Genomic DNA, 71,865 nt, shown 5'->3' with positions numbered 1-71,865 from the left:
GGTGATTTATTTGTTTCATGTTAGAAGAAGTGTTAGACATCCATGTTAGAAGAAGTGTTGTGACAAGTGCTGTTGATTGACGCTGTGAAATCTAGTGGATTTTTTGGCATAATACACCTCAACCAGATGATAGAGATGGCTCAATCAGTTTTAGTGCTTAGCTTTTTGTGTTCAAAATGTTCAAAGGTTTATATAATGAGCGGGTACATGTATCAGTTGTCCAAATCGTGCTTTGTCTTATCCTGAATCACTGTGGTACACCTATAATAAGCGTTTATATTCGGACTATTTTATACTGGTTCTGGTCTTACCGCTGCAGAGTAGCACAGGACCTGCGTGACTCGTCATTCATGTTTGGTTCAATATTAAATTATACTCTAACTTAACGTTACCTTTGGCTCGTGGAGAGAATAATATTCGTTTGAACTTTTTTCATTTCACGTGAACACACACCAGAATTCTTGCAGAGTCGATTTATCTATTTCGCTGACTCAAATCTTTAAATGTTTATGGGTAAAATGACAGCAGTGTAATTCACACAGTTCACCACAGGAGGGCGTCCAGATAAAAACAAATGTTCGTATCGTATTCTGGACAAATGTGGGCAAAATAGTTTTGATTTATTTTTAAAAATACTTCCCTTGATCTGAGCGGTACAAGACTTGGCTGCTTTTCCTAAGTTTGCCTCCTGAACACACACAATATATTTTTTTTTGACTCAATTCTACAATGTTAAGTGGGTGGAAAAAAAACCTTCTTAATCTTGTATTTGGGTCAAAAATGGGCACCCATAGAAATGAATGGGGAAAAACTGTAATTTAGAGCATTCTAAAATAAGCCAAAATAAGACACCGGGTGACAGCAAAGTCACTTCATCTTTAGGTTTTACATTTGCCAACAAATACTACATCGTGGATTAAAGTCCATATTTTGTTACATTCAACACAAAATAACATTAAAATGTTCTCGCTTCATTTTTTATTCTGTTGCGCTTATATTTTTTTCTGTTATTAAAACGTCTGAATCAACGTGGCTTTATAAGAATAATTCTTAATCAAGCTAGTTTTCCTCTAGAGTTACTGCTGTAGAAAAAATGTTTCAGTGGTGTAATTAATACATTTTACCACAGGAGGGCGTTTTCAATTCAAATTTAAAAGTACGTACAATTATTATACCATAAATAAAAGGGGTCATATGTTTCATGTGGTAACGAACGATTTATTTAACACGAAATCAATGTAAAATAATGTAATGCAAAGTTTTCCTTTGACTTGAATTAACTAGAAGTAGGTAGACATTTTTAGGTAGAAATAATTAACAGGAGTGTAATTCACATGAATTCACCACAGTTCGATCAAGACATTGGACTTTTTAAAATTACATAATGTATTTGTTTATTTTAACAAATCGGGAGGCAGTATACAATACACAGAGAATGATACAATCAATTTTTCATAATTTTCCCTTAGTTTATACATCCAACAATATATTTCATTTTAAAACTACATGTTTGCCAGAGGTTTTCAATTATTTATTAAAGGATTTTAATCAATGCAAATAATTTAATAAAAGGTTTTAACAGAAAGGAGATAATTAACAGCAGTGTAATGCACACAATTCACCACAGGAGGGCGTTTAGACGTGAGTCTTTAAATTGATTTACAGATATAAGAATATATTTCCATTAAACAAAAGCGAACTTTTCTAGATTTTTTTTACTATGTTGCTTTAAATTAATAATTTATCAAACAATGTGAAATAAATGCAAAGTAAGTGCAGAGTTTAGTGCAGTTTTCCTCTGGCGCTCTGAATACGGTTCAGCAGTGTAATTCACACAGTTCACCACAGGAGGGCGATTAAACTCCATTTTCAATAGAATATCGCAGACAGGGGCGGCGCTAGGGGTGGGCTAAGGGGGCTGTTTTCAGTAAAGCCAGTTTTTTTTTCAGTTTTTTTTTATTTCCTTGCATTGTACACACCATCACTGAGAGAATTTAATTAATTAAATGTATATTTCTCGACTCTCGCATCACAGCGTCCGTCAACATACGCATTGTCATTCACAACCGACAAGAACCGCCCACTCAGGCTAGTGCTTCTGACTGACATGTAAACTGGCCAACCATCAATGAGAAGCTCGGCGGTCTTGTACGATCCAGCCAATGAAATTAAATATTTTGGAGCCAGGTGTTTGTTGAAGTGCAAGAAGTTAGTAATGAACGAGTAAAATGGATGCTATTCTTCCAAAAAAAAGAAAAAAAAGAAAAAGGAATTAAAGATGCTAAGATGACAAAAGATGCTGAGCTTCTCTTGCTTCAAAATGAGCTTCACCAACAAGAAAGCCTTAGAGAAAAGGCTCAGGAGCTTGAGACTGCCAAGCGTGAGGAACTTGAGAGAACAGTGAGTGAACTTCAAGCTAAAATCCAACAGGTCTGCACTCTTGCCTCTGAGAGAGATGCTCAAGTAATTTCTCTTCAAGAGGAGATGAAAGATCAAGAGTTGAGGGCCAAACAGTCTGAAGATGATCTCCGCAGAGAGCTAGAGGAGACGGTGCGCAACCTACAAGGAGAAACAAGGACGATCAGCTGGGCTCTTTAGATCAAAAGCTGAAGGAGATGGAAGGGCTTTTCCTTCGAAAGGAGAAAGATATCCTTGATCTGCATCAGGCAAAGGAGGATCTGGAGAAGAGGCTTGTTGATGAACAACAACTGGAGGAGAACCAGCAGAAATGGGAGATGGTGAATGAGGAAATAGACCACCTGTCAATTGTTTTTAATATTTTGTTCCTTCACAAGCTTCAGCTCGCGCTCAACAGAGTCGGACTCGTTCCTCAGATTTCTGATTTCTTCATCTTTTAGGGAAATCTGCTCGGACCGTTCCAGAATGCGAGTTTGGAGGCTTTCGATTTTAGTCAAAACCTGACAAGAGACAAGACATTCATTTTTTTTAAGTCATAGCATTTTATACAATAAACGCAATGAAGTGAGATTTACTCAGACTAGTAAAGAGCAAAAATTAAGATTAAAAAGTAAAATTTAAATTGAAGAGCAATCCATCTCACAAATGGACTTTAAAAAAAATGTACATCAATTATTATTTAATGGTTTATAGAACTAGATTTAAAAAATTGTGAGTTAAAGGTTTTAAATGTTCATTCATTTTAAATGTAATAAAACAAATGAATGTCACTTAAATTTACAGTTAATTTTGTTTCATCAAATAAAACAGATTAAAACTTTGTTTTAAAATGTAAATTAAATAAACAAAACAAAATCAATAAAACCATTATATTTTACGATGACGCATTGCTGCCACAGACATATTTTTTCCCCTCAATTATGTCGTCATAACGAGATCTTATGCCGTTAAAACGACATATTTTCTCGTTTTATTGACATATCTCGTTTTAACGACATAATCTCATTTTAACCACATAAATATCTCGTTTTAATTACATAAATATCTCGTTATTGACATAATTGAGGGGAAATAATAATATGTATGTGGCAGCAATGCATCACCGTAGTATTTAACTAGATTTTAAAACGAGTTAAACAGTGTGAAAGGTACATTTAATACTAATTAACTGTTTTATTAAATTGATACGTAACTTTATTTAATGGGTTTTAAAAAAAATTATATAATCAAGAAAATTTTAAAACATGAATTAAAGTTTAAAAGTATCCAATTTAATAAAAAGAAAAATCGAATAAATAGACATTTAAAACGGCTTATTTGATTCATGTTTCAAAATGTAGTTGTTAAATAACAGAAAACAATTGTTTAACAGTTTAAAGCATTAATTAAACAGTTTAACTAAATGTTTTCGATTTGTCCATTTATGAACGGATTTATTTCCATTTTTATGTCTGGACTATTAATTTGATAAACGACTCCTTTTATTTGTAAGCGCCGTCACTCCTAGTGCTCCATACTCACCTCCATGATGGGTCCCAAAACCTCTCCTCTGTCCGGAGACTGAGCTTTCAGGAGTTCATCCTCCAGAACGGAGATCTTTCCCTGAAGGATCTGCTCTTGCTCACTCAGACACTCCTGAACGAGGAGAACAGGAGAAAGAAAACAATACAGATTAATACACACCAGTCAGGTTGAGTACAGAGAAAAGAAACACAACATGATTCATGCTGTACCCTGTGTGTGACGGCCTCGTTCAACTCAGCCAGTGACGACTCATGAGCCAACGTGAGTTTAGTAACGTCCTCCTCGCATAGGCGGAGTTTGACATTCGAGTCAGGGGGGGCAAAAAAAAAAAACATGCTAAATAAACACATATTTATTTTTATCCCAAGAAAAAACAGTAAAACAATACACTGATATTTTATTGCCTTTATGTCATTGTAAACAGCTAGAACTTCGCATTAACAGCCACTTCGCGTCGCATCTTCGTTATAGGATCATAAAATGTGGACCACTTTTGCACTGTTAAAATATTATCTTCAACCTTAAAGTTTTCTTTCCTTTTTTCAAAACACATTCTGGCAATGATAATGATTAAAAAACTAGTTAAATTTCGCATTTATACTTCATGAATCATTGAAAAAATTTTAAGACACGGGATTAGGCTACCTATTGGTTTTGATGAGGGGAAAAAAAAAACTTTACGAGTGCGGATTAGAACCTCGAACCTCCCGAGTCCTGGATCTGGACCATCACTGTATACACGAAAAAGGGAGTATATACTTTATATACTCACTATACACATGAAAAAAGTGCTATACTCTGACATTGTGCTCATTTTTATTTATGCAATAAAGGGCGTACTTTATACTCACTATACTCGGACATTGTGCTCATTTTTATTTATGTACATCAGAAGCTACAGAACATCGTCTTTCAAAACATGACCTACTCGAAAGAGAGAAAAAGAATGAATGCGTACCCAGCACTTGTGAAAATGCCCTTTCGAGTACGTCTCTGTCCCCAGCACATTTCAAATTGACGCCCATTTATCGCAGAAAAGCTTCTCTCAGAGTTAGATGACACAATCGACCGAGTGAGCGATAACTGTTTATAGAGATTGGGGTTGGTAGTTTTTTTACAGCTTTTTTAAGAAAATGCGATTACCCGTTTCAGCCACCGGGGGGGCAACGCTCCCCCTGCCCCCCCCCCCCCCCCCCGCAAACTCCGCGCCTGCCTCCTCGGCTCTCGACAGCTGAGCGAAGGCGTTGAGCACCTGATGAGTCCAGTGTGAGAAAGAAATTCATTTTAAACAGGTTTACGAGACAGAAAGGAAGGGGGGGAAATAAAAGCGTCTCACCTGAGCAGTGAAAGTTTGGTTCTCCTCTGTTTGTCATGTTAATTGCATGAGATAATATTAGGGCTGTGAAACGATTAATCGCATCCAAAATAAAAGTTTGTGTTCACATAATATATGTGTATAATTATTTTGTATATATAAATACACACGTGCATGTATAGATTTAAGAAATATTTGCATGTATATACTTCATACAAAATTGTTACATCCCTAACAGATAGGCCTACACTGGATAAATTAAACTCGATCTCTTTTGATACAAAACTAGTTTAGGCACACACACTTGAAAACAGCACTTGTAACATTAAAGATGAAACTCCAAATGTTAAATATGTTGGGTATTATAAAACATTTTACCTCCTTAAATGTGAAGCGAACTTCAGACACGCGCAGACAGATCAGATACAGGTTGGTGTGTCCCTGATGTTTATAGAATGCCAGAAAAAAATAATTTTTAAATAATCAGTAGTGTACAGGTGGGCAAAATTTTTTAATCAATCAATCAATGAGAGATGTTTTACCGCATTTGTTACACCGAAACACTCGACCACTACTTAACAAAACTAATAAGGAAGCAGCAGGTCGTTCACTGCTCATTTAAATATCTGATGACGCATTACTCCCTTCTCTATGCTCATTGGCTATCATAAATTACGTAGCCAATGGAAACACTCCTTTTCCGAAACTGCACATATTGTCGTAGTAATCAACTAAAGTTTATTTACTCATATTTAAATTTGAAATGAACAAAAAAATTATAAACCAGACAAAGTAAGGAAAATAAAGAAACCTCAATTTAATTGTGATAACCTCAAATTTGGGACAACTTGGTTTGAATATATTTTGAATTTCTAGCAATGTTAAACTTCTGTAGCCTACAACCCATTTATTAAAAGTTGCATAAAATGTTTCATGCATTTAAAAAAATGAACGAAAATACGAGAGATCTCAACGCACTGAAACAGAAGAAAACATGCAAACAGTAAAAAAAAGCAGCAAATTAAGAGAACATCTTCATCAGTTTGACAACACACATGCAACCAAATACAAAAACACACTGCAAACGGCAAGAGACCTCAAAGTCCTGCAACAGAAGAAAACATGCAAACAAGAAAAACAGCAGCAAGTCAAGACACCAGTTTCACAACACACTGCTGCAAATACAACGCAAACAATAAATAATAATAATAATAAACACCACTGTCCAGTAGATATTTGCGTTGTTGGTCGGACATTTGGAGTGTGTTTCTGTATTTGGTTGTGTTTTAGCACATGTGATAAAGATGGTCTTATTTTACAGGGTTTTTTCTGTTTGCATCCGTTGTCTTCTGTTGCAGCGTGTTGAGCCCTCTCAGCCACCGTACTAAAAAGCAATAGAAACCAAGCAATACATTTAACTGATACAAACAGTAAAGCAAAAGTGTAAATGTGTCAGTGAGCCACGTTAAGCGTTTTCGTTTTCTCATGACGGTTTTCTATGGGAAGAAAATGCTTAACGTGTTATTAATCGCGTTGCGTTGATATTCTGGACTCATCTTATTTTTTTATACATAGTATGGTTTATTAATATGATGTGTACTGACTCGGAGTTTGGTCTTTTAATATCACCGTCTCAGTACATTAAGTGTTTTTAACGTTAAGCGTGTGAGAATGTCCCCCAATATCCGCACTCGCACCCTTGTGCCCCTCGATGCGCGTTCTCGCTTAAGGCGTGCAAGACCGTAGGGTGTCCCGATCCTCTAGAGGAAAACCATAATGATGTGAACAGCTCATTTCTGCATAGTCTTTAAAAACGATTTATCCAACAAAAAAAGAAACAGACAGACGGGCGGAAAAGAGGCACACAAAGACAAACATAGACAGAAAGATGGACAGACACGGAAAAAGACAGACGCTTTAAAACCCTTAAAAAAAATAATACAAAATAAAATATATGATAAAAATACTTTATTTTAAACACATTGTACAACAGAAAATTCAAATCTATAAACTAAGTGAACAGAAGACAAACAAAAATGGCCAATAGAAATAAATCAAGTATTTGTTCACAAATTGTCCTCGAGGTCACCTGTGTCGAGGTCACCTGTGTCGAGGTCACCTGTGAAGGAAAAGCCCTTCCATCTCCTTCAACTTTTTCTCTAAAGAGCCCAGCTGATCGTCCTTGTCTACTGTTCTCTCAAGTTCCTCACGCTTGGCAGTCTCAAGCTCCTGAGCCTTTTCTCTAAGGCTTTCTTGTTGGTGAAGCTCGTTTTGAAGCTCAGCATCTTTCTGTGAAGCTGTAGTTGCCTCCTCTAATAACTTCTTCTGAGAGATACTACTTCAAAAACTGGAGGAGAAATGGGAGATGGTGAATGAGGAAAGAGACCACCTGTCAATTGAAGTTGCACTTACCAGAACGTGCAGAAGCAACATCTGTTTTAGAGGTGCAACCAGTTAAAAGAAAACATGGCTACCCTAGAGAAGAAGTCATCAGAAAATCAGTTATCAGCTTCAGAAAAACGAGAGGAAGTGCTGGTTCTGTCAGCAGAGGTCACCTCTCTTAAAGAGCAGATCTGCCGTTACAGTGAAGATGAAGTACTGAAACGACAGGAGATGTCTGTCCTAGAGACCAAACACAACGGGGCGCTGGAAATCCTGACCTCTGTTCTGAACCAGCTGGCTGGCGTGACAACTACAGCTTCACAGAAAGATGCTGAGCTTCTCTTGCTTCAAAATGAGCTTCAACAACAAGAAAGCCTTAGAGAAAAGGCTCAGGAGCTTGAGACTGCCAAGCGTGAGGAACTTGAGAGAACAGTGAGTGAACTTCAAGCTAAAATCCAACAGGTCTCCACTCTTGCCTCTGAGAGAGATGCTCAAGTAATTTCTCTTCAAGAGGAGATGAAAGATCAAGAGTTGAGGGCCAAACAGTCTGAAGATGATCTCCGCAGAGAGCTAGAGGAGACGGTGCGCAACCTACAAGGAGAAACAAGGACGATCAGCTGGGCTCTTTAGATCAAAAGCTGAAGGAGATGGAAGGGCTTTTCCTTCGAAAGGAGAAAGATATCCTTGATCTGCATCAGGCAAAGGAGGATCTGGAGAAGAGGCTTGTTGATGAACAACAACTGGAGGAGAACCAGCAGAAATGGGAGATGGTGAATGAGGAAATAGACCACCTGTCAATTGTTTTTAATATTTTGTTCCTTCACAAGCTTCAGCTCGCGCTCAACAGAGTCGGACTCGTTCCTCAGATTTCTGATTTCTTCATCTTTTAGGGAAATCTGCTCGGACCGTTCAAGAATGCGAGTTTGGAGGCTTTCGATTTTAGTCAAAACCTGACAAGAGACAAGACATTCAATTTTTTAAGTCATAGCATTTTATACAATAAACGCAATGAAGTGAGATTTACTCAGACTAGTAAAGAGCAAAAATTAAGATTAAAAAGTAAAATTTAAATTGAAGAGCAATCCATCTCACAAATGGACTTTAAAAAAAATGTACATCAATTATATTTAATGGTTTATAGAACTAGATTTAAAAAATTGTGAGTTAAAGGTTTTAAATGTTCATTCATTTTAAATGTAATAAAACAAATGAATGTCACTTAAATTTACAGTTAATTTTGTTTCATCAAATAAAACAGATTAAAACTTTGTTTTAAAATGTAAATTAAATAAACAAAACAAAATCAATAAAACCATTATATTTTACGATGACGCATTGCTGCCACAGACATATTTTTTCCCCTCAATTATGTCGTCATAACGAGATCTTATGCCGTTAAAAGACATATTTTCTCGTTTTATTGACATATCTCGTTTTAACGACATAATCTCATTTTAACCACATAAATATCTCGTTTTAATTACATAAATATCTCGTTATTGACATAATTGAGGGGAAATAATAATATGTATGTGGCAGCAATGCATCACCGTAGTATTTAGATTTTAAAACGAGTTAAACAGTGTGAAAGGTACATTTAATACTAATTAACTGTTTTATTAAATTGATACGTAACTTTATTTACCCTGCAAACAAGGGACGTCCCCCGGACTTTTCAAACGTCCGCTTAGGTCCGCATTAGGTCCGCTTTGTAACGTTCCCTAGCGGACGTTCGGAGGACGTCCGCACTTGGTCCCCTTTGTAACGTTCGCGGACGGACATTCCGATGACGTTCGCATTTGGTCCGCTTTGTAACGTTCGCGGACGGACATTCCGATGACGTTCGCATTTGGTCCGCTTTGTAACGTTCGCTGGCGGACATTCCGATGACGTTCGTGTCACAGGTCGAGGGGAGGAACGCTCGGGTGACCAACCACCCCCCCTCTAACCGAGTCACCACCGTGAGGAGCCGACACCACAGGCACACAACAGAGGACCACAGAGACAGAGATAAGTTTCAAAGGAGTAACAATCTTTATTAAACCAAGGGTTTCTCACAGTTTAAGATACTCTCGTTGATGCACGAAAATGGAGCAGGGGGTTGCAGGTTACTTCTCCCCAGCGGTGCTGCAGACTTCCAGACTCACGAGTAAGTATGACAGGTAAGGAATCTTCACGGTACAAGGTACTCTCGTTGGTGCACGATAATAAAGCAGTGGATTAAAAGCTTACTTTTCCCCCAGCGGTGCTGCAGACTTCCAGACTCATACAGTAAGTATGGCAGGTAAGGATTCTTCACAGAACAGGGTACTCTCGTTGGTGCACGGTAATGAAGCAGTGAATTAAAAGCTTACTTTTCCCCCAGCGGTGCTGCAGACTTCCAGACTCATACAGTAAGTATGGCAGGTAAGGATTCTTCACAGAACAGGGTACTCTCGTTGGTGCACGATAATGAAGCAGTGGATTAAAAGCTTACTTTTCCCCCAGCGGTGCTGCAGACTTCCGGACTCAGACAGTAAGTATGGCAGGTAAGGATTCTTCACAGAACAGGGTACTCTCGTTGGTGCACGGTAATGAAGCAGTGGATTAAAAGCTTACTTTTCCCCCAGCGGTGCTGCAGACTTCCAGACTCATACAGTAAGTATGGCAGGTAAGGAATCTTCACAGTACAGAGTACTCTCGTTGGTGCACGGTAATGAAGCAGTGAATTAAAAGCTTACTTTTCCCCCAGCGGTGCTGCAGACTTCCAGACTCATACAGTAAGTATGGCAGGTAAGGAATCTTCACAGTACAGAGTACTCTCGTTGGTGCACGGTAATGAAGCAGTGAATTAAAAGCTTACTTTTCCCCCAGCGGTGCTGCAGACTTCCAGACTCATACAGTAAGTATGGCAGGTAAGGAATCTTCACAGTACAGAGTACTCTCGTTGGTGCACGGTAATGAAGCAGTGAATTAAAAGCTTACTTTTCCCCCAGCGGTGCTGCAGACTTCCAGGCTCGGACAGTAAGTATGGCAGGTAAGGATTCTTCACAGAACAGGGTACTCTCGTTGGTGCACGATAATGAAGCAGTGGATTAAAAGCTTACTTTTCCCCCAGCGGTGCTGCAGACTTCCAGACTCATACAGTAAGTATGGCAGGTAAGGAATCTTCACAGTACAGAGTACTCTCGTTGGTGCACGGTAATGAAGCAGTGAATTAAAAGGTTACTTTTCCCCCAGCGGTGCTGCAGACTTCCAGACTCATACAGTAAGTATGGCAGGTAAGGAATCTTCACAGTACAGAGTACTCTCGTTGGTGCACGATAATGAAGCAGTGGATTAAAAGCTTACTTTTCCCCCAGCGGTGCTGCAGACTTCCGGACTCAGACAGTAAGTATGGCAGGTAAGGATTCTTCACAGTACAGAGTACTCTCGTTGGTGCACGGTAATGAAGCAGTGGATTAAAAGCTTACTTTTCCCCCAGCGGTGCTGCAGACTTCCAGACTCATACAGTAAGTATGGCAGGTAAGGAATCTTCACAGTACAGAGTACTCTCGTTGGTGCACGGTAATGAAGCAGTGAATTAAAAGCTTACTTTTCCCCCAGCGGTGCTGCAGACTTCCAGACTCATACAGTAAGTATGGCAGGTAAGGATTCTTCACAGAACAGGGTACTCTCGTTGGTGCACGATAATAAAACAGTGGATTAAAAGCTTACTTTTCCCCCAGCGGTGCTGCAGACTTCCAGACTCATACAGTAAGTATGGCAGGTAAGGATTCTTCACAGAACAGGGTACTCTCGTTGGTGCACGATAATGAAGCAGTGAATTAAAAGCTTACTTTTCCCCCAGCGGTGCTGCAGACTTCCAGACTCATACAGTAAGTATGGCAGGTAAGGATTCTTCACAGAACAGGGTACTCTCGTTGGTGCACGATAATAAAACAGTGGATTAAAAGCTTACTTTTCCCCCAGCGGTGCTGCAGACTTCCAGACTCATACAGTAAGTATGGCAGGTAAGGAATCTTCACAGTACAGAGTACTCTCGTTGGTGCACGGTAATGAAGCAGTGAATTAAAAGCTTACTTTTCCCCCAGCGGTGCTGCAGACTTCCAGACTCATACAGTAAGTATGGCAGGTAAGGAATCTTCACAGTACAGAGTACTCTCGTTGGTGCACGGTAATGAAGCAGTGAATTAAAAGCTTACTTTTCCCCCAGCGGTGCTGCAGACTTCCAGACTCATACAGTAAGTATGGCAGGTAAGGATTCTTCACAGAACAGGGTACTCTCGTTGGTGCACGATAATGAAGCAGTGAATTAAAAGCTTACTTTTCCCCCAGCGGTGCTGCAGACTTCCAGACTCATACAGTAAGTATGGCAGGTAAGGAATCTTCACAGTACAGAGTACTCTCGTTGGTGCACGGTAATGAAGCAGTGAATTAAAAGCTTACTTTTCCCCCAGCGGTGCTGCAGACTTCCAGACTCATACAGTAAGTATGGCAGGTAAGGAATCTTCACAGTACAGAGTACTCTCGTTGGTGCACGGTAATGAAGCAGTGAATTAAAAGGTTACTTTTCCCCCAGCGGTGCTGCAGACTTCCAGACTCATACAGTAAGTATGGCAGGTAAGGATTCTTCACAGAACAGGGTACTCTCGTTGGTGCACGATAATGAAGCAGTGAATTAAAAGCTTACTTTTCCCCCAGCGGTGCTGCAGACTTCCAGACTCATACAGTAAGTATGGCAGGTAAGGAATCTTCACAGTACAGAGTACTCTCGTTGGTGCACGGTAATGAAGCAGTGAATTAAAAGCTTACTTTTCCCCCAGCGGTGCTGCAGACTTCCAGACTCATACAGTAAGTATGGCAGGTAAGGATTCTTCACAGAACAGGGTACTCTCGTTGGTGCACGGTAATGAAGCAGTGAATTAAAAGCTTACTTTTCCCCCAGCGGTGCTGCAGACTTCCAGACTCATACAGTAAGTATGGCAGGTAAGGATTCTTCACAGAACAGGGTACTCTCGTTGGTGCACGATAATGAAGCAGTGGATTAAAAGCTTACTTTTCCCCCAGCGGTGCTGCAGACTTCCGGACTCAGACAGTAAGTATGGCAGGTAAGGATTCTTCACAGTACAGAGTACTCTCGTTGGTGCACGGTAATGAAGCAGTGGATTAAAAGCTTACTTTTCCCCCAGCGGTGCTGCAGACTTCCAGACTCATACAGTAAGTATGGCAGGTAAGGAATCTTCACAGTACAGAGTACTCTCGTTGGTGCACGGTAATGAAGCAGTGAATTAAAAGCTTACTTTTCCCCCAGCGGTGCTGCAGACTTCCAGACTCATACAGTAAGTATGGCAGGTAAGGAATCTTCACAGTACAGAGTACTCTCGTTGGTGCACGATAATGAAGCAGTGAATTAAAAGCTTACTTTTCCCCCAGCGGTGCTGCAGACTTCCAGACTCATACAGTAAGTATGGCAGGTAAGGATTCTTCACAGAACAGGGTACTCTCGTTGGTGCACGATAATGAAGCAGTGGATTAAAAGCTTACTTTTCCCCCAGCGGTGCTGCAGACTTCCAGACTCATACAGTAAGTATGGCAGGTAAGGATTCTTCACAGAACAGGGTACTCTCGTTGGTGCACGATAATGAAGCAGTGGATTAAAAGCTTACTTTTCCCCCAGCGGTGCTGCAGACTTCCAGACTCATACAGTAAGTATGGCAGGTAAGGAATCTTCACAGTACAGAGTACTCTCGTTGGTGCACGGTAATGAAGCAGTGGATTAAAAGCTTACTTTTCCCCCAGCGGTGCTGCAGACTTCCGGACTCAGACAGTAAGTATGGCAGGTAAGGATTCTTCACAGAACAGGGTACTCTCGTTGGTGCACGGTAATGAAGCAGTGGATTAAAAGCTTACTTTTCCCCCAGCGGTGCTGCAGACTTCCAGACTCAGACAGTAAGTATGGCGGGTAAGGATTCTTCACAGAACAGGGTACTCTCGTTGGTGCACGATAATAAAACAGTGGATTAAAAGCTTACTTTTCCCCCAGCGGTGCTGCAGACTTCCAGACTCATACAGTAAGTATGGCAGGTAAGGAATCTTCACAGTACAGAGTACTCTCGTTGGTGCACGGTAATGAAGCAGTGAATTAAAAGCTTACTTTTCCCCCAGCGGTGCTGCAGACTTCCAGACTCATACAATAAGTATGGCAGGTAAGGATTCTTCACAGTACAGAGTACTCTCTCTCTCTCTTCAGTTCACAGTAGGGCGACAGTGGGTTAAACGATTACTTTACCAGCGATGCTGTATACTTCTGGGCTCAAACAGTAAGTAGAACAGGTGAAGACATTCACAGTACACAGTACTCTCTCTTCAGTTCACTACTCTGGGCTTCTGACGGGGGCAGATATAATATCCTTCCACGAACGTGTAAGCATGGATAGGGCTACTTCTCAGCAAAGACACATCACACTCGTGTTCACTTCAATTCCACAGCCAAAAATCAATGTGTATTAATAAGGCAAAAGCACTGCAATTCACTCACACGGTAGGGCTGATCAGAGGCCTCGCTCTGTTTGTTGTGCTCACTTTACATGGGGTTTCACTTTCAATTCCTCCTCCACACACTCTGAAACACATAGCTCCTCCAACAGTCGGATCCACACTCACTGTATCCTCTTCAAGCGGTTTAAATGTTCATAAGATAAAATCAGTTCACTTATCTTTGCTCTCTCCTTTCCCAGCACAGATCCAGTCGATAGCTCAGTCCAACAGTCTTCCTACAAACGATCACTCTGTTCCAGCAAGCTTAAATGGGCGTCTCTCCCTTTCCCCTTCCCCTTCCCCTTCCCCTTCCCCTTCCCCTTCCCCTTCCCCTTCCCCTTCCCCTTCCCCTTCCCTTTTCCTGTCAGTGGGTCCTCCATCTGAGCCCCCCCGTCTGTGTCTCCCCCGTCTGAGCCTTTTTTCTCCCTTCTGTCTGTCTCCTTTTATCTCGTTTATCTTGACTCATCAAACAGGAAACCTGTGTGAGTGCCGCTCCTCTCTCTCTCGCACCTGCAGTGCATTAGCGCTAATCAGAGCGGGCATGATTCCATCACACCCGGAACCGTAGTGGAGTGTTGCACCCAATACGTTCCCCTAGGAAACTCAGGACTCTTAAGAAGGTTCCGTTTAGTGAGCGATTTTTGTCACCCGTGACATTCGCATTTGGTCCATTCTATAACGTTCGCTGACGGACGTTCTGAGGACATTTCTCCGGGCCAGTTTGCGAACGTCCCTATTTCGTCCCTCACGCATTTCCATGACAACACTTGCAAAATCAGGTCGCCCATGTTTGCTATCATCAAATGAAACTTTACAACTCAGACACGAATAATTAAACTAAAATATAAATGCAAATATTTGCATTGATTGTAAAATTAAGTTAATGCTAAAATGTTAGTGTGTTAATAAGATAATTTATGTTACTTCATGTAAATTCTAATCACTAATTAAAGATGTAATAATACCACGAGTTTTCAACTGTTATAATTTAAATATCAAAAACATGTCAATTTGATTCAATTGAATATGAGCTACAATTTATAAAGGATATTCCACATGCACGAAGAGGTTGAATCCCAGGAGCTCTAAAAGAATGCATCGACTTCAAATGATGAATGCAGCCGAGGAAAACGTGAAGAATGAAAAATTGCTGGAAAGTGGATAATAACACAGGTAAGACAAATAAAAGTATCCTAAACATTTAGCCTAACGTTACCTGTCAAACGTTGGTCAGGAGAAGGTGACTGGTTTTATTAAAAATAATTTATTTTAGGAAAAATATTGTTCTAATTATTGCACTTAAGACTGATGGCCCATGCAGAACAAAAAAAAAAAAAAAAAAAAAAAACATTGGAGAAACAAGCGAGTGACGATCAAATCATAGGATCAAATGCGCCTAAGCGAGTGACGTCATTCCTTATGTACGCGGTTTGTATCACAGTCTATGGTTTGTATCCATGGAAACGCTCTGGGTAGCGTAGTGACAGTTAACGGTCCTTCTCAGACGCAGCATTGTGTTTCCTCTGTCTGTCGTCTGTCTAAAAGGTATTTCTAATTATATTATTATAAATTAGTCACCATAACCACTGTCCATCTTTAAATTATATGAAAATGTTACCTTTTAAACGTTTGCTGAAGTTGTCCGCAAGTACCGCTGATAACCGTTATATGCTAATACTACGAGTAGCTACGAAGCTAACAGCTGAAAATGAGACAACGTTTCACATATTGATAAAATCATAACTGAATATGTTCATTTTGTTGTTTTAGGTAACGTTAGACGTTAAAGGGGGAGAATTGCCATCGGATTAATCCCACAGCTGAGCTGACCGACAAACACACACACACAGAAACAAACATCAATATTTCTCAAAATACGACTTTCTTCTTACCTTTATGAGCAGAATTTATGAGTTTTCTCGCTGCTAAAGCACACGTACACGACATGTTTCAGAATTGTTTTTTTTTTTTTTTTTGACGAACTGAATCGGTTGATTTTGAGGAGGGCTGTGTAGGTTAGCGCTAGCTGAGAGCTAACTTAACCCACTGAAAGCCATTCAATATAGGCCCAACAATAATAAATGACTTAAACAGAATATGTGAATTAAATAAAAATCAATCAAACATATTAATATACGAAATACGTTATTTTGGAAGCAACCCCATAGCTCCTCTCATGAATATGGTTAAATACTTGCTAACATTATTTATTCATACACACTACTATCATTACATACAGAGAAACTAACTTACATTACATATATATAAGTAATGTAAGTTAGTTTCTCTACTTTTATTTTAACATTTGATGTATATTGTTTGTCATATGCCAATAAACTAAAAGAAAAGCAGACTTCAGTTTGTCACCAGCACAGAGAAAGCCAGTAGCTTGAATAGGATCAAATCAATGTTCTTTCATTAACTTAATTGTCTGGTTATTATGAAATGATGATTGTGCTATCGCTCTGAAACTGTTCAGTGATCATAACACCTTTCTGATCTAATAACCAGTAATATTATCTCTCATTGATCCTTCATTCTGGTTTAGTGAAGTGATGATTGGATCAAACACGTGTGGTGCGTGAGATGTGTAACCTCTAACGCCGCCTTCACACTGGCAGTTGAAATGCACCCCAGCGCAGAACACGGAGAGAAACCAGCGCACATTTCACTGACTCCCACACTGCGCAAGGATATCAATGAGTTTGAAACGTCCGCGGTTACATTCGCGTTTCCTACCTTCGTATGCATAACAGGTGACAATTCAAATGCTTAAAACGCAACCCATATTTAGATGCCGCTCTTATATAGATATTGATTAATCACAAGTCATCAATTTTGAATTATTCTTAAATCAAACAAAAGTGGCTCACTTAAAGTTAAACGCAGTGAGCCACGCATCTCACGCCATGCATTGGAGCACAGAAGCATCATCCATTCAAACAGCACCGGTCGTGCCCGTGGTCGTGGTGATATTTCCCCCTGTAAATTGATTTTATATCAACCCAAACCTTATTAATGTAGGCTAGGCTGTACATCATCATGTCGAGTTCTTAATATTAATTGATAAACCACTCAGTTATAATAATAATAAGGCACTATGGCTGTTATCAGTAAAATCAAATTAACAAAAGTCATTAAAAGTCAAAATCTTAATACAGAATGTATGGCGTGAGAAGCGTGGCTGGCTGCGTTTGATTTTAGAATAATTCAAAATGTAGGCTATGTCTTGCCTTGTGATTAATCAGTAGGCCTATCTGAGCAGCATCAATGGGTTTTGTTTTAAACATTTGAATTGTCATCTGTTATGCATACGAAATTAGGAAACGCGGATGGAAACCGCGTATTGAGTAGTGTTTCAAACTCATTGATCAATATGCTTGCGTGGGAGTCAGTGAACTGTGCGCTGGTGTGCGAGTCTCATCGACAATAAACGCAAGCTGCAGCCCTATCCACCACGTTTAGGCCTACATTGTTATTAATAGTGGATACTTTCATGAGCTTTCATGTCCAAGTATCTGTTAACCCTATATAGCCTTCCCTACATACAGTTAGGGTGAAATACATGACTTAAAATGTGATATTGCCTGCACAGCTCTTGCGGTTCGTTTGGTCACACACCACAAGGTGTCACTGTGGCCTCAAAGCTTCAGAACTGCCACTCTGAGCTCGATTGCTAAAGTCTGAGTTAAAACACGCCCCCCTCATTAACATACGGAGAAAGAAATGTTGGAATAAATAAATGTGGAAATGATGAAATGTGGAAATAAATAAATATAGAAATAAATAAATGTGAAAATAAAGAAATGTAGACATAAAAACATAAATACTGAAATAAATGTGGAAATAAATAAAAGTTAAAATAAATAAATGAATAAATGTATAAATAAATAAATAAATAAATGTGTGGAAAAATACAAGTATACATAAATATGGAAATAAAAGTATAAATACTCATTTATATGCACTTTTTTACATTTCTTTGTATATTTATTTATGTATTTATTTATGTATTTTTGCTTTTTTACATTTCTTTGTATATTTATTTATGTATTTATTTATTTTTTAATTTAGTCAGCTTTGGCATTCCATAATCAGTAACTAATTACTATTTCCAAGTAACTTGACCAACACTGGTCGATCCAAGAGTATTTTATGATCTATAGTGTCGAACGCAGCGCTAAGATCAAGTAGGACTAGTATTGAGATACAGCCTTGGTCAGAAGCTAAAAGTAAATCATTTGTAATTTTAACTATCGCAGTTTCTGTACTATGATGCGCTCTGAATCCTGACTGGAATTTTTCATAGATATCATTTTCTTGCAAAAAAGAGCACAATTGAGCGCACACTACTTTTTCTAGTATTTTGGACATAAATGGAAGATTTGAAATGGGTCTGTAATTTGCCAAGTTATTTGGATCTAATTGCGGTTTCTTAATGAGCGGTTTTATTACTGCCAGCTTGAATATTTTTGGGACATGACCTAAAGATAAAGACGAGTTAATAATATTGAGGAGAGGCTCTTCCACTACAGGTAATAGTTCTTTCAGTAGTTTAGTGGGTATTGGATCTAATAAACAAGTTGTTGGTTTAGATGCAATGATAAGTTTATTTAGCTCCTCCTGTCCTATCGTTGTAAAGCGGTTTAGTTGTTCTAGAGGGTCCATAATTGAAGCTGAATCATAAGACACCATAGCGGATTGTACATTTATAATTGTGTTTCGGATGCTTTCTATTTTCTCATTGAAGTTCATAAAATCATTACTACTAAACTGTAACGGTATATTTTGCTCTGGTGATGTCTGTTTATTTGTTAGTCTAGCCACGGTGTTAAATAAAAACCTTGGATTATTTTGGTTATTTTCGATTAGTTTGCGGAGATGCTCAGCCCTGGCTGTTTTTAGTGTCTTTTTATGACGTGACATACTGTCTTTCCACGCGATTCTAAAGACCTCTAAATTAGTTTGTTTCCATTTACGCTCTAAGTTGCGAGTTTCTCTCTTGATAGCATGCGTAGCACTGTTGTACCATGGTGCTTTAATTTTCTCTCGAACCTTTTTTTAGTCGCTGTCTCGAAAAACGAGGGGTCTGAGGATGCGGGACTCTGGGTGGGGGACTGTAGATGCAGGTCTCCGAGTCTGCAGCTTCACACTCGCTCTGGTTGTGCAGGAACACACTACTGACTCTTTCTCTCTACGGCTCTGGGAAACGGTTGAGGAGCCGACCAATCAAAAGTTCTCAGCATGCTCCTCTCATGAATATGGTTAAATACTTGCTAACTACATTATTTATTCATATATACACACTACTATCATTACATACTGAGAAACTAACTTACATTACATATATATATATAAGTTAAGGTAGTTTCTCTGCTTTTCTTTTAACATTTGATGCATATTGTTTGTCATATATGCCAATATACATTAAATGTCAAAAAGAAAAGCAGAGACTTCAGTTTGTCACCAGCGCACAGAAAGCCTGTAGCTTGAGTAGGATCAAATTAATGTTCTTTCATGAATTGGCATTTCTGGTTATTATGAAATGATGATTGGGATGACGAGCTGAAACTGAACAGTGATCATATCACCTCTCTGATCTAATAACCAGTAATATAATGTCGCATTGATCAATCTGTCCAAGTATAATTTGCTGCATCCTGCGGTGGATATCCAACCCGGCTCACATCCAAGAGTGATGTCAGAGGCCACGCCCAAGCGTGATGTCAGAGGCCACTCCCATGTCTAAAGATGGCACGTGACTCGATTTGTTGTAGGTATGCGCAAAAATGGCGCACTTCCTGTCGGGAATATGTTTATGGTTGTTATCATAGTTATTGGTTTATAATAAAGATGAGGTTATTTGTGTAATTGTGATGCTTTGGCAGGCTTGGAATGGTCTAAATCACAATCACTCCCTTAACAGCTGTATTAGACAATACGCTACCTCTGCATTGCTCACTGGTTTTGTAAGTTAATGACATGGTAGTACAAGTAAACAATGTACCTTAAAACTATATTTTTGTATTTCACTTGTATTTCTGTTACAAATGGTAATCTATAATCATGGTTTTGCTATAATAAATGTATAAGGGAGCATCTATACTTAAACTAAAACAAGTTTTTGTCACTTTCTTAATTATATGGGATCCAAACTGCACTTATAGTCAGTTATCCCTTCTAGATAATAAAAAATAACTTTTTTTTTTACATTTCTTTCTATGTGGTTATAGAAATATTGCATTTTTACAACCAAATTATGAATTCACTTGTTAACGCCTGTTATAGCAAATTACTTTGCAATCAAATAATAGAACAGCAGAATGGAATTTATTTAAAATTAATGAACCAATATGGTGAAACTCAAAAAAATTGAATATCGTGCAAAACAAAAGTTCATTTATTTCAGTAATTACACTAAAAGCTGATACTAATATAGAATATAGATGCATTAGTCATTACATGCAAAGTGAGATATTTCTTATAGCTATGTTGAATTACTGAAATAAATAACTTTTGCACAATATTCTAATAAATAAAAACAGTTCATCTCTCACTTACCCTTCTGTACAGGTTTTATGAGTTCAAAATATCATCATAGTTCAAAATATCTTGGTCACAAATACATTTTAATATTGTAATATTTGTGTTAAAGCTACAATACCTAAGACTTTATGCCGCTAGAGGGCGCTACATTCAAAACAACAACAACGGCTTTGCTTGATGACGACGTGGAGGAACGCGGAATGATGGGAACTGTTGTTTTCAACTCCACCGTGGATAAATCAGTCAGACGGGAATCGAAAATTAGTTGTCATGGATGAGGTAAAGTTCAATTTCTATAAATGTTGCGTTTAATGTCACGCTTGTTTTTCATTAAACTGAAATAACCGCAAGAACAGATATTACTGTACGAGTCACTGGACGAAGCTATGGTGGAGAGGGTTTGAAGAGGCATCCCGGGTCTCTTGCAAGGAGTTGGCTGGTCCATAAAACGTAATTATATGTATGATAGAACGACACCTTATGTACAAATACATACGTATTCTCATGAGAACATTTCACCCTCATAAAAACGTGTGCACACGCGTGAAGGTCTTGATGTGGACCAACGATTGGGCAGATATTAATTATTTGAAAAAAAGAAGCGGGATCGGCAAAATGGTTCATCACAGTTCCTCCACCGATCTCCGGAGTTGTGCATGAATTGGAGTGGCTGTACATTCATCCCGCCGATGGTTTACCCACCGAGGCTTTTTTGGTGTGCAGGGGGAAATCCCCTCCCGATACTTTGCCGCTGGTGCTCTCCAATGGGCTTTATGCCCAGCTGCACTACTTCCTGAACTTCAGCCAGCTCCTTGTTTCCTGTCTGTCATTATTGGCCAAATTGATTAATTCAGGTGTACCTGACCTCAGTAGTCATGGCAACAATAATCAGAAACACCTGAATTAATCAATTTGGCCAATAATGGCAGACAGGAAACAAGGAGCTGGCTGAAGTTCAGGAAGTAGTGCAGCTGTGCATAAAGCCAATGGCCAACGTTGGCAAGACTGAACGTGCTGTCTAATAGTTTTTCAAGTTCACACAGGTAATCTTTCTCTCAAAATCGTTCAATACCGTTTATGCATCAGTAGGTCAAACCAGTGCATAAAATATCAATTTCGCATCGTTTCTTTTAATAGGATAAAAAAAACTTTAATTTATGAATAAACGGCTATATACAGAAAGCGATCAAAGATTCCACACAGCGCGAGTTTATCTGGACACTTGCCAAACTCGTTATGAATTCGATGACGCACGTTACACTGCACAACGAGCTCTTACTGTATTTACATGATCGTGTCTGCATTGGTGAAAGCAGAGAGAAACTGCGTTACAATCATGATAATATCCTCCTCGCGATCGACAGACTGTCCTCTGCTGCTCAATGCTCATCGCAGCAACACTTTGATGGGAATAGATCTTCAAAAACATCTCACGATTAGTTCATCCCGATAGCTGTAATAGTAAAAACGTATAAGCTGTGGTAAAATTATTCGGGAGAGTTTCACATGTAAAACATTTCATATGCAAGCGTGTCAGCCAATCACAGCAGAGGCCGGATTACACACAGCAGACACGCCCCTTCAAACAGAGCGTTCAAAGCAGAGGCTAAAATCAGGCTAGGAAAAATGCCTTTTATTTCTAAATTATGACTATTTTTGATCTAAAAAACATACTAACATTGCAGGAAATATTATAAAATAATTTAAAAAAACATTCTGGGGCACCTTTAACATTTGAACAAACAATAAGCATCAAATGTTAAAGAAAAGCAGACTTCAGTTTGTCACCAGCGCAGAGAAAGCCTGTAGCTTCAATAGGATCAAATCAATGTACTTTCATTAAATGGTAGTTCTGGTTATTATGAAGTGATGATTGACTGGGCGACACTGAAATAAAACAGTGATTATAACAGTTTATCTGATCTAATAACCAGTATAAACACTACTCACTGTTACCTCTGGCTGGTTTAGTGAAGTGATGATGGTTCTGTCACGTGGTTTGCGTGAGATGTGCGAACTCTGATCCAATAACCAGAATCACAGAGGACATGAGTAAAAAGGAAGATTACACCACTTTATATATTATTAAATATATATTATCTCACATGACTCTGTGCTCTGGCAATAAGAGAAATCTTTTTTTCTGATGTATTGACTCATTTGCTCCATGAACTGATTCATTGATTCACTGATTCTCAGCGCCACTCTGGCGACTCCTGCTGGTCAGAACTTTTACTTACTGATTAATTATTTGATGATTAATTAAGCCATTAGTGGTGACACCTGATGTTAATAAGGAGAATCATTGTATGAAATAGAAACAACAAGAACAGAAAAAGGAGAAACTCAATAACTACTGACTTCGATCCTTTACACATTATTGTACATTATTGTGGGGTGGGGGTGGGGGGATAGGCTATATTTGCACTAAAACCACCTTTAGTACTTGTCTTTATACCAAAAACACGTCCGTCACAGAACAGCTACAGTGGTGTAGATCGTAGAGCCTGTAGTTTGTGAAAGAGCTTTTGATGCGCTCGGACCCGAGTTTGAATCCGCCTTTTGCCGAACATGAGATGTAAAATGTATAAACTAACATGAAGGTCTTTAGTGTTATATTTTGCCAATGAACTAAAAAACGAAACCATGATATGGCTTTTTGATTAATAATGTCGTCTAAGTTTAAATGTTAGACATCTTTCCATACCAAAAGTGGACGTTTCTGTAAAATGACGTGGCATCTGTGTGAGCAACCCAGTCTCATATAAAAATGTACCCTGGCTACGTTGGTCCAAAGTGCAAAACGTAGAGGGGTTACAATAATGGCCCTTAAATTGTATGACTGTTACATTTTTTTTGCTTATTCTTCTCCTATTGTTTTCCGTCAGAGTCACGTGACTTTCAAGATTACGGCTGTGAGAACGAAAAACATGGCGGACATTTCTTTCATGTTTAGTGAAAAAAACTATATTTTCAGTTGGTTTCTGCATAAAAAAACAAGTTTTGATTACATTTCTAGCGAGAAATATATATTTTATTTTCATAATATCCACTCAGTGAGTGTACATAATTCCCTGTTTGCTCGTTACTGCAAATATTTTTCAGATCTCACCAGAATAATGTGAAACTGAAACGTTTTGGTTGCTATAACATGGACGCTGCTATCTGCATATTTTGACTTAGTTTCTGCATAAAAATAAGTTTTGATTACATTACTAGCGAGAAATATATATTTCATTTTCATAAGATCCACTCAGTGAATGTACATAATCACCTGTTTGCTCGTTATTGCGAATATCTTTCAGATCTCGCCAGAATAATGTGAAACTGAAACGTTTTGGTTGCTATGGACGCTGCTATCGGCATATTTTATCTTAGTTTCTGCATAAAAATAAGTTTTGATTACATTTCTAGCGAGAAATATATATTTTATTTTCATAATATCCACTCAGTGAGTGTACATAATCACCTGTTTGCTCGTTACTGCAAATATTTTTCAGATCTCGCCAGAATAATGTGAAACTGAAACGTTTTGGTTGCTATAACATGGACCCTGCTATCGGCATATTTTATCTTAGTTTCTGCATAAAAATAAGTTTTGATTACATTTCTAGCGAGAAATATATATTTTATTTTCATAATATCCACTCAGTGAGTGTACATAATCACCTGTTTGCTCGTTAATGCGAATATCTTTAAGATCTCGCCAGAATGTGAAACTGAAACGTTTTGGTTGCTATAACACGCTGCTATCGGCATATTTTGACTTAGTTTCTGCATAAAAATAAGGTTTGATTACATTTCTAGCGAGAAATATATATTTTATTTTCATAATATTCACTCAGTCAATGTACATAATCACTGGCTTGCTCGTTGTTGCGAATATTTTTCAGATCTCGACAGAATAATGTGAAACTGAAACATTTTAGTTGCCATGGACGCTGCTATCGCCATATTTTTAGTTAGTTTCTGCATGAAAATAAGTTTTGATTACATTTCTAGAGAGAAACATATTTTATTTTCATAATATTCAGTCATTGAATGTACATAATCACTCACTTGCTCGTTGTTGCTTAGAATGTTTAGATCTCGCCAGAATAATGTGAAACTGAAACGTTTTGGTTGAGTCACGTGACTTCAAGAAGGATGGGGAGAGGGTAGTTTGTAGTTTCTGGATCAAGTTCACAGCAGGTGGTGGCAACGCGCTATCTATCTATCTATCTATCTATCTATCTATCTATCTATCTATCTATCTATCTATCTATCTATCTATCTATCTATCTATCTATCTATCTATCTGTGTGAAGGAGAGAGTTGATCTGTCAAGCTTTTTACAAACACAGCATGTGTTCTCTGGTTTTCTACAAAGTGGGAGACTTTCAGGCTTTTGAAAAAAAGATTTCAGGCAACTTTAAGGCTTTTGAAAAAGTATTTTAATATACTGTATAACAACATAAACAACAATGGAATTGAAAATGTTCTTAATTCTTGGTGTTCTCCTCCGTCACCCACTGTGTCGGCCAAGTTTTCCCACTGTAATTAAAAGAGATTGTTATTAATTTAGGTCTTTACATCAGCCATGAATTTAATTCAAAACAATCATGACAAGGTTAAGGGCAATGAGGAGCAGCAAGCCACCCATTCAGTAGCCTGATAACAGTCAATTGCCTGCCTATGGTAATATTTTGGTTAAGGTTTGAATCTGCATTACCTACGGTGTAGCCATTAAGACCATTTCACAAGATGTAAACAACAGTGGTCCAGAAGCACTTCCTGTTTCAGTTTTTTAACACTACATAAGAGCTGGGATAAAATACAACCAACAGAACATTTAAAACTGAATCAAAAAGTTAAACAAACATCTTTAAGATGTTTTCTTTACATGTGAAATAAAGAAAACAGTTACAAACTGAAACAGGAAGTGCTTCTGGACCAGTCTTGTTTACATCTTGTGAAATGGTCTATACCTCTGCTCTGAAGGTATCCATTGTAAAAGACCTCTGCAATTTGCTGCACAATAATTGTCTTGAAAATGTAGTCATGAAAGACCTCTCAAGTCTTTGGACTTTTGTAAATGCCTTTAACCAATGTGTGTTACTTTATGTCAACACAATGTCAACATCTAATCAAAATTCAATGTAAAGAAAAAGGAAATCCTGGCTCAGAATAAATTGGTGATTATGTCCAACATATGTCTCTCCATTATCATCAGTCAGGTTTTTCTGCCTTAAGCAATACATAACTGATAAAATACACAAACTGTAAAACTTGAACTAAAAGCTCAGTACCAAAAATTGTCCGCCCCCTCATGGACCTGATGTGATAGCACATTTTGATAAGTGAAACTCAGTCTCAGTTAGTTTTTTTTTTTTTTCATAGTAGATCTGTTCCCTTGTGCTGTTTAGCGTGTATGTTTAAACTTTATGCAGCATGTGACATATCATTATTTAGTTTGATTCTAAACAATTAATCCATCCAGTTAGTCTCATGTTACCCACATGCACCAAATTATAATTAATTTATATTTGAACAAGAGCTTTGCACAAAATAAATTAAAGCCAAGCCACATATAGATGACTATCCCAAATTCAACCTGTTCAGTTAAGTGGCTGAAGCAATTATGGATGTTAAATGGACTTGCACTTTTATTGCGCTTTTAGACTTTCTGGGACCTCTCAAAGTACTTTTACAATGTTCCTCACAACCACCCTTTTACACACACATTCATACAGAACTGTTTGCAGACAGGCTTTGGAGATTGGATTCCCACATATTCACACACCCAATGACACACTGGGGGGAAAGTGTGGGTTCAGTGTCTTGCCCAAGGACACTTTGACACACTGTGCCACAGCCGGCCACAAATAAAAGCCAAGGCTATTACTTTGTTTTGAAGTACTAAGAATTAGGCTATTCCAATCAAAATGGAATATATGATAAATTGTACATACCAAAGTGAACAGGGCTCCCATTCCACTAACTTCATTTGGATCCCCTGTAAAAACATCAAAGTTGGGAGTTAAGGGGTTTCCAGATGTGGTGCTGCAATTCTACCGAGTACAGAGAACATCTATAACTTTTATAAATTACTCTAAAGCTAACCTTTTGCATTTTGCAGCGGATCACCCTCTTCACTGGGTAGTAAGGCTCCTTTTCTAGGATTCCATGGTTACAATCTGAAGAAAAAAAAAGAACATGAGCAAAAAAAGTAAATGAGTTTGACCTCATACATCATCAATATATATATATAAAAAAAATGACAGGCTACACATGATATATTTATGACCTGGCTGGAAGTGAAGTATATCTGGCTAAGGCAAAAGAATCACTGTATTTGAAGTCTGATTTGAAATGGTGAGATGTAAAACTACTAAAGCTTAATAACCTTTGGTTGATTGTATCCCCCTCCGTTTCTTCCTTGAGGACATGTCTGAGGCTGCAGAATTCTTCTGCTTCTTTCTGTTGTTTGCAGACATATCTGTTGAGATTAAGGAAATGTATCTGTTATTACAATGAATACTGGTCTAAATACCTTTATTCCGATAACAAATATATAATGTCACATTACAATTGGAAAGATATTTGCAGGCCAGGGTACTCATTGAAATACATGGACACTGTTCAACCATATGCTGTATGGTCACTTATTCACTCTACTAAGGGTTATACTAAGGGTTATAGAAAGATGTACAAACAGGTGATCAATTCAAGAAAAAAAAGCCTGGAAAATGAGGGGAAAAACAACGAATGTAGTTCCTCCTACACATATCACCTTTGTCCTGTAATTTTAATATTGATGGGAGATGTGTCTTCAAGACTGATAATGCTTCAATTCACAGGGCACAGGGTCTCACAAAATGATTTACTAAGTATGAAGATTCTGTCAATCTGATTCAATAGGTTTTACAAACCCAAATCCAATTAAGCTGGGTCAACTGTAAAACAAAAATAAAAACATAATACAACGATTTTCAACAGGATCTAGACTGGGAATGTTTGGAACATTCCACAGGTGAACAGGTTCATTAAAAACATGTGAGTGTCATGATTGGGCATTAAAGGGGCATCCCAGGATTCATTCACAAGCAAGTCATCCTTGGTTGTGAATGACTGAGTCTTCTGGGGATGCTATGTGATGCTGGGAATCACAACTATGAAGGATATTACTGTAACATGGGCTCAGGAACACCTTGGAAAACAATTGTCAGTTAACACAGTTTGTCGCTACTACAAGTACTATGAGTGCTGTACACATTTAAAATAGTTTATGGAAATCATCGACGTTGTGTTCCTCGGATAAAAAGGAAAAGGACCTCCCAGATTGTTTTCAGTGCTAAGTTCAAAAGCCATGGGGGTGTGTTAGTGTCCATGGCATACCCATGCACCATGACATTCAAAATGAGTGTATCTTTGCAAACAAACAATAAAGCTTTTCAGTTTGAACATTAAACATCTTGTCTTCGTTGTATATTCATTGAATATACACTGAAAAAAATGATGTGTTGGTTTTACTTAATTTTTTCATGTAAACAGGTTCCACCGGTTGCACATAACTTTGTTTTGTTAAACAAACATAATTTGTTCATGTAACTTCAACATCATGGAAGTCATTTTAAGCCATCCAATCAAACTCTGAGCTGAGTGTTAAAGTTAATGAGACAATTAAGTGAATAACTGAGTGATGATTGAGCATTATTGAAGACACCTGATGTTAACAAGCAGAATCACTGAAGGAGAAAACCGGAATTTAAGGTCACCATTATGGAGATGAGTATTTGTTTTAGTTGGGCTCTTGACCCCCACATTATTTACTTTTGATTTTGTCTGAGCTGTAACAGCCAGATCATCAACTAGAAAATGTGATCTGTGGATGTTGGTTGTGTTTTCACATAATCATTATATCACAATGATTTGACCTGAATCGTTGAACTCATACAGATGCAAGTTTCTGAATTAAGTGAGAGAGAGAGAGAGAGAGAGAAAGGTCACCTCTGAACTAGGGCTGGGCGATATTGCACAATATTGTTATGCACATCTAATCAGTAAAGCCGGTTCCTTGATAAGTAGAAAATCACCTTCACCTGCTTTCAGATGGACGATATGATGCAAATAGGAGTGTTAAATTAACACTCAAGAGTGTTAAAGTTAATGAGATAATTAAGTGATTAATTTAGTGATGATTGAGCATTATTGAAGACACCTGATGATCACAAGCACAATCGCTGAAGGACAAAATCACAAATTGTAAGCCACCGTTATGGAGATCAGTGTTTGCTTTAGTTGGGCTCTTGACACTTATACTTTCACTTTAAATTTTGTTTGCCTGTTGATATTGACTTATAACAGTCAAATGAACAAAGGCAACTGTGATCTGATAGTGTTGGTTATGTTTTGACATAATCATGCAATGATCTGAAAAATGAAACTTATTCAGATGATTTGTTTAACTTTTAACTATGGTTTTGTGGTTCTGCTGCATATCTGTATTTTTCTTATAACCTAACATATTTAATAAAACATATTCTGATCAAATCACTGTCATCTTTATTCAGAAACACAGAGATCATTAATCAGCCTGTCTATCTCAACCATGGTGACATGTTGCCACCAATCACAACTCAGTAATGTCTCCCATCATGCATTGCGGTATGAATAAATTATGACCTGAATTGTCTATGTAATTTACTTTTCCTACTTGAATATTCTGCTCGTCACCGTTGTTGAGAAGCATTGACTGAATCTTGAAGTCTGTGTGTGCCTTAAAGAAAGATTTAAAAAAAAAAAAAACTTCTGAGAATGCATTATATTATATATTTAACATTCTGGATGATTATCCAGACTCTCAGTTATACATTAACAAAGAGAATAAATCACAGACATAAATTTTACATGATGAAAGTCATTATATAACCAACATCTTTTTACAATTTTTTTATCTTAGCTCATCTGACAGGTTTAACTCAGATGTAACAGCAAATAAAAAATATAAAATTTTTGATATAAGTGTCAAGAGCCCAACTAAAGCAAACACTGATCTCCATAACGGTGGCTTACAATTTGTGATTTTGTCCTTCACCGATTCTGCTTGTGATCATCAGGTGTCTTCAATAATGCTCAATCATCACTAAATTAATCACTTAATTATCTCATTAACTTTAACACTCTAGAGTGTTAATTTAACACTCCTATCTGCATCATATCATCCATCTGAAAGCATGTGAAGGTGATTTACTGCTAATCAAGGAACCAGCTTTACTGATTAGATGCGCATAACAATATTGTGCGATATATCGCCCAGCCCTAGTTCAGAGGTGATCTCTCTCTATATCTATATATACTGCTATAATCCATAAGATAAACTTAATTCAGAAATTTGCGTCTGTATGAGTTCAATGATTCAGGTCAAATCATTGTGATATAATGATTATGTGAAAACACAACCAACATCCACAGATCACATTTTCTAGTTGATGATCTGGCTGTTACAGCTCAGACAAAATCAAAAGTAAATAATGTGGGGGTCAAGAGCCCAACTAAAACAAATACTCATCTCCATAATGGTGACCTTAAATTCCGGTTTTCTCCTTCAGTGATTCTGCTTGTTAACATCAGGTGTCTTCAATAATGCTCAATCATCACTCAGTTATTCACTTAATTGTCTCATTAACTTTAACACTCAGCTCAGAGTTTGATTGGATGGCTTAAAATGACTTCCATGATGTTGAAGTTACATGAACAAATTATGTTTGTTTAACAAAACAAAGTTATGTGCAACCGGTGGAACCTGTTTACATGAAAAAATTAAGTAAAGCCAACACATCATTTTTTTCAGTGTAGGAACTTCACTGGAATAGGGGTTTGTATGATCCTCAGGGGCCAAATTTAGACTGAAGTGAATTCTATACAGCTAAGAATGAGGCACCAAACACCTGCAGTAGACTTTGGATGTGCAACAGTGCTCTCCATCATCATCAGTTCCTGCACAGATTGAAACTGTTCTGGTTGCACATTGTGGCCGATACCACCTTAGAAATTCACTTGCTAAAAGTTTTTGCTTCAAAATCTGTCAATCATCCTGTTAGAATTTTTAAACGTTATATTTCCCTTTAGTAATATTTGAAAGGCAAGTTATCCAGACCTACATATTACAGTAGTTACTTGTATAACACCTCAGAAGTCACCTCACACTAATCAGTCACTTGTATTTTTTTTTCCACATTTAAATACATTTCTTCATTTACAGTATTATTTCAGTTTAAGAAGGAGAGACATATTAAATGTTTAACATGGTTATCACGTATATCCTGATTAAATATATGAAAAATAATATATTTATTCTTCTACACGACTAGCAATTGAATCATGATTTAATATGCTATTTGAAAATATCAGCAGAACTTACTGCGTTTCTGCTGAGGTGGTTCTGTGGTGGGCTGGATGGGAGCACTGGTGGTGGGCTGGATGGGAGCACTGGTGGTGGGCTGGATCGGAGCACTGGTGGTGGGCTGGATGGGAGGACTGGTGGTGGGCTGGATGGGAGGACTGGTGGTGGGCTTGATGGGAGGACTGGTGGTGAGCTGGATGGGAGCACCGGTGGTGGGCTGGATGGGAGGACTGGTGGTGGGCTGGATGGGAGGACCGGTGGTGGGCTGGATGGGAGGACTGGTGGTGGGCTGGATGGGAGGACCGGTGGTGGGCTGGATGGGAGGACTGGTGGTGGGCTGGATGGGAGGACTGGTGGTGGGCTGGATGGGAGGACTGGTGGTGGGCTGGATGGGAGGACTGGTGGTGGGCTGGATGGGAGGACTGGTGGTGGGCTGGATGGGAGGACCGGTGGTGGGCTGGATGGGAGGACTGGTGGTGGGCTGGATGGGAGGACTGGTGGTGGGCTGGATGGGAGGACTGGTGGTGGGCTGGATGGGAGGACTGGTGGTGGGCTGGATGGGAGGACTGGTGGTGGGCTGGATGGGAGGACTGGTGGTGGGCTGGATGGGAGGACCGGTGGTGGGCTGGATGGGAGGACCGGTGGTGGGCTGGATGGGAGGACTGGTGGTGGACAACTGGTTAGTACAACCTGTACAAATGGTACAAAAAGAGAAAATTATTTACCTCCTGTAATAAGAACAAATGTCCCCTTTTTCAAGCAGTGACTGTGCTCCATAAGGAAACATCCAGTACATTTGTCTTTTGTATTCTTCTGTCTATACATGCTGCCCTATGGACTCTATGCTCTCTATCAAACTGAGGCAAGGCTGATTTTGTACTCTGATGCAAATTGTAGGATCTCATTACCCTATGTGAAGTGGAGATATGTGTTCATAGTTTTTTGAAGTTTAATTGAGCAATGCATCGAAATTGAATTGAGCAATGCATCTTGCTGTTGACTCTTTTGCTATGTATGGCAGACAATCAGTGAGCTATGTGGCTCAAACTAAGAAACTAAGTCTGCAAACAACAGTTATTTTCATAATCTAAAAGATGATGTATGAATATATATATATATATATATATATATATATATATATATATATATATATATATATATGTACACACACACACACATATATATTCTAATGTAATGACTCTGAAAGCAGAGCATTTTTTATTAAACAATTATCAAAATTGTTGGTGATTAATTGTATAACAATCTCAAATATTAAATAATTGTTGCAGCTCTAAAAGAAAAATCCGTAACACTTTATAATAATGATCCATCAATAATAAGTAACTATGCATGAAGTAATGCAGGACTAATGAGTATTACTACATTAACACTTCAGCTATTACTATTAACTAATATAGAGACAATCTTAACTTATCAGTAAGTAATATCAAATTTAGGAGAGAGTTCATTATTAGGTAATCTATAATTACTTAATGAGATAATTAAGAACTAATAGGTAATTATGACAAATTATAAATAACTAATTAAATTAATAATCACAACATTAACGTGTCTGATACGTTAGAAATTGTCTTTTTTTACTCTCAACATGGTCATAAAATGCATCACTAATTACTCAAGTGTTACCTAGTCACTCTTCAAGGACTACTAGTGATCTGGACCATTATTTTAAACTAAAAAATATATGTTTTTCACTTTAAAATAATGGTCCAGATCACTAGTAGTTCCTGCATAGTGACTAGGTAACACTTGAATAATTAGTGATGCATTTTATGACTACATTCAGAGTAAAACATATGACTGATCATGTCTCAGGCACACGATAATGTTCTTTATAATTAGTCAGTTAGTTAACAGTTAATTATGAGGCTAAGGCTATCTCATTGAGTAATTATTGATTACTTAATAATAAACTCTCTCCTAAATTTGATATTACTTACTGATTAGTTAAGCTTGTTTCTATATTAGTTAATAGTAGTAGCTGAAGTGTTAATGTAGTAATATTCATTAGTCCTGCATTACTTCCTGCATAGTTACTTATTAATGACTGACAGACTATTATAATAAAGTGTTACAGAAAAACCTATTGGATAAAGCAAAGACCAAATTTGATGAACAGGTGAATAGCTAGTTTTGGTCCACTGTGGTTTGCCCTGTGGCAACTGCAATTACTGCACTGAAAAAAATGATGTGTTGGCTTTACTTAATTTTTTCATGTAAACAGGTTCCACCGGTTGCACATAACTTTGTTTTGTTAAACAAACATAATTTGTTCATGTAACTTCAACATCATGGAAGTCATTTTAAGCCATCCAATCAAACTCTGAGCTGAGTGTTAAAGTTAATGAGACAATTAAGTGAATAACTGAGTGATGATTGAGCATTATTGAAGACACCTGATGTTAACAAGCAGAATCACTGAAGGAGAAAACCGGAATTTAAGGTCACCATTATGGAGATGAGTATTTGTTTTAGTTGGGCTCTTGACCCCCACATTATTTACTTTTGATTTTGTCTGAGCTGTAACAGCCAGATCATCAACTAGAAAATGTGATCTGTGGATGTTGGTTGTGTTTTCACATAATCATTATATCACAATGATTTGACCTGAATCATTGAACTCATACAGACGCAAATTTCTGAATTAAGTTTATCTTATGGATTATAGCAGTATATATAGATATAGAGAGAGATCACCTCTGAACTAGGGCTGGGCGATATATCGCACAATATTGTTATGCGCATCTAATCAGTAAAGCTGGTTCCTTGATTAGCAGTAAATCACCTTCACATGCTTTCAGATGGATGATATGATGCAGATAGGAGTGTTAAATTAACACTCTAGAGTGTTAAAGTTAATGAGATAATTAAGTGATTAATTTAGTGATGATTGAGCATTATTGAAGACACCTGATGATCACAAGCAGAATCGGTGAAGGACAAAATCACAAATTGTAAGCCACCGTTATGGAGATCAGTGTTTGCTTTAGTTGGGCTCTTGACACTTATATCAAAAATTTTATATTTTTTATTTGCTGTTACATCTGAGTTAAACCTGTCAGATGAGCTAAGATAAAAAAATTGTAAAAAGATGTTGGTTATATAATGACTTTCATCATGTAAAATTTATGTCTGTGATTTATTCTCTTTGTTAATGTATAACTGAGAGTCTGGATAATCATCCAGAATGTTAAATATATAATATAATGCATTCTCAGAAGTTTTTTTTTTTTTTAAATCTTTCTTTAAGGCACACACAGACTTCAAGATTCAGTCAATGCTTCTCAACAACGGTGACGAGCAGAATATTCAAGTAGGAAAAGTAAATTACATAGACAATTCAGGTCATAATTTATTCATACCGCAATGCATGATGGGAGACATTACTGAGTTGTGATTGGTGGCAACATGTCACCATGGTTGAGATAGACAGGCTGATTAATGATCTCTGTGTTTCTGAATAAAGATGACAGTGATTTGATCAGAATATGTTTTATTAAATATGTTAGGTTATAAGAAAAATACAGATATGCAGCAGAACCACAAAACCATAGTTAAAAGTTAAACAAATCATCTGAATAAGTTTCATTTTTCAGATCATTGCATGATTATGTCAAAACATAACCAACACTATCAGATCACAGTTGCCTTTGTTCATTTGACTGTTATAAGTCAATATCAACAGGCAAACAAAATTTAAAGTGAAAGTATAAGTGTCAAGAGCCCAACTAAAGCAAACACTGATCTCCATAACGGTGGCTTACAATTTGTGATTTTGTCCTTCAGCGATTGTGCTTGTGATCATCAGGTGTCTTCAATAATGCTCAATCATCACTAAATTAATCACTTAATTATCTCATTAACTTTAACACTCTTGAGTGTTAATTTAACACTCCTATTTGCATCATATCGTCCATCTGAAAGCAGGTGAAGGTGATTTTCTACTTATCAAGGAACCGGCTTTACTGATTAGATGTGCATAACAATATTGTGCAATATCGCCCAGCCCTAGTTCAGAGGTGACCTTTCTCTCTCTCTCTCTCTCTCTCACTTAATTCAGAAACTTGCATCTGTATGAGTTCAACGATTCAGGTCAAATCATTGTGATATAATGATTATGTGAAAACACAACCAACATCCACAGATCACATTTTCTAGTTGATGATCTGGCTGTTACAGCTCAGACAAAATCAAAAGTAAATAATGTGGGGGTCAAGAGCCCAACTAAAACAAATACTCATCTCCATAATGGTGACCTTAAATTCCGGTTTTCTCCTTCAGTGATTCTGCTTGTTAACATCAGGTGTCTTCAATAATGCTCAATCATCACTCAGTTATTCACTTAATTGTCTCATTAACTTTAACACTCAGCTCAGAGTTTGATTGGATGGCTTAAAATGACTTCCATGATGTTGAAGTTACATGAACAAATTATGTTTGTTTAACAAAACAAAGTTATGTGCAACCGGTGGAACCTGTTTACATGAAAAAATTAAGTAAAACCAACACATCATTTTTTTCAGTGTGTGTCTGTGCCACATTTATTTTTATGTTGACTGAAGTAAGATTTTAAATAATCGAACACACTTACTATTAATTAAAACTTCATAGAGAGCCTTCATCCTGTCAAGGCATTTTTCAGAATGGTCTGACAGCTGCCATTTAGGCTGGAGGACTTGTGCGGACCAGGTTTTTTTCTTCTTTGTTTTCTTTGCAATGAAGACTATGGCCTTGTACCCCAGTGTGTTTAACTTTTCGACCTGAAAATAAAGATATATATTATATAATATATACAGAAATATAAGCAATTATAAATGTCTGAAACATTGTGGGCTGTAATTATGTAAATAATAACTACAGACGCTAAACACATACCAAGACAGATGCCTCATCAATAACATGAGAGGAGGTTTGGTTTTTGTTTTGGTTTTTCAACCATATCTCCTTTCTGGCCTCAAATTTCTGGAGTTTTTTTGCCAGTCTTTGCTTTCTTGGCTGTACTGACTGGCAATATTTGCAGGTTTTGGTGGCCACACCAATAGCTGCTTTGCAGCTCACGCAGGTTGTTATTGTTGAACCTCTTGGCATCTTAAAACTAGAATATAAAAACAATCAACATTTAATGACAACCAAAGTGACAAAGGCACTTCATTATTTAAGTGTTACATTACAAATGTTTGTAATTTGGCCTAATTGGCTTTACGCACAGCTGCACTACTTCCTGAACTTAAGCCAGCTCCTTGTTTCCTGTCTGCCATTATTGGACAAATTGATTGATTCAGGTGTGCCTGGCCTCAATATTCACGACAACAATAATCAGACACACCTGAATTAATCAAGTTTGGACAATAATGTCAGACAGGAAACAAGGAGCTGGCTTAAGTTCAGGAAGTAGTGCAGCTGTGCATAAAACCAACGCAAGGCTGCTCTTCAGTTTCCGGTTGGGGAGATTTAAAGTGGAGGAGAACCGAGGAAAACGGGATTATGGCAGAATCTTAAAAATGTACTGTCCTCCCGTCTTTGAAACAAAACTTTAATACGTTTAGATGTAATTTTATATATAGTTATGTTTATAATTTAAAAAAGAAGCATAAACACAATGAGGGGTGTCTGTTTTGTCTGTTTTTGTGACTAACGTTTCTTAAGTATAGCCATAGAGTATGAAAACCAATATAAGTTCTCGGTATAGCATTGGACTCTACGATTGGCGGAAGTAATCAAACATCCTTGACCTTCACCGGAAATACCGCCGCGCATAGAGCCCATTCGGTTTTTATGGCCTGTGTGTCTATGCTGTGTGTCAGCTGTTGCAGTGCATTGTGGGATTTGAAGTAAGAGTGAGTGATGGGAGTGCGATTTACCGCGGGCCATTAATGATAGACGTATGAAATTATACGATCACGGAAAAAAATATCGATATGTGACTTTTAGTCCATATCGCACAGCCCTACTACATATTCTATGCAACAATAACCCATACTCCATAGTTGATTTCTGATTTAATGTAGTATTGGAGTAAATACACTTTTCAATTTATAATTCTGACCTCGGTTAGCACATTGGCGCCAACTGCAGCTAACCTTAAAGTCCCCGTGAAATCAAAATTGAACCTATTTACTTTGTTAGCGCATATTACTAGTCTTGTGGTGAACAATTAATCCGTGCAAGTAAAAATATATTTAAAAAATGTTTTACCTTGGTAATCTTTAATCAAAATCTGAAAAGCTACTTCCGGTCTGGAACGGTTTCTTTTTCTGATGACGTAGGTTTCACAACTTGGGTGGGGAAACGCTTAACCACTCCCCTCAAACCGTTAGTTTGCTATGAGCGAGAGATGGAGAGGAGGAGCGCTAGAGTAAAACCCTGCCCTCTGTTCAATATTCCGTTTCACTTGGAAATACGTCACAGCACTGGAGAAAAATCGTTTGCAACTTCCGGTTCACGGGGACTTTAAATGCGGTGGCTTGAAGCTGGGTAAACCCCTATGTCATTAAACGCATTCCTATAAATTAATGGTGATACATAATTAACGAAAGATGGTTTAGACAGCGCTAACGAACTTTATTATTCAGGTTCCGTAAGCATGTTAATATCAGTATTCATTACCTACCTTTGAGGGTGTACAGTATGATGGTGGCGGTCGAATAGAGCGGACACCCCACTCCCCCTCAGTTGTCAATCTGCTGATCTCTGTGCCTCTGTGATAGGGCAACCCACTTGTCAATCAGCGACCTCTCGCAGCTACGTTGCCCACACGTAATGTTGCCACTTTCGTGACACTTAAAAAAAATGTACTTTTACCAGTTTTTTATCAAAAGAACAACGATAAGATTAATTATTTTTCAACCTCAGACTAATTGGCCTTGGCTAATTTTCTGTGAAAAATAGAACACGTTTCAACACCCCCCAGCCCCCACCCTTATGGTTTATGAGGAAACGAATCTGTATAATGACATGGGTAGGGTATTATAATGTAAACATGGTTTATGAGGACATTAGTGTCCTCATAAAGCAAATGGCTCACGAACATAAGCCTACTAAATGGTGTTTTTTGAATTTTTTTTTTTTTTTTTTTGGTAGGTTTGTGCAAGGATGACCTAACACAGTCATTCAAATCATTTATATCTGCCACAGCAAATAGGCTACACAATGCATCAGATGTTATATTTTAGTAGACAAAAAAGTGTGTGTAGTGCTTTGTTGGTTATTTTTGTTAATCAGCCAGTGTTTGTGGGTCTGTGGACCTACTCAACCGTTTATTTTATCACAATTAAAAGCAATATAAACAGCATTTATGGTTAATATTTTCCTTTGTTATATTTCATTTAAGAATTGCAACCTTGTGTGAGAAAGGGAGGGGTAAAAACACAAAACTCACTTTTGCACTCACACGCACACACACTCTCTCTCTCTCTCTCTCTCTCTCTCTCTCTCTCTCTCTCTCTCTCTCTCTCTCTCTCTCTCTCTCTCTCTCTCTCTCTCTCTCTCTCTCACACACACACACACACACACTCTCTTGTACATCTATCTTTATGAGGACATTGACACAAAGCAAACACTAGCCGCTGACCCTAACCATACCCATCACAACTAAGTGCATAACCCGAACCCTTACCTAAACCTACCCTTAACCCAATTATAACCTTATCCCTAAAACCAAGTCTTGACCCTCAAACAGACCTTTAAAGGGGTCTCAGAAAGTGGGGACCGGGCAAAATGTCCTCACTTTACTTTCTTTGTCCTCACTCCAATGGTCTAAAACACAAAGTTGTACAAGCACACACACAAACACACACAGGGGCGTAATTTGTGGGTGTGTGGGGGGTTGGGGGGGGGGGATAACCCCCCCCCCCCCCATATTTATACCATGATCACATGAAAAATATGCAGAACATTTTTTAACTAACATTACCCCCCAATGTTCAAACCAAATCTATGCCCTTGCACACACACAGACACGCACACACGCACGCACGCGCACACGCACGCACACACACACACACACACACACACACACACACACACACACACACACACACACACACACACACACACACACACACACACACACACACACACACAAACACAAACACAAACTTGAAGCCCTCAAAGTGCTTTCTGAACCTGAAACTGTTAGGGCATATATGTCCTAATTGTCAAAAAAAAAAAAAAAAACTTTGTCATATAGCTACACCAAATATATCACTGGAAACGTCTTGGCCTGGAGAGTAATATATATTAATTTGAAGGTTCTATATTATTACTGCTTTGAGATATTGACCCTTTAACCTTAACCTCAGGGCACATTTGAAGGCTTGTAATTATGGGACAAAAAGGGTTACGGACATGAGACCAACTGTAATAGAAAGGTGTTGACATGTGTTGTAAGCTGAGTAGTCATGGTTATAGTCACCAAGGGGTGGGGGGGGGGGGCTATGGTGTGAAAATAAAAAATCCCCCTTTGAACAAGACAATATTTAAATTCTGATACCAAAAATGTGTTTTACATCCCCTCAAATCCCTGGAATGCCACCAATTAAGTATTTACAACTTCCAATTTTAGGAAAAACCCCGGGTTAAAAAAAAAAACTACAACTCCCTAGACCCCTCTTCAGTACTTGTGTTGACATCAGCAACCCAGTTGTAGTTCCTCCGTTTTAGGGCCGTGCTAGGGTTGTGAAAACATGTATCTACCCAATATATCAAATATCACAGACTGTCTAATAAATAATTATACTGCATGTATATGATCTATGCTAAGAAAAGACAAAAATGTTCGTTTAATGACGATATTTTGACTAAAACAGGAGACCAGCGCGCCAACTGCTCTGCTCACGTGACGCAAAGCAGACTTGTCCTCATCTCCATAGTAACGGCCCATATTGCCACTTCCGCTATGAAAAATGTACAGAAAAACTCCTAAAAACACACACAAACACATTTAAAAAAAAATAGAAAACATTATATAAACAGTCACAATATAAAACGAATAATAAAAAAATACAGGAGTATAACTAGTCTGAAAATATTTTTACACATCAAAGGAAAATATCAAAAGATTTACATATTTCAACTGTTTTTAAATCCTTCTTTACACGAGTCAGAGATAGTCCCAAAGTAATGTTGTACATCAGTACTCAAAACATCGAAAAGTGGTTTCTGACCTGAAAATTTACATTTATGTATATAAAATTTTGTTTTAAAAAAGATCATTAAGAATATTTTGTTTTTGTCTAATTGCTAATTTTTCCAACTAACAATTCCAAACAAAACATTTTTCCCAGAGTAGAGAAAAATCCTTATCAATGTTATCAATAACAAAATGGGAAAAATCTTTCCATAACAATTTAGAATAATGGCAAAGCCAAAATAAATGCACTAATCTCTGGGTGCTGTCCACAAAAAGAACAATTTGCATTAACATCTACCTTGAATTTCTTTAAGAAAGTATTAACGGGATATACACGTTGGATAATTCGAAAGGAAACTTCTCTTATCTTATTAATAATTAAGTATCTTTTTTCCCCCAATATTGTCTGGAAAAAGTCTGGCTAACATTTGTTTTTCATAACTGAAGGTGTGATTTTTAAAACCATCATATTTGATGTCAATCTACTGTAGTGCTGAGTTATAAAACACAAATATCTTTAAAAACAAGAGATATTTAATTTTCCACTTAATGTCCGGTGTTTTCTTTTTCCCGACAGGGAAAACAAAAACAAAACATAAATTGTTCACGTATATTATAATTTGTATGTATGTTAAAACACTGTGGTGTAAAATGTTCAGAGATATTATAATTTGTTACACTGTTAATTTGTACAGTTTATTTAAGAAGTACATTTAGATAGAAGTTATGTTAAAATATTTTATTATTTTGATGTCTTTTTAAAGGCTTTGGCAATATTGTAATATTTACAGTCATTCCAATAAAGCAATATTGAATTGAGAGAGAGAGAGAGAGAGAGAGAGAGAGAGAGAGAGAGAGAGAGAGAGAGAGAGAGAGAGAGAGAGAGAGAGAGAGAGATATTCTAACATGTGGAATCATAGCACACTGTTGTAGAGAATAACAATACAATAGGCTATGTACAGTTAACTACATTACATATACAAAATATATACAAATACAATGAAGCTATGTATGGATGCGCAATACATTTCAACCAATGTAATGCAAAAAAAAAAACAAAAAAAAAAAAACAAGGTAATTTCTCATGTTTGACATCTTGTGCTTTGACATCTTCATAGAGTCATACACATTTTCTACCTAATAACTACTCTCCCAGTTCCTCATCAGTTGAGGAAGTACCCTCTAAGTCTTCCTCTTCAGAGAAGTCATCGAAGGACAATGTTTGCAGTCCAAGAATACTTTTGTATGTTGTGCGTGCTGTAGCCAGTTGTGCTTCAACTTCACACAATCTTTTCTTCAGTACAGAAAGTAGTCCCTCACGTCCTTTCTCCATTAAGCCCTCTGTACTGCCTGAAAATGTGACATTAAAATATAAAGAAATGAGCCAATGGTTTCCAGAGAAGCAAATTGAAAAAAAACTATTTATTGTCCTTACATTTCCCATTGGTGTCTTCAGTGAGCTGAAAGGTAAACTCTACAATCAGTCCAGCAACACTCCTCATGTACTCCATGTGCTGCTTGACTTCACGAACCACAATAACTTCTTCTTCTTTCAGTCTAGCCAGCAGCATTACCTTGTCAAAAACATTTTTTTTCCGCTCCATATCACCATGACCTGCAATACATTACGTCAAAGTGTGATCTTACAGCCTATAAAAATAGAGAATAGAGAATACTACAATAGAGAAATAAACCCTGGAAGGATGAGATAGAACCCCAGCGCTTCACGAAGGGGTTTGATCACATACATTTACAAATTGCATTCTTTTTTTTTTTTTGCATATTGCCCCATGTCTTATTTTTTTAACATCATATAACATTTTTTACATCAAATTCCATATTTACATCAAAATGTGTGCATAAAACAAATTGTATTCAGTGCATTTTAGAGGAAGTACTTACATTCCCATGGCCAGGAGTAGTTGTCCACAGCCAGGAGTTCATTGGGAGGAGGGAGTTTTTCAACTTCCCCCACAGTAGCATTGTAGTCATTGATGGCAACTTCCAAGGCTTTCTTCTCAACAGCAATCTTTTTTCTCAGTTGATGCCTTCGCTTATTCCCACCTTCAATGAGAAACACAAAATGAGTGTGGATTCACACGATGACTACACAATAGCACCATACAAAATACAACTTCACAATATGCATGTATGTGTTATGATTATTGTGACAGATTTTGTGTAATCTTTTTTGCATTTTTTCCAGAATCTATTTTAAACAATCATACAATTTTTTTTAAATAGAGGACAAAATAGATAGGTCAGGACATCTCTGCACTTTGCAGAAATATTGGAAATATTTGGATATTGCACTAAACCTTATTATGATTTTGACAGTTTTTCAGTATGCTGCCCTGACTTGTAGTAAACATACTTTTTTTTATATAAATGGGTTTGCTATTTTTACTATGTATAAATCAGTAGTGAATTCATTTTTTCAAAAATCTGCATTACTAGTTGCCTTTTCTGCTCTCACCAGACTGACGATACAGCTGAAATTTTCGCTGTTTGATGCCCAAATATAGCCCCTCGATGGTCCTCTGCAGGTCATTTTGGATTGTTGCTTCTTTGTATGACAAAAAAACAAATGAATGCCCATTTACAATCAGCCTCTTTTAGATCCCCTGTATAAGAGCAGAGCCAATGATGCTTTAAAATATGCCATTAAATAATTTTTTCAAATTACCTGAGGTCCACTGCTGAACATCAGACACCCACTGCTGGACTGTGTCTTGCTGTAGAGATAACTCAGCGGTGAGTTTCTCTAGGTCTTTTGTTGCCTCTGCAATCCTTTGTACAGTCTGTCCAAAAGAAATGTCCATGTTGACAAATGCTGAGACAATTTAAAAACAAAAATGTTGTTATGCATATTTGCCTAGTAAGTACCTTGACGTATCTTTTGGCCAATGTCCGGTCAAGGTTTTCTGCCTTTCGCTTGTTCCAGCCACTTGCCTGGATTGTCAGCATGTCTGTGCGAACTTGACACACAATGAATGTGCAGTAATTTAGGTTCACAGTGAGGACCAAAGATCAGACAGATACTACATTGATCATTCTCTAATATTGTCACATTAACCTGGAAATAATTATACACTTAATTAATGAGTCAGAAGATAAATTATTATAAAGAGAATACTGATCAGTGTCTGTAAGCTGATTAGACTTATTTTCTTGTTTTCACCTATGCATTTGACCTATGCATGGAACTCTAAAATGCAAAGGCCGAGAATCAGTGTTCAAACCCCTTGGTCTCAATTTTGACACAACTATACATGAAAAATGCTTACCGGCTTTTGACATGTACTTGGAACATATGGCTGCTCGGGAGAGGAAGCTGTTAACCTGTTCAACCTCCTCCCCGATTGTTGTTCCAGCTCCTTCCTGATTGCGTCCCCCCCATTTTAACTGCAACACATTTACATGAATGTAATCATTTGGAAAACAACAAGTAGGGGCAGAGGACAGACAATCATAACATGTGGTACAAATGGTAAGAAATACATCTAATTGATTACCTCACACATCCATGAATGCGCTTTTGCATGCATGATGGAAAGAAATGGGCGCATATCCAGCAAGTCCTCCAACTCTGGACAGTGGTCCACAACTCTCTCCAGATATGGCCAATATTTGCAGACCACATCAGAGCAAAAGAACTGAACGTTCTGTGAAGCTAGCTGTTTCTGGAGATATAATGGGTATGCAAAAATTTCTCCACGGAACATATTCAATCCCTTCAACAAAACCCCATGACGGCAGACAGCCACTTCAACACCTTCCTCATCCAGTTTACTCGCAGACTTGTTGGCGGACTCTCGTGCTGCGGTCCACTGACCCGCACCACATCTCCCTTTTCCTGGATTCTTAAACAGATGAGGGCAAATACAGACATTTACACAGTTACATTTTATAAAATAAGCTGTAAATCATGGTATTATGGCATTTGATGGAGTAATGCCGCTCTATCACTTACATAAAGCAAATGATGTTTAAATTTGGGGGAGAAAAACTGGCAAGCATTCATAAAAATGTGAAACTGTGGTGTTACACATGAAGAAATATAAATTTAGCTTACATGTCCAGTTTTTCCATGGATGTAATCAACAAAGGAGGACACCTCAGCATCACTGGCCAAAAAGACTCCATCAAAAAACCCATCAGGTCTTGGTCTATAGATGTAGATGTGGGTCAAATTTATTTTATAGAAGTAATTTGTACTTGATTTGTACTTTTCATTGTACTTGAATGTTACACACCCTGGTTGGCTTTTGAAACGATATAATTTGCGGTTCCCATCCACTGCAACTGCCAACATGGTGGGTGTGCATGCAGGGCACTGAAAATGCTGGACCTGAGACAGCTTGTCAACCTCAAATTTGGCATAGGCCCATTCAAGGAAGGCCCTCTGCATTGTGTCCCCACATATCTTACCACTCTGAGAGCAAAAGTGAAAAAAAAAAAAAAAAAGGTTGGCTTCAGACAATGGTCAGGACGAAGAAAGGGCTCCATCAAGAAATATGTACTGAAACATTGGGGATTGTAAGAACAAGTCCTAACAATGAAACAGTTATTTAAAACGTAATCCAAATAAGAAATGATGAGTCCACTCACTCGCCCAAAGAGTTTTGTACGACACTCAAGCATGCTGACAAAAGCTTGTCTTGACATCCCTGGGGCAGTGATTTTAAGATCTTCATACGTGGTGAACAAGTCCACCATGTACAAGGTCTCAAAATTGACAGTGGCTGGCCAGTAACCACTTTCAACCAAATCACTCATGGTTACTGGCAAGGTTTTTCCACAGGAGCAGTTTACTGATGGAAGGAATAGGTTGTATCTTCCTGAAATTTCAGAGAAAAACAATTATCTATTGTTCACAAGAAACAAAAAACACAATATGAAGAAATAAAAAAAGTTACCATTCATTCCAACTAAAATAACTGGCTTTCCCCTGGAAAAGCTTGTTTGCCCAGTGGAGCAGTCGCAGCAGGGAGGAACGATTGGTAACATGCAATCTAAAAAGCAGAATTAGTTTACATATTAGTGTAAATGAAACAGTGAGGTTGTTGTTTCTATCAAACAAAACTTCATCCAGCATGTTTGTTGGAGTAAACCAGGGTTTGTGTAAGATGTAAAATAGCCTACACTCACCTAAAGGATTATTAGGAACACCATTCTAATACTGTGTTTGACCCCCTTTCACCTTCAGAACTGCCTTAATTCTGCGTGGCATTGATTCGACAAAGTGCTGAAAGCATTCTTTAGAAATGTTGGCCTATATTGATAGGGTAGCATCTTGTAGTTGATGGAGATTTGTGGGATGCACATCCAGGGCACGAAGCTCCAGTTCCACCACATCCCAAAGATGCTCTATTGGGTTGAGATCTGGTGACTGTGGGGGCCATTTTAGTACATTGAAGTCATTGTCATGTTCAAGAAACCAATTTGAAATGATTCGAGCTTTGTGACGTTGCATTATGCTGCTGGAAGTAGCCATCAGAGGATGGGGACATGGTGGCCATAAAGGGATGGACATGGTCAGAAACAATGCTCAGGTAGGCCGTGGCATTTAAATGATGCCCAATTGGCACTAAGGGGTCTAAAGTGTCTCAAGAAAACATCCCCCACACCATTACACCACCACCACCAGCCCAACAGTGGTAACAAGGCATGATGGATCCATGTTCTCATTCTGTTTACGCCAAATTCTGACTCTACCATCTGAATGTCTCAACAGAAATCGAGACTCATCAGACCAGGCAACATTTTTCCAGTCTTCAACTGTCCAATTTTGGTGAGCTCTTGCAAATTGTAGCCTCTTTTTCCTATTTGTAGTGGAGATGATTGGTACCCGGTGGGGTCTTCTGCTGTTGTGGCCCATCCGCCTCAAGGTTGTGTGTGTTGTGGCTTCACAAATGCTTTGCTGAATACCTTGGTTGTAACGAGTGGTTATTTCAGTCAAAGTTGCTCTTCTATCAGCTTGAATCAGTCGGCCCATTCTCCTCTGACCTCGAGCATCAACAAGGCATATATTCGCCCACAGCACTGCCGCATACTGGATGTTCTTCCCTTTTCACACCATTCTTTGTAAACCCTAGAAATGGTTGTGCGTGAAAATCCCAGTAACTGAGCAGATTGTGAAATACTCAGACCGGCCCGTCTGGCACCAATAACCATGTCACGCTCAAAATTGCCTAGATCACCTTTCTTTCCCATTCTGACATTCAGTTTGGAGTTCAGGAGATTGTCTTGACCAGGACCACACCCCTAAATGCATTGAAGCAACTGCCATGTCATTGGTTGATTAGATAATTGCATTAAAGAGAAATTGAACTGGTGTTCCTAATAATAATTTAGGTGAGTGTATATAACCTGAGATTAAAAAAAAATACCTTTTTCATAATAGGAGAATTTCCCTCCTTCATCCTGCTGAACAAAAGTGGATGGTGGCAGGTGTCTGAAGAACCCCTCCACCATGGATGCTCTGTTATGAAGCACCAGGGCCTCATGTGTGGAAAGGTCACAGGCTGTGCAGTAGAGTGATCGTGGTAAACAGTCTCTACACATCACTACTGCAGCCTTGTGTCCACAATGATGGCAAACCCCCTCCTTCGGCTTCTCTGATGACAACATATTGTTCACCATGAAGGGCCTTAATACTGTCCAATTTTCTAGAGAGGAAGTTTGCCTGTCCCTCCAAAGTGAGGGGAGAGGTTGTTCAGCACCATTTCCCAAGAGGTCTCTGACCTCTTGAATGAGGGAGTCTAAAAATGAAAAGGGAAGAAGGCAATGGTAAATCTGGGCAATTAACACATAACAAATGAGGACACAAATATAAAGGGAAAAAAACCTAAATTTTCGATGGTCACAGTGTCTTGTAGTGTCTCAGTTGTGCTGGTTGATGGAGCACAGGAGGGTGTGACGCTTGCTGAAGAAACTGCAAAAATATGAATATCCATTTAGAACTTCCTCAATTAATAATGAATGCAACTACTGATGAAAAAACTAAAAAAAAAAATATCAAAAAACCAACCAGTAACGTTAGCTGAATTTCGCTTTCGTCTCTCCCCAGCTCTACGTCTTTTTGGCCGAGGTTGACCATTGTCCTCATCAAGCCAAACGCACAGCTTTGTTGATTGTTTTGACCCTCCTTCAGTGCGTCCATGCTGATCTACCTAAATAAACAATTGAGCCACAGAATAAACTTCCACCCACTAAGGTCATTGCTACCTACAATCCCATTATAAAAACAATGTTATAATAAATATTACATTGTAAAAATTCACTCTAATGTGATGAATTCTGGTCCTGTACTGTACAGACAGATCTAGAAAACCCTTTCTACATTAAAAAAAAAAGAACAAAAGAAAGTGAGACGTTTTTACATAATATTTAATTAAACTCTCACTGGCTCTAACGTAGGAAATCAGCTCAGCACTATAGCTTGCATTTGAACAAAGACAATGAACCTGTATAGTTGCACTTTGCTTGGAGTGTTTTTAATTTTGCACCTTCCCTGCAATACCTCAGTCAGAGTCTATTATGGTCTTACACCTTGCAATTAGCATTAATTAGTATGCTTTTCCACCACTGAGATAATGTTATTTACCTTGCACTCGTCCAGGAACGCATCAACCAGGAATATGGCATCTTCTGGTTCAAGGTGATTCATTTTTTCAGCTTGGTCAAGTTATCCACGCTTCCTTTTCCTCCTTGTTAATATATATTCTTTGTTAATGTCTACCTTTTCCTGCCTTCTTCTTCTTCTTCTTCTTCTTCTTCTTCTTCTTCTTCTTCTTCTTCTTCTTCTTCTTCTTCTTCTTCTTCTTGATTCGCATCGATTTCGCGCATTACCGCCACCTACTGTGAACTTGATCCAGAAACTCTACAACTACCCACTCCCCATCCTTCTTGAAGTCACGTGACTCAACCAAAACGTTTCAGTTTCACATTATTCTGGCGAGATCTGAAAAATATTCGCAACAACGAGCAAGCAAGTGATTATGTACATTCACTGAGTGGATATTATAACAAATAAAATATATATTTCTCGCTAGAAATGTAATCAAAACTTATTTTTATGCAGAAACTAAAAATATGCCGATAGCACCATACCAAAACAAAACGTTTCAGTTTCACATTATTCTGGCGAGATCTGAAAAATATTCGCAACGAGCAAGCCAGTGATTATGTACATTGACTGAGTGAATATTATGAAAATAAAATATTTCGCGCTAGAAATGTAATCAAAACTTATTTTTATGCAGAAACTAAGTCAAAATATGCAGATAGCAGCATCCATGTTATAGCAACCAAAACGTTTCAGTTTCACATTATTCTGGAGAGATCTGAAAGATATTCGCATTAACGAGCAAACAGGTGATTATGTACACTCACTGAGTGGATCTTATGAAAATAAAATATATATTTCTCGCTAGAAATGTAATCAAAACTTGTTTTTATGCAGAAAGTCAATATGCCGATAGCAGCGTCCATGTTATAGCAACCAAAACGTTTCAGTTTCACATTATTCTGGCGAGATCTGAAAGATATTCGCAATAACGAGCAAACAGGTGATTATGTACACTCACTGAGTGGATCTTATGAAAATGAAATATATATTTCTCGCTAGTAATGTAATCAAAACTTATTTATGCAGATAGCAGGGTCTTTATAGCAACCAAAACGTTTCAGTTTCACATTATTCTGGCGAGATCTGAAAAATATTTGCAATAACGAGCAAACAGGGGATGTACATTGACTGAGTGAATATTATGCTGAAAATAAAATATATATTTCTCGCTAGAAATGTAATCAAAACTTGTTTTTATGCAGAAACTAAGTCAAAATATGCAGATAGCAGCGTCCATGTTATAGCAACCAAAACGTTTCAGTTTCACATTATTCTGGTGAGATCTGAAAAATATTTGCAGTAACGAGCAAACAGGGAATTATGTACACTCACTGAGTGGATATTATGAAAATAAAATATATATTTCTCGCTAGAAATGTAATCAAAACTTGTTTTTTTATGCAGAAACCAACTGAAAATATAGTTTTTTTCACTAAACATGAAAGAAATGTCCGCCATGTTTTTCGTTCTCACAGCCGTAATCTTGAAAGTCACGTGACTCTGACGGAAAACAATAGGAGAAGAATAAGCAAAAAAAATGTAACAGTCATACAATTTAAGGGCCATTATTGTAACCCCTCTACGTTTTGCACTTTGGACCAACGTAGCCAGGGTACATTTTTATATGAGACTGGGTTGGAGGATGCGGGACTCTGGGTGGGGGACTGTAGATGCAGGTCTCCGAGTCTGCAGCTTCATAATATTGGTTCTCTCCCGCGCTCTAGTCGTCTCTGATGATGTCGTGGCGCTCATACATCATTGTTGCATCAGGTGTTATCAGTAGCAATGTCTTGCAAATTCTGTGAGGATTAGGAGGGGTGTAAACTGTCTTCATACAACATGTGTTTTTCAGGCTGGGTTGTTTGTAATTGTGTAAAAGTAGGGAAAAAATAAAAACCTTTATTAAACATTTATTAAACGCATGTTCATGTTTTGTAAATGATTAGTTAATCATTAACTAAACAATTGTAAATGACTTAACTCAATCTACAAAACATGTATACAATAATTAACATATCACTTATTAAACATTTATGAAACGTATAATCATGTTTCATAAAAACTATTTAATCATTTACTAATCACTTGTAAATGACTTATAACAGAATTTACAAAACATACATAAAATGTTAGTATATCACTTGCTGATCATTTTCCAGGGTGGGGCCCCCGGCTGCGCTGTTCCTTTATTTATTTCTCATTTAATGTTAGATAATGTAGTCTTCCTCTTCAGTTATCTCCTCTGTAATTCTGGTTATTGGATCAGAGGTTACACTTCTCACGCACCACACATGATTGATCCAATCATCACTTAACTACACCAGATAAGGATCAAAGAGAGATAATATTACTGGTTATTAGATCAGAAAGGTGTTATGATCACTGAACAGTTTCAGCCGGAGAACCCAATCATCATCTCATAATAACCAGACATTTAAGTTAATGAAAGAACATTGATTTGATCCTATTCAAGCTACAGGCTTTCTCTGCGCTGGTGACAAACTGAAGTCTCTGCTTTTCTTTTAGTTTATTGGCATATGACAAACAATATACATCAAATGTTAAAATAAAAGTAGAGAAACTAACTTACATTACTTATATATATGTAATGTAAGTTAGTTTCTCTGTATGTAATGATAGTAGTGTGTATATATGAATAAATAATGTAGTTAGCAAGTATTTAACCATATTCATGAGAGGAGCATGCTGAGAACTTTTGATTGGTCGGCTCCTCAACCGTTCACCAGAGACAATCACACAATAGATTCATGTTGCAGTACTCATGCATAGTGCACGCGCATGAGTATGTGTAGTGCAGAGGAGAACTGGCCCCCGACTGAGCCTGGGTTCTCCCAAGGTTTTTTCTCCATCCAATCTGATGGAGTTTTGGTTCCTTGCCACTGTCGCCTTGCTTTTGGCTTGCTTTGAGCTTGCTCAGTTGGGGTTATTTAGTGTTTAGCAATGTTGTTGATCTGTGTTGTGCTACTTTCATGTTATCACTGTGAAGCTGCTTTGATACAATCTGTATTGTGAAAAGTGCTATATAAATAAATGTGACTTGACTTGACTTGACTTGCACGCGCATGAGTATGTGTAGTGCACGAGCATGAGTATGTGTAGTGCACGAGCATGAGTATGTGTAGTGCACGCGCATGAGTATGTGTAGTGCACGAGCATGAGTATGTGTAGTGCACGAGCATGAGTATGTGTAGTGCACGAGCATGAGTATGTGTAGTGCACGCGCATGAGTATGTGTAGTGCACGAGCATGAGTATGTGTAGTGCACGAGCATGAGTATGTGTAGTGTGTAGTGCACGCGCATGAGTATGTGTAGTGCACGAGCATGAGTATGTGTAGTGCATGAGTATGTGTAGTGCACGAGCATGAGTATGTGTAGTGTGTAGTGCACGCGCATGAGTATGTGTAGTGCACGAGCATGAGTATGTGTAGTGCATGAGTATGTGTAGTGCACGAGCATGAGTATGTGTAGTGCACACGCATGAGTATATAACATCACATTAACTAATGCTTCATCATTCATACCCATAGGAGATAAAGTCTGAAGAGTGAAAATCCATAAAAGTTCACATCTCAACAGGAGCAATTCAATGTCGCCCCCTCTAGCTGGCACATTCACTTCTTCAATCCCACAAAAGCGTAAAGGGGAAACATCGTGATTACAGGCTAGAAAATGAGCTGCAACTGGATAATTTACATCTTTTCTTCTGATAGAGCTCTTATGTTCACTAATTCTTTGTTTTAATTGACGTGACTTTTCCCCACATGACCTAACCCACAAGGACAACGGATCAAATAAACAACATAAGTACAAACACAAGTAATCACAGATTTGATGGTGTATTTTTTGCCAGTTCTTGGATGACAAAAAAAGAAGTTTTAAATGTATTGTTGCTCTGAGCACAATTACCACAACGATAATTACCATTCTGTGTTGGACTAAGCATAATTTGAGATGGACGCGGAGTAACACTTTGAAAACGAGCATGTACCAACCAAGCGATCTTTTAGATTTCACGTTTATAAACAATCAAAGGAGGATGTTGAAAAATTTCACTCAACTCTGGATCAGAAGACAGCAGGTGCCGATGTTTTTTAAAAATAGATTTTATCGTGTAAGAATTAGGTAAATGGGTCGTAATACAAGTGAAAGAAAACTTTCTTGCTTTTTTGTCTTCTTTTTTAACAACTCAGACCTGGTCTTTTTGAAGGCTGTGTTAAATGCTTCATCAACCCATTCTGAGGGGTAACCTCTATTCTATTTTTCATAATGTTCGGTTTCTCAATAAAATCAGAATCAGAATAACAAATCCGGCTCAATCTACAGAACTGACTCCTGCAGACCTTTTTTTTAAAGTCAGATCAAAGCTGGTAGTTACGTTCTAACCAACACCAGCGCCAGGGTCGTAAGCGAGGGGCGGAGCTTAGGTTCGAAACTTAATAACGCCATCTAATGTAATTTGGAGGGTATTTTACACATGAAACAGCTTTTATTGAACATAAAACGTACTTCTCTCTACTACGTATGTTATGATGCTATACATTAGAGGAGGTACAATAAGCATTTTAAAACATTGATTTTGTGTAATATAATTGTATATAGTTTCAGTTATCCGTTTCATTGTATTACGAGTTACTTCCTGATCATGAAGGTGAAAAAATAATACGTTAAACTAATGGGCATTTTAAAGTATAACAATTTAATAATTTTAGCTAAGCAGTTTATACATTTATGAAGGTACAACCTTTTTTTTGGTTTTTATGAAGGAGTTAACTTTGTATAATAAAGCTTTGAAAGAAATAAAACAAGGTTTTCAAAATTATACACAATTCACAAACTGATTAGACATCTGTGATGTTCTATTTATTTATTTATTGTGTTTACAAAAATAACTTTATTAACTTTATTATAACTTTAATAAATTTACTTAAATTGTTTTGACATTGAAGATGTATTTGTAAGATGATTTTTATTGTTTAATAAAAAAATGCATGGGTATTTTATATATAATATACTTTATTTCAAAAGAACATGTGCAGCATGCATTTTTTCGTGTGAAATAATAATGTCAAAATCTAAAAAAGAGAGAGAAAATTCGGCATTGTTTTAAAACTAAACAATAAGTATGTATACAAAATGACCAATACAACCCTAGCAGGCCTGTTTTATCACAACAATCTTGTATACATTTAACTTACAATGTATGAAATGAGGAACTCACTCTCAGGCCCATTTTATCCTTACATTCTTGCTAAAATAACTAATGCAATAACAATAATTGCGCCCCTCCCTCACTTCCGGTTCTGGCGCTGGGGTTCTGAAACTGGTGGTGCTGCGGGTCTGCAGCTGGATATATCTCAGGAACACACTACTGACTCTTTCTCTCTACGGCTCTGGTGAACGGTTGAGAAGCCGACCAATCAAAAGTTCTCAGCATGCTCCTCTCATGAATATGGTTAAATACTAGCTAACTACATTACTAATTCATATATACACACTACTATCATTACATATAGACAAACTAACTTACATTTCTTATATATAAGTAATGTAAGTTAGTTTCTCTACTTTTATTTTAACATTTGATGCATTTTGTTTGTCGTATGCCAATAAATTAAAAAAAAAAAAGCAACTTCAGTTTGTCACCAGCGCAGAGAAAGCCAGTAGCTTGAATAGGATCAAATCAATGTTCTTTCATGACTTGGCATTTCTGGCTATTATGAAATGATGATTGGATTCCGGTCTGAAACTGAACAGTGATCACATCACCTCTCTGATCTAATATAACCATTAATATTATCTCTCTTTGATCCTTCTGTCTGGTGTAGTGAAGTGATGATTGGATCAATCACGTGTGGTGCGTGAGAAGTGTAACCTCTGATCCATTAACCAGAATTACAGAGGAGATAATTGAAGAGGAAGACTACATTATCTAACATTAAATGAGAAATAAATAAAGGAACAGCTCAGCCGGGGCCCCACCCTGGAAAATGATCAGCAAGTGATATACTAACATTTTATGTATGTTTTGTAAATTCTGTTATAAGTCATCTACAAGTGATTAGTAAATGATTAAATAGTTTTTATGAAACATGATTATACGTTTCATAAATGTTTAATAAGTGATATGTTAATTATTGTATACATGTTTTGTAGATTGAGTTAAGTCATTTACAATTGTTTAGTTAAAGGTATAGCGGAGGATTTTCTTTTTCCGGGTGGGTAGTCTATACTATTGGTCCATATTGATAATGCCTGGGCTTATCGATACTGTGGTCTTCCTTAATTTGGCCCCAGGGCCTGTTTAATGTTTAACACTGGGTGTTGGTACCCATCCCTACGTATGGGTGAGTTCATATGGATGAAGGCCTGTTGTGTTCGGTCTCTTGGTTTGTGATAGTGGCAGCTATTGTGAAACTCACCTTCGCCATGTACTGAGTGTGGATGGCATCAAGATCTGGTCCTTAAGAATCCAATAGAGTCTGTCTGCATCCTGCAAGACTTCAAGGTACGCCATTTCAAGTTACTTCAAGTTACGTCCATTCGAGTTACGCCCACTTCAAGTCGCCCGCTGTTTAAAGCAGCGCTGCAAATAATGGTCGGTGTATTACCGCGAGAGCGATTATAACACAGTTCTGTATGCTTTTGAATCGCACGAATTTAACAACATAAACAGAACATACTGGAGTTTATTTAACTGTCTATTAGCTGTTTAAGAACCGAAATGCATGTTCTGGTACACAAAGCAAGCTGCAATCTGCATTAGTGATAATATATTGCAAGAAACCATTTTGCAATGTAATATTTTATCAATTATCCTTCCCATCTCAACTAACGTGTGGAGCAAGCTCTAATTTATCCATTACAAATTGGCCCGTATTTTTATTTTTATATTAATTTTAAATAAATAATTTTAAACATCGTTTGATATCTTATTATATGCCTTGGCTGATGATTAAAAATGATAACTGATATCAACAGCACTAAATAACAGCTAAATGCACCGCTGACAAACAAATCTTATGATACTTTTGACAAATGAACAACAAGCACATCCATAACAAAATCTTTTAATTGAAAGGCAACACAATGAGGGTTAAAGTTCATTCAATTCAAATGAGGAATTGTCACTCAAAAGCACCACAGCTACAGAAAAAATAAAGAGGAAACAGTCTGGTTTCGAAAACAATAAATTAGGCGATATCAATGCATTTACATCTATTAGGTCACATCTTACATATAGCCTACATTTTATTAAAGAAAACTCCAGGGCGATCTACTAATGTCATTCTGTAGAAATCTCTTTTTTTCTGTCCCTAGCCTTTACAGAAATATTAGACTTAAAAGACACTTTAGGGTAAATATTTTCTTTATTTTTAAAATAAAACAATATTCAATTTGAACAATTAGGCTACACTGACCCATCAATGTGGCAGTATTTGATTTTTAAGTAATTGTACAGAATCCCAAGCACCACAGACCTGCTCGTCCCCACAGTCATATACAGAGGGGAAATGCTTTATTTTTATGTCAATAACAGAGTTTCCCACCATTTAAAATACAATAGTGCATACATAACTATTAAAATATTTAACAAATTACATAAAAAACAAAATGCCAAATAAATATTATAAAATGTATAATAGTATCAGTGGTCTACGGAAGTTGTGTCATGGTGAGGACAAAAATCTCAAATTCTAAAATAAAAATCAAACTGATGGCATCACTTGACTTTCTCCTTCCAATTTCCTGAATAACTATAAAGAAAGGCTCGTAATAGCCTAAATCCTGTCTCTTTTCAGTTATCAGACATTTTCTCATTTATCTCATGATTTTGAAGCTTTTAGTTGAACTCGTATGACCTACTTTGTTTTTAGGTAGTGTGAGAGACCGTGTGCGTCTGCGGCTGATTATAGATTGCTCGTCAACTGAGTCTTCCTCGGTCAGAAGGAATAGGCAAATCCAATGGTGCAGTTTACATATTTATTGAGGAGTAAGGTACATGGAGGATAAGAGTTTGCAGATATCAATATGACACAATATGTGTCAATGTGTGTATGTGTGAGTGTGTGTGGTTATCTGAAACAGAAAATACAATAAAGTGTATATTAACAAACATGTAGGATGGTTTCATGCAGTTGCATAAAAAAATAAGGACCGTAGTACAACCAAAATCCTCTAGAGGGAGCTCTAACCCTATAAATGAACTTGCATAATTACCACAAATTTCCACACAGCGAAAAATGCCAAAAACAGGCAATCTATGCATTAAATATAATATTTGGGGTTATTTGCAAAGCAATAATTAAAGTATACACAGTAAATGACTACTATATGAGGGAATGCATAGCGATTTTAGAACAAGAAACAGTATAGTAGTATTGAGTTACACGATTAACAATCTCCTCATCTGAGCTAATAACTCTGTATTAAACATAATTTATGCAAAACACCGTACTTACATCTCAAGGACGCACACAGCGCTCTTGCACACAATATTAGCGAAGGATTAACAAAGGATGTCAGTTTTCTGCTCTGAGGATGCTGCTTCTCATAACTAGACCGCACCGAAAGTGAAAGCGGCTGGCGCAACCGCGAGCGATCGGAACTACAATGAACGCATGCATTATGGGTAACGTAGTCTACGTAAGGGCACGGACTTTTAACAGCCGCCCGTGTATTTGCCTAGCAAATACACTCATTCAAAAGTCAACTAGTTTAAGAAGTGTCATTTGAATCCTCAGGCATTTCAGGGAGTTCCACCAGTTTGGTTACTGGGCGAATGTAGATACTGTCTTTAACCTTCACCTCTGCCGCTCGAACAACACCATCTGTCCCTGGGAAAACCTTGGTGATGGTACCAACAGGCCAAAGTCCTCTGGGAAGGTTGGAATCAACGATCATCACAATTTGTCCCACAGTAGCATTATCAGTAGTTTTCCTCCATTTATGTCTCAACTGAAGCCCAGGGAGGTAATTCTGGATGAAGCGTTTCCAGAAATGATCACTGATCACCTGACTGTGTTTCCATCTTCTGTTGGAAAGGACATCATGAGGGCCGTATACTGCCTGTGGTAATGAAGCGTCGCGCCGCCCCATTAGCAGCAGGTTTGGCGTGATGGGGTCCGGGTCAGCTACATCAGAGGAAGCATATCCGAGTGGTTTAGAATTAAGGAGCCCTTCAACCTCTATGAGAGCTGTCAGGAGCACTTCTTCTGCTACTACTTGGTCTTTCAGGATACCTTGCAGGGCTGACTTAACAGATCGGATTTCCCTCTCCCAAGCTCCCCCGAAATGAGGAGAGTATGGAGGGTTGAAGTGGAAGTTGATAGTCTGATTAGCCAGTTGCTGCTGCAACTTTGGTGCCATGTTCTCAAAGGCGACCTGTAGTTCTTTATGGCCACCCCTGAAATTGGTTCCCCGGTCGGACCACAGCTCGTACGGCTTTCCCCGGCGTGCAATAAACCTGCGTAATGACATTAAGAAAGAGTCAGTATCAAGGCTAGGGATGAGATCTAAGTGGACACATCTGGTGGTGAGGCATTTGTAGATGATTCCCCAGCGCTTCTCTCTCCTACGCCCAATCTTAATCAAGAATGGTCCGAAACAGTCTACACCTGTAGACCAGAAGGGTGGTTTGTAGAGTCTCAATCGAGATAAGGGAAGGTCAGCCATTTTTGGTGTGGAGGGTGAGGCTCGCCATCTCCTGCAGTCCACACACCGATACTGATGTTTTTTAATGGCCTGGCGACCTCTGAGGATCCAGTAAGTGCGGCGTAACTCTGCATAGAGTCTCTCTACACCAGGGTGGAACAGCTGAACATCATAATGCTTTATGATGAGCTGAGTCAGAGGGTGATCAGGTGATAATACAACTGGGTGGATGCTGTCAGGATCTACATCTGTCGCTTGACGCAGGCGGCCGCCCACTCTGACTAGTCCACGGGGGCTGTCATACTCAGGGGAAAGGGCGCTGAGACGACTGCTCGGGCGAACAGGGTTACCTGCTTGTAAGGCTTGGACCTCCTCTGGGAAACTGTCCTTCTGTGCAGATTGAAGCAGCTGGGTCTCTGCCTCCAGGCGTCCACTTGCAGTGTAGGGGGTAGCCGCCCCCTGCAGGGATTGGTGAGTGGCCAGAATCAAATCATCTAAAGATGTGTACTGTGCTGGATCTGGTAGGCTTGGTGATACAGCTGTAAGACCACAGAAGACAGTCTTTCTGAGTTCCTCACTACCACATTCTAGGAACTCTGTCGGGGACTTCGGCCAGGTGTCAGGAGTCTGTGTGAGAAAGTGTGGACCCTGTGACCATCGACTGGAGACCGTGAGCTCTGACAGTGGCTTCCCTCTTGTGATGTCGTCAGATGGATTATCATCAGAGTTCACATACCTCCACTGTTCCAGAGAGGTAAGCTCCTGTATCTCACATATCCTAGTCCCCACAAACACTTTGTACCTGCAAGAACTGGACTGAATCCACTGAAGCACTGTCGTTGAATCTGTCCACAGATAGACTGAGTGAAGGGGTAATGTTAGCTCAGTTTGGAGTACCTTAGCCAGTTGGGCTCCAGTGAGCGCAGCACACAGCTCCAGCCGGGGTATCGACACCTGCTTGCGGGGCGCTACTCTGGAGCGTGCCATGATGAAGGAGGTGGCGATGTGAGTCTGCTGCTCAATGACTCTGAGATAGGCCACAGCTCCATACGCCTTCTCTGAGGCGTCACAGAAGATGTGAGCCTAGGTCGCACTGTTGCTGTTGTGAGGAGGAGCGTAACATCGAGGTATGGTGATATACTGAAGGTAGGACAATTCCTTTTCCCATTCGAGCCAGGACTGAAGCAGGTTTCCTTCTATGGGATCATCCCATCCTCTTTCTGTGCTCCACAGGGCCTGCACAATGAGCTTTGCTCTTGTAGTGTAGGGGCAGATATAACCCAATGGGTCATACTGACTGGCCAGTACTTTGTAAACATTGCGCAGCGTCACAGTTGTGTAGGTTACAGGGCGGTGCTTATATCCCAGGACGTCAGTAGTGCAGTGCCAGCTGAGACCCAGTGTAGACTCCTGAGGATCAAGGCTTTTAAGGTTTAGCCATCGTTCACAACTGTCTGACCTGGCTGTACCTGGCAGATGAGCGACCACTTCAGGGATGTTGCTAGCCCACTGGCGTATTTCGAATCCACCTTGGATAAGCAGCTCTCTCATTCTGTCAATGAGTAACTTGGCCTCTTGTGGGTCAAAAAGGGACTGCAGACAGTTGTCCACATAGAAAGCGGTGTGGACAGAGTCGTAGACGTCTTCAAAGGTGTCTCTGTGCTCCCTTACGTGGCTCTGAAGGGCAAAGGTAGCACAGCAGGGGCTACACGTTGTCCCAAAGGGCAGGACTCTCCACTCATAGACATCTGGGGGCCTCTCTGTTTCACAGTCTCTCCATAGGAACCGCAGCAGGGGACAGTCTTCCTTTGTCATTTTTGACTTATAACAAAAAAATTAATATGTTGTTGTACATATTTACACAAAAAAAACTATTAAAACTTGAAAATAATTATTTTGTTTTTTTTATAGTGTTACTATAGCCTACATCTGACTGTCGTAAGTGATCAATCTAATAGTCATACATCTCTGATTTGCCATGACGCTCATAAATGATCTAATGGAAAACATGTGTAATTCTGAAAAAATAATGTCTGAATACTGTTTTTTGTGTCTTTTTTTTCGTTTGTATTGCAGCTAAAATACACCCCAACAGCTCTTTTGAGAGCCAAAGTAGCCTAAAGAACATCTCTGGCTTTTTTTTTTTTCTGGCTATATTTTTTGACGGAGTATTTGACACTTTCTTATTATTTGCATTTAGATCAAACACAATTACATCATGCAGCAAGTTAGAGTCATCAGTAATGCCTTATTTACATTTCAGAAGACTATCTAGCATAATTTCAAATTAAAAATAGTGTCAATGATAATTAATGAATAAACAGTCCATGCCAATTCATATGCAGTGTCTGACTACTGTTTTTATTCTTTCTCTACTTTTGTTTTTTGTGTCATCAGCGGCCCAACAGCTCTTTGAATTTTTGTGAGTACATTTTTTGACTGAGTGTCAGACATTTTCTTAACCTTTTTAATTCTTAGCCTTTGCCAAATGCATCTAAATAGAAGTTAGGCATCTACAATTGCACCTACAATTCTGGCATCTTTTGGTGTCTACATTTTATCTTTTTACTATCTCTGTAATTTTATTAAATTGAAAATAATAAATTCATGCATCAAGTAATATACATTACATTAAAGGAATAGTTATGTTATATTTGAAATTGTTATTGATTGATGGTAGTAATGATGTATATAACTTACATTAAAATTTTTCTTTTTACAGATCATTTCTTGCTTTAGTTTAGTTTTTTGGACCATATTGGCACAAGAGTAAGTATTTTACCATTTTACTTTCTATACTAGTATACTGGTACAGACAAAACAGACTTAGTAGAATATTACAAAAACTGCCTTTTTACCATATATTGTTGGTTTAGTACCATATATTGTTGGTTTAGTAATCATGGCAATTTCAAAAGTGCATTAACTTATCTCAAACTTAGGAAAACAGAAGCATCCAACCTTGACAAAAAAGTGACTTTACTTTAAAAAACAAACTTTCCTTTTCACTGGTGTCCAAAACATCACAATTACAAAACAATATTCAACATATATTCACATGCAGGATATAAACATATCCTTTTTTTTTTCCATTTAATTTATATTTAGGTTTAAAGGGATCCTCCACTTTAAAGTGAAAATTCTGTCATCATATACTTATACCCTCATGTTGTTTTAAACCTGTAAGAATTTATCTCTCCTGCTGAACTGAAAGGAAGATATTTAGAAGAATGTCAGTAAACAGATAGTTTGACATTAGTAGGAAAAAAAGTCCATAGTAGGAAAAAAAGTCAATGGGGCCATAAACTCTGTTTGTTTACTGACATTCTTCTAAATATCTTCCTTTCTGTTTAGCAGAAAAAATTCTTACAGGTTTGAAATAATGTGAGGGAAAATATATGATGACAGAATTTTCATTTTAAAGTGGAGTATCCCTTTAAAGTCAACCCGGTCTCATCCCAAGACGTCATATAACTGACGTTTTGGGACATCTTTTGACCATACGTCAATATTCGCCTTTTTAGGGCCCCCTTAAACGTCGGTAGATGAGGTTATGGGATCCTAACTCTACCCCATACCTAAACCTAACCCTAAACCTAACCCGTCACCTAACTGACGTTAAAGGTAAAGCGTCAGTTGTATGACGGCCCGGGATCGCCATCTACCGACGTTTAAGGGGGCCCTAAAAAGGCGGATATTGACGTATGGTCAAAATACTTCCCAAAACGTCAGTTATATGACTTTTTGGGATGAGACTGTGTTATTAAAGTAATTTAACAATATGTGGGTAAAATAGCCGTAAATTAGCAACAAATCATATTGTTTTTTTGTTGGGTTTTTGTTGTTGTTTTTGATGTACTGATTTTTAAGCTTCAAATATTTGAAATACTTGCCACGATTTAATACCGGTTATGAGGAACAAAATCGGCAGAGTCACGGTCCCACTTTATACTATGTACTTTCATTGAAACAAATAATTTGATACAATGGACTTGTGTACATACATGTTTTTACATTGTACTTATATTTTTAAAATACCAGCATGTAATTACAGCTGTAACTAATTTATGTAATTACATCTGTAATTACACAGCTGACCCATCCCTTACACTTTAACCTACCCTTAAACCTACCCATACCACCACACCTGTCCCTAACCTTACCAAGATCACACTTCAATAGCAGCAAAAAAGTATTTTACAATACAACATGAGCACAAGTACATTGTACTTATTTTTCAATGTAAGTAAGTAGTACTTAAAGCCACTTAATATAAAGTGGGACCAGTCACACTTGCAATAGGTCAAACACATTCCATCAAGTCTCAACAAAAAAGGCAGTTTCTGATAAGGATCAAGTCAAGTCACCGTACCAAGTTTGCGGACACTTCCGAGCTTGTTTACTGATGTTATTATTATCTTATTTTGCTTGCAGTGTTGCAAATAAAATGACTGTTGTATTCTTCATACAGCACTAAATATGTTTCTTTATACAAATAAAATAATGTATATTGTGGGAAAAACACTCGTCTCTTCATTTTATGTCTAAACGTCTGGAAACTTGACCAATGTCTTCAATATTTGGATATAACAAAGTAAAAATATTTAATTACAAAAGCCACACAACTTTTTTAGTAAACTTGTTTTATTAAACTGTATTGTCATTTGTCAGTACATTAAAAATTTACTCAGGCTGTTGTTTGTCATTAAAAATAATGGAGACCCATAAAAAATGTTTTACAAGCGATTTCTTAAACTTCTGCTCAATCTAATGTAAAAAAAATAGTACTATAGACTTCATCTCTTTAAAAATGGCTAATAGTTTGTAAGTATAATTATTATAATATTGCTGAAATTTATAAAAACCAAGCAAGTTTCTACAAATGTACTATTTGTAAAAAGTCTAATCATTTGAATATATATATATATATATATCAGGTACAGTATGTAAAATACATGCATGTTTTTTTCTAAAAAAAAAAAAGTTAAAGGAAAAAGGTTTGACATTAATTGCACTAAACTACACAATATTAACAATTATTTTGATCTGTTGACAACTGTCGTGTCCTACACCCTTTTGAACTCAAACTTAAGACATTTACTAAATTAAAATGCCTACAGTTCAAGAAACCTTTGGACATGCATGATTGTAGTCTAGAAAGGTCTCGTCTAGAAAAGAGTCTCATCTAGGAAAGACAGATAAGAGTTTTGTTTTCATCAAGTAATTAAATTTAGCCTACACAAAACAAAAATGTGTTTAGAAAGGTTGTTTTCCAATCGCACAACAAAAACTGATTGAAAAATGATGAAAATATGATTATATTTTTTATATTATATTAGTAATGTATGTCAACTTAGCATTGCAGTATAACTTATTATGTAACTAACTTCAACAAATTAGGGTCAGTCTTCAAGAGAAAAAAATATAATTATAAGCACAAAATATTATCATATTTCCAAATTTCACTAAATTTAATGTCAGTAATTTTTAAATACCAAAGAGTTGTTGTCATGGTGAAACCTCCAAACATTAGGTATCTTTTAAAAATCCCTAAATGAAATCGTCAATTGCCTCCTGTGAAATGTCTCCTACTGTGACAGCTACCATAGCGCCTGTCACTGACTGTTTGTCTGAGTAAGTGGAGGGGGCGTGGCTTAGCCATAGGTCAAATTCTATTCCTGGGTCCCATGAGGATATATACATTTACATAAAATGTTGTTAACAAACGTTTTATGTAAAAGATTGTGCTTCAATTCTTATAGAAACATGGCACAATTGGGAGGTGTGAGTTCTGTTACCAAATGGAGGCGTGTCCAAAAAATCATTCACAAGCTCCATTCTACAGAAATAAATGACACTGACACTCCAGTGGCGAGGAAGTCCCGAGGAAGCTAACGAACCAACATGTGATGAAGACATGATCTGTGAGAACACAGACAACAACATTGACCTTGACAATGACAGTATTATTGATGATGATGATGATGATGATGACCAATTCACTGATTGTAATAGCAACTTCAGTGAGCCAGAAGATTTTTTCAGTGACACACCTGACACTGACAACTTGCCAGATGAACTGCGTCAATGGGTTGTTGAGTCTGGCGTAACACAAAATGCAGCAACCAGCCTACTTAAATTTTTAAATAAATACATCCCCTCGCTCCCAAAATGTACAAGAACTCTAATTAAAACATCACATTCACATAAGGTGAAAACAATTGATGGTGGGGAATATGTCCATTTTGGAATATTGGAACATTTGCTCCAAAAGAGAGATGGATTGCTGTCACAAACTGACACAATCAAATTGCAAGTGAATGTAGATGGACTTCCATTATTTAAAAGCTCTCAGAAGCAACTTTGGCCAATTTTAGGGAAATTTCCCTTTGAAAAGGATCCATTTGTTATAGGTGTCTTTTGTGGAAACAGCAAACCACACAATCCAAACCAATACCTTCAAGACCTTGCTGAGGAGGTTTCCACACTAGAACAAGGTTTCACTGTTGATGAAAAGATGTTTCATCTGTCCCTGGACTGCTTTAATTGCGATGCTCCAGCACGATCATTCTTAAAGCAAACAAAGGGACATGGAGGCTATAGTGGTTGTGATCGCTGCACGCAGGAGAGATCCTATGTGGGACGAAAAATGACGTTTCCTGAGACACATGCCACTCGCAGAACAGATGAGTCATTTGCTGAACTTCGTGATGAAAATCATCACAGAGGTCACTCAATCCTCACTACATTACGTTTGGGAATGGTCACACAATTTGTGCTGGACTATATGCATGTTGTTTGTCTAGGAGTGACCAGGAAGATGCTCAACTTTTGGACCAAAGGCAACCTAAAATACAGAGAGAGCTCCCATACGATAAAAGCTATCTCAGAAAAACTTGTAGGGATGTCAAAGCACATACCTTCTGAGTTCGCACGAAAGCCAAGGTCACTCTCGGAATTGGATCGTTGGAAAGCTACAGAGTTTAGGCAGTTTCTCCTGTACACTGGTCCAGTAGTACTGAAAGATGTTCTCCCAACTTCACTTTACAACAACTTCCTTTCACTGTCCATCAGCATCTATTTGATGCTTTCTCCAACCCTGTGTGCCCATTACTGCAATTATGCAGATAACCTGATTAGGTACTTCCTTGAACAGTTCAGGACCTTGTATGGAGTTGAGGAGATGGTCTACAATGTCCACTCTCTGTGTCATCTGGCAGATGATGTGAGGAGGTTTGGTCCCTTGGACTGTGTGTCTGCATTTTGCTTCGAAAACTTTCTGGGCCAGCTAAAAAGAAAGGTCAGAAAACCACAACACATTCTCCAGCAAATGATACGTGTTATTGAGACACAGTCCACACAGAACAAGTCCACGCACCAACCAGATGAAGTCAAACTCGGTGGAAATCACTCAAATGGCCCAACAGTGCAAGACGGTGCATCAAGACTGCAATACAAAAGGGTCACACTTAAAAATGCTACAATAAAATGTAGGACAGGAGACAACTGTGTGATGATTGGTGGAGAACTTGGCTTGGTTGAGAACATTTTGCATGACACCACCACAGAAGAAACTTTCATTCTGCTGAGAAGTGTAACCCGGGTAATCCAGGCTACTAAAAAAATAATATGGAAGCAGAAAATAAGTAAGAAAGAAACAAAGAAATCACATATCAAATGAGGTGATGGGCTCTTTAAGAGCTAGCAGCAGAGGAAGTGCGGGAGTGCGCTAAGCCCCGCCCATCTGTACTAGCGGGCGAGTGAGATGAGGCAGCTACACGGAGCGATCTTCAAGACCCCTTCATGAGCTGATGCCAGAGTAAGACGCGGATGAGACGGAGGCTAGTGAAACAGATCGATGCAGATGGATGGAACATCAATGTGCCACAAGTGAACTTCCTTGTAGGAAATATATATAAATTCATCGCCTTGGTGAGTTAAAACCCAAGCATTAACTTGACATTTATATAAAAATGTGCTGCGGATCTGATAGAGATTCAAAACAGTGTCATATAGACTGTGCGAGCCGAAGTGGATAGCACATGGGCTAAAGCTGACGCACGTGTGAGAATGCTAATGAGCTAATGAAGTACGCTATTAAGTGTTAAAGTGTTATGTTTAATGTGTTGATTGAAGTGCATACATGTGTTTTGACGATGATATTGTTTAACTGTGGATTAATTATTGTTCTGCCTTGTGTTTTACAAGGCTGGGTTTTTTTGTGAGATTCAAGTTCTCCTGTGATGGTTCCCTGATTCGTGCTGGACGCACGAGGTGCAGATTGTAAATGGCGAGCCACCGGAACCATATTTTCTGTTGAACTGTGTTTTTTGAGCCATCAAACTGGTAGGAGAATTCTTTCTTTTACTATTGGACAAACGGGACTTGGACTCATTGAGATCATCTTGCTTCCATTTTTTCCTTTTGATTTTCCAACAAAAGACATTGATTGTGATTCTGATTCATTCTAAAAGAATCAACAGTTCTCTGAACCCATCGACCGAGTTACGAACTCTGGTTAACCGAATCTGATTGTCAAATCTTGAGTCTCTGATTCACATTGGACAGACTATTAAGTTTAAAGAGAAAGTAATTTGTTTGTAACTGAAAGTGAAATTTCTGAATTTCATTCTGTGAACTGAATCAAACTGATTGTTCATTTGATTTGATTTTGAAGTATTTGAACTACTGATTGCAATACTTTGTGTGGAAGCATTATCCATTGTTATTTACTTTTATTGTATTACAAGGAATTTGACACAGAGGTTTATTTTATTTCTTTTATTGTTTTTCATCAATATGTGAGAGTCTGGTTCAATAGAGTACTGTCCAAAACTGAGTCCACGTATCTGGAAAAAAACAAGAGTGTGAATATTGTCATTTACCATATTTGATTTGTTATCTTTGTAATCCACACATTTTATGTAAAAGTATATTTCCTCTTAATACAAAACCCAAACTGAATCATAAAGAAGTCTTTGTATTGATTGTTCACTCACCTGTTGTGCTGTCTTCCTCTCTCCAGTAGTCGCACTTTTCTTCTGATCATTTGGCCTATTGAATGTTACGCTAGTAAGACGCGCTAACCACGTGTCACACGCTACAGTTTGGCGAGCCAGCCAGGAGAGAGGACGCAGTTTCTGCTGAGGTGAATAATCAATTTAAATAGCGCATACAGTGAATCAGACAAAATGGATGTTGTAGAACGAGAAAATGTCAATGTGCAAAATGCAGTAATTGTCAGTGGCATAACACTAACTGAACTAGATGAGGCTCTTGAGGCTTATTTGCAGAAGTTTGGCTCTATTCGACAAAACGTACTAATTGATGACGCATGCTCTGAGTTTCATCATAATGCAGTAATAGAGTTCTCATCCAATTCCGCCATGTCCAACCTCAAGCCTCAGCTACCCGCAACCATCGTAAGTCCCACTGATGCGGACACAGTGTTTCATGTGCGCGCCTTGAGTAGCGTATACACCCCTACCGCTACTAGCGCCACCGCAGGATATTTGGCGAAGTTACAGGCAATAGCAAATGCCAGTGGAGAATCCCTTCAGGACGTGCTCCAACGAGAATTGAATAAGATAAGTGAGATTAGAACTCCAGTTGACGCGTCGTCCAGAACAGAGCCTGAAATAGAGCACCATCCTGGTAAATCGAGTTTTCCGACACATGCCACCAGCACTCCTCAGCATCCAGTGTGTGAATCGCTACCTCTACGGAGAACGGAATTCACTGCAGAGACATTGACTTGCCCTTTGAAGAATGATGAACTCAAAAACCCAGTCAAGGAAGCCATGAGCGCTACATCACCGCATTGCTCAAGAGATCTCGACGACAGCACTACTGAGACGGTATCACTGAAACTCCCTATGACTGCTGTACACCCTCCAGGTATCCAGAAAGTGGTGATGGAACACATTGTAAGAACGAGTGACTCCTTGTCCCCACACAATACTCCGTTTCGCCTAAGAGCTTTCTCTGGGAGGAGCCCCCGCCCAAGCAATGAGCCTGATTTTGACACCTGGCGAGCAAGTGTTGACTACCTGTTGAACGATCCATCCCTTCCAGAGTCACACAAGACACGGAGAATTCTAGATAGCCTGTTACCACCAGCTTCCGACATCATTAAACATGTGAATCCAACAGCTCCATCGTCAGAGTGCCTTAAGCTGCTAGAGTCCGTCTATGGTTCGGTGGAGGATGGAGACGAATTATTGGCTAAGTTCATCAGCACCCTGCAAAATCCAGGTGAGAAATCATCTGCCTACCTCCACAGATTGCATGTGATCCTGAGTGCTACCATCAGACGTGAAGGTGTTGCGGAAGGTGAACGAGACTGATGTTTGTTGAAGCAGTTCTGCCGTGGCTGTTGGGACAACACCCTTATAGCTGACCTGCAGCTTGAAAAGAGGAAGGTAGACCCACCTCCTTTTGCTGAATTAGCGACACTCATTCGCACAGCTGAGGACAAACAGGCCTCTAAGGAGGAGAGAATGAGGAAGCACTTGGGTGTGAGCAAGTATCCATCAGCTCCCCTCAAACTGAGAACGGCTTCGCACCAACAGTCTGTTTACCCATTCAGCACATTTTTAGAGGATGTTGCAGAGACCTCAGATCCTAAAAATGCAGAGCAGAAGGCACCTAAGCAGAAAGGCAAAGTCCAGTGTCCTGACGTGTCGGAAGTGAGTATCTTAAGGAAAGAAATTGCCGGCCTTCAAAGGCAAATCGCCGCCATGAAAGCAGACACTAAGAAGAAAGAAGGGGCATGTACTGAGACAAATGAGTTTGAAGAGTTGAAAAGCCAGATAAAGGAGCTTAAAGTTCAGGTTGCTGCCTCTAGTACACAGACGAACCAACCTGTAAGATTCCCTCACCTCGGAAGTAGTCTCAGCAGATCGAAGTCCAGTGAAGTCAGCAGAAAGGAGAATGAAGGACCGAAGTACACTGAGATGAGATCCAATCGTCCTCGACCATGGTACTGTTTTCGCTGTGGAGATGATGGTCACCGAGCTGCTGATTGTGAGAACGCACCCAACCCACCTAGAGTTGAGGAGAAGAGGCGGAAGCTGAAGGAGAGACAAGCTGAGTGGGACTTTCAAAATGGAACCGTGACGGCGCCTTTAAACTAAAATCAGTCTCTGTCGCAGGGCGGATGGGGACTAGAAGTCAGAAACAAAGCCCTAAGCAGCAACCAGTGACTAATGTCGACACCGGAAATTCTTTGAAGCTACCAGATGGATTAATAGGAATGAGGTGCACAGCGCAAGTCCGAGTCGAAGGGAAGGAAGTAAACTGCCTGTTAGATACAGGGTCTCAGGTCACGACAATCCCTCTGTCCTTCTACAACAGTTACTTGTCGCACCACCCCCTGCAGCCATTGAATCGCCTGTTGGAAGTCGAAGGGGCAAACGGCCAGGCTGTTCCTTACCTGGGATACGTTGAATTAGCTCTGAAGTTTCCTCAAGAGTTCTTTTAGGAGCAGAAGCTGAAGTTCCAACATTGGCCTTAGTAGTTCCAGACCTGACACATGTGCCCCAGATCCTCATTGGCACTAACACTCTGGATGTCTTATATGCTGATTACCTGCAAGAAACTACACACAAAGCCAAGTCATGCTACCATGGATATCGAGCTGTTATAAGAATCCTAGAAGCAAGACGGCAACAAGCTGGTGTGAGTGTCTTAGGCCAAGTGAAAGTGAAAGGAGAAATGCCTGAAGTGGTTGCTGCTGGAAGCACAGTGGTTCTAAACGGCTGTGTCAATATCGTCGGGCCAGTGTCAGAGACTTGGGTAACCGTGGAGCCATCAGCATCATCGTCTTTGCCTGGCGGACTGTTAGTGGCTAGTTGTTTGCATTCCCTACCTCCAAAGCGCAACATCCAGGTTCCAGTAGTGTTGAAAAATGAGACTCAGGTTGACTTAACAATTCCTCCTAGAGCAGTATTGGCTGAAGTGCACACTGTCCAAAGTGTGATTGAGGGAAGAAACCCTGTGAATTCTCCTGTGTGTGAAGTTGTGAGACCTGCACAAGCAAAGATTGTCCCTGACTTTGGAGACTCTCCTTTATCAAGTGAATGGAGGGAAAGAATAACTGATCTAGTGAGCTCCATGTCAGATGTATTCGCACTGCACGATTTGGATTACGGTCGGACCGATAAGGTGAAACACCACATCAATCTCAGTGACAATACACCCTTTAAGCAAAGGTCTAGGCCTATCCATCCTCAAGATGTCGAGGCAGTGAGAAGGCATCTCAAAGAACTCCTCGATGCAGGTGTCATTAGAGAATCGGAATCACCCTTTGCCTCTCCGATAGTAGTGGTAAAGAAGAAGAACAATGATGTACGTCTCTGCATTGACTTTAGGAAATTGAATTCACAGACCATAAAGGACGCGTACGCTCTGCCAAATTTGGAAGAAGCCTTCTCAGCTCTAACTGGCTCCAAATGGTTTTCAGTTCTCGACTTGAAATCAGGCTTCTATCAGATTGAGATGGAAGAGGCGGATAAACACAAAACGGCATTCGTCTGTCCTTTAGGCTTCTATGAATTCAACCAAATGCCACAAGGGGTCACGAATGCGCCGAGCTCATTTCAAAGACTAATGGAGCGGTGCATGGGTGATCTTAACAGGAGGGAAGTGTTGGTCTTCGTTGACGACCTCATAGTTTTCTCTAAAACTTTAGAGGAGCACGAAACCAGACTCTTGCAAGTATTGAAGCGGTTGAGAGAGTATGGACTGAAACTTTCGCCCACGAAATGCAAGTTCTTTCAGACGTCAGTCCGATATCTAGGCCATATAGTATCTCAGAACGGAGTCGAGACGGATCCGGCCAAGACTGAGGCTCTCAAGACCTGGCCAAGGCCCAGAAATCTCAAAGAACTCAAATGTTTTCTTGGGTTTGCGGGATATTACCGAAGGTTCGTTAAAGACTTCTCTAAGATCATAAGACCTCTTAATGACCTTACCATTGGATATCCCCCTCTGCAGAAAAACCAAAGGCAAGACCCAAAGAAAAGTGTGCAGTACCGGGATCCCAAGGAGCAGTTTGGGGACTGGTGGACCCATGCATGCCAGCAGGCGTTTGATAGCATCATAGAGAACCTGACTTCACCGCCAGTCCTTGGATTTGCTGATCCCAGACTTCCGTACGTGTTGACCACTGATGCAAGTATAACAGGACTTGGGGCTGCCCTATATCAAGAGCAGGAGGGTCAAATGAGAGTTATTGCTTTTGCGAGCAGGGGCCTAACCAAGAGTGAGACAAAGTACCCTGCGCACAAATTGGAGTTCCTCGCGCTCAAGTGGGCGGTCACTCAAAAATTCAGTGACTATCTGTATGGAGGAGAGTTTGTTGTAGTAACGGACAGCAACCCGCTCACCTACATCCTAACATCTGCCAAACTTGACGCGACCAGTTATAGGTGGTTGTCCGCCCTGTCTACCTTCAATTTCAAGATCCAATATCGTGCAGGCAAACAACACTTGGACGCTGATGGACTCTCCAGACGTCCTCATGGAAGGCCCGTGGATGACCTTACCTCCCAAAAAGAGCGTGAAAGAATTAAACAATTCACTCTTCACCATTTAGCGGAATCGGAGCAGCCAACAATTCTCCCAGCAGCAGTGAAAGCCCTCTGTGAGAGACACCAAGTCTATCAGAACTGTGATGATCCTGACTTGTCATGTTTCCAACCCACTGTGTTTGAGTCACTGTGTATTAATACTAATGCAGTACCACTGGAGTTCCAGCAAGAAGATACCCACGGCCTTCCGATCCTTTCCCAAATGTCTGAAGAAGAGTTGAGAGAACGTCAAAGGGCTGATCCAGAACTCAAAGAAGTCATTAAGTACCTTGAATGCGGGCAAAAATCTGAAGGAAAGCTTGTACCTGTAAAGATAGCCTTATGGCTGAGAGAGTGGAACAGATTGGAGTTCAGGAATGGTGTGTTATTTAGAAGGAGACAAGATCGAGGAGATGTGCTGTATCAGTTGGCGTTACCTGTGGATCTGCGGGAGACGGTCTTGACAAGCCTGCACAACGACATGGGCCATCTCGGAATTGAAAGGACTCTGGATCTGGCTAGGTCCCGTTTTTACTGGCCAAGGATGGCAATGACTGTGGAGGAGAAGATAAAGGCCTGTGAGCGTTGTGTGAGACGGAAGACCCTTCCCGAGCGTGCCGCACCCTTGGTGAACATAGCAACCAGCAGACCTCTCGAGCTAGTCTGCATAGACTACTTGTCGCTGGAGCCTGATCGCAGCAATATTAAGGATATTTTAGTGATAACTGATCACTTCACCAAGTATTCCG

The 71,865-nt window shown here is 38.6% G+C and overlaps 4 protein-coding genes and 1 long non-coding RNA gene across 7 annotated transcripts; 1 reads left to right on the top strand and 4 right to left on the bottom strand.

The window, feature by feature from the left end:
• Positions 1 to 2,757: 2,757 nt before the first annotated feature.
• LOC120462417 (uncharacterized) lies at positions 2,758 to 4,759 on the bottom strand. Its single transcript, XM_089119116.1, has 3 exons — positions 4,152 to 4,759; positions 3,940 to 4,053; positions 2,758 to 2,918 (listed from the first exon to the last, which is right to left on the bottom strand). Exons 1-3 carry the CDS (start codon positions 4,290 to 4,292, stop codon positions 2,763 to 2,765), a joined length of 411 nt encoding a protein of 136 aa, XP_088975242.1. The 5' UTR covers positions 4,293 to 4,759; the 3' UTR covers positions 2,758 to 2,762.
• A 394-nt stretch (positions 4,760 to 5,153) lies between these two features.
• Positions 5,154 to 7,487, bottom strand: LOC120462476 (uncharacterized). Its single transcript, XR_016146398.1, has 4 exons — positions 5,800 to 7,487; positions 5,636 to 5,698; positions 5,279 to 5,304; positions 5,154 to 5,194 (listed from the first exon to the last, which is right to left on the bottom strand). It is a non-coding gene; the product is annotated as an uncharacterized LOC120462476 (long non-coding RNA).
• Positions 7,488 to 25,185: 17,698 nt separating this feature from the next.
• LOC148997726 (uncharacterized) lies at positions 25,186 to 36,197 on the bottom strand. Its single transcript, XM_089119115.1, has 7 exons — positions 35,985 to 36,197; positions 35,701 to 35,869; positions 31,107 to 31,778; positions 27,090 to 27,182; positions 26,807 to 26,880; positions 26,656 to 26,699; positions 25,186 to 25,237 (listed from the first exon to the last, which is right to left on the bottom strand). The coding sequence occupies exons 1-7, from the start codon at positions 36,195 to 36,197 to the stop codon at positions 25,186 to 25,188; spliced, it is 1,317 nt and encodes a 438-aa protein (XP_088975241.1).
• A 4,944-nt stretch (positions 36,198 to 41,141) lies between these two features.
• Positions 41,142 to 48,664, bottom strand: LOC148997725 (uncharacterized). 3 transcript variants are annotated; one of them, XM_089119113.1, is made up of 17 exons: positions 47,849 to 48,664; positions 47,273 to 47,414; positions 47,090 to 47,176; positions 46,632 to 47,003; positions 45,159 to 45,254; positions 44,851 to 45,080; positions 44,496 to 44,674; positions 44,315 to 44,408; positions 43,755 to 44,102; positions 43,527 to 43,644; positions 43,126 to 43,217; positions 42,926 to 43,040; positions 42,716 to 42,805; positions 42,142 to 42,303; positions 41,829 to 41,854; positions 41,675 to 41,771; positions 41,142 to 41,589 (listed from the first exon to the last, which is right to left on the bottom strand). In XM_089119113.1, exons 1-17 carry the CDS (start codon positions 47,909 to 47,911, stop codon positions 41,384 to 41,386), a joined length of 2,517 nt encoding a protein of 838 aa, XP_088975239.1. In that variant the 5' UTR covers positions 47,912 to 48,664; the 3' UTR covers positions 41,142 to 41,383. The 3 variants fall into 3 exon arrangements, with proteins under 3 accessions (XP_088975239.1, XP_088975238.1, XP_088975240.1); XM_089119112.1 differs by having other exon boundaries at positions 41,675 to 41,854; positions 47,849 to 48,660; XM_089119114.1 differs by lacking the exon at positions 42,716 to 42,805 and having other exon boundaries at positions 41,675 to 41,854; positions 47,849 to 48,663.
• Positions 48,665 to 63,396: 14,732 nt separating this feature from the next.
• On the top strand, positions 63,397 to 65,309 carry LOC148997724 (uncharacterized). The gene is made up of 3 exons (XM_089120428.1): positions 63,397 to 63,651; positions 63,820 to 64,981; positions 65,245 to 65,309. Exons 1-3 carry the CDS (start codon positions 63,397 to 63,399, stop codon positions 65,307 to 65,309), a joined length of 1,482 nt encoding a protein of 493 aa, XP_088976554.1.
• Positions 65,310 to 71,865: the final 6,556 nt, after the last annotated feature.

The sequence above is a fragment of the Pimephales promelas genome, chromosome 2, assembly GCF_988280905.1.
Source record: "Pimephales promelas chromosome 2, fPimPro1.hap1.1, whole genome shotgun sequence".
Lineage (NCBI taxonomy): Eukaryota > Metazoa > Chordata > Actinopteri > Cypriniformes > Leuciscidae > Pimephales > Pimephales promelas.
The sequence above is the reverse complement of the archived record's forward strand: the minus strand, read 5'-3'. Positions and strand labels throughout refer to the sequence as shown.

What these genes read in the sequence shown, in the direction of transcription:
- LOC120462417 (XM_089119116.1), bottom strand. Translation starts at nt 4,292, where the DNA reads ATGTGTTTATTTAGCATGTTTTTTTTTTTTGCCCCCCCTGACTCGAAT. An exon ending in ACGAGGCCGTCACACACAGG is followed by an intron (nt 4,054 to 4,151) that starts GTACAGCATGAA and finishes CTCCTCGTTCAG; the next exon opens with GAGTGTCTGAGTGAGCAAGA. An exon ending in TTTTGGGACCCATCATGGAG is followed by an intron (nt 2,919 to 3,939) that starts GTGAGTATGGAG and finishes GTCTCTTGTCAG; the next exon opens with GTTTTGACTAAAATCGAAAG.
- LOC148997725 (XM_089119112.1), bottom strand. Translation starts at nt 47,911, where the DNA reads ATGAATCACCTTGAACCAGAAGATGCCATATTCCTGGTTGATGCGTTC. An exon ending in AAATTCAGCTAACGTTACTG is followed by an intron (nt 47,177 to 47,272) that starts GTTGGTTTTTTG and finishes ATATTTTTGCAG; the next exon opens with TTTCTTCAGCAAGCGTCACA. An exon ending in TATTTTAGTTGGAATGAATG is followed by an intron (nt 45,081 to 45,158) that starts GTAACTTTTTTT and finishes CTGAAATTTCAG; the next exon opens with GAAGATACAACCTATTCCTT.
- LOC148997724 (XM_089120428.1), top strand. Translation starts at nt 63,397, where the DNA reads ATGACACTGACACTCCAGTGGCGAGGAAGTCCCGAGGAAGCTAACGAA. An exon ending in AATGGGTTGTTGAGTCTGGC is followed by an intron (nt 63,652 to 63,819) that starts GTAACACAAAAT and finishes TTGCTCCAAAAG; the next exon opens with AGAGATGGATTGCTGTCACA. An exon ending in TGGCCCAACAGTGCAAGACG is followed by an intron (nt 64,982 to 65,244) that starts GTGCATCAAGAC and finishes GGGCTCTTTAAG; the next exon opens with AGCTAGCAGCAGAGGAAGTG.
- LOC148997726 (XM_089119115.1), bottom strand. Translation starts at nt 36,197, where the DNA reads ATGCCAAGAGGTTCAACAATAACAACCTGCGTGAGCTGCAAAGCAGCT. An exon ending in ACCACCTCAGCAGAAACGCA is followed by an intron (nt 27,183 to 31,106) that starts GTAAGTTCTGCT and finishes TAATCTCAACAG; the next exon opens with ATATGTCTGCAAACAACAGA. An exon ending in TGGGAGCCCTGTTCACTTTG is followed by an intron (nt 25,238 to 26,655) that starts GTATGTACAATT and finishes TTTTAATTACAG; the next exon opens with TGGGAAAACTTGGCCGACAC.